Raw genomic sequence first — 72,089 nt, forward strand, 5'->3', positions numbered from 1 at the left:
TTATACTTCGTGAACTTTGTGTATAAAATATTCTTGATTTGTATTGCTTGTTGCACATTTACAGTTAAAGGTACATTGTGCTACTTTTTTTCTTTTTCTTATTATTTTTTTTTTTTCCCCTCCCCACATATCATAAACAGAGGTTGCTTCATTAAAACTCTTATTTTTCTGCTCTGGACAAGCTACAACTCAGAGCACTGATAAAATAAACATTCAAGGAACTCTTTATTTCTTCATAACCGGACTGCTGTAAGGGCTCCGTTCAATAGAAGAGAGCACAATTTCTAGAAAATCTTTTTTTCTTACTAAAACAAATGACATATTTTATCCCAAATCGAATTTTGTGATAAAATTAGTTATGTTTAAAATTTTTGTATACTGCTTTTTGTGTTTGCACCAATAAATAGCCTAAAAGAGTGAAAAGAAATGGTCTAGTTTATAAAACTTCTTTCAAAGTTTGAGGGAATTATTTAAAATTTAGCTAACAACTCTGGTTTGTACTTAGATAAGCCATAGGAAAATGCACCCACAGTCACTTTTCAAAGTATTAGCCTGATGAAAAGATATCTTATTAGAAATCACCACACACTTTTTTTCCTGTATGCTACAAAATAACTGAAATTTTAGTTCTTTTCTTCTAGGATCCGATGACTATGATTAATATGAAACATTTTTTTAGACACCCTTTTATTAATATATCTGTTTAAATTCATTTCAATGGTAAATAAACCATAATTTTCTGTGGGGAAAAAAATCTAGAAAAACTAGAGCACATGCATAAAGGCTTTTGTTTTGTTTTCTTTAATTTTTACTTATTTAGTTTATCCTATTTTTTCCTGCTCTTTTTTTTTTTTTCATTCTCATTTTGTTCCAACTCTTACTGTCTTAATTTTGATTATTAAAAAAAAAAAATCAATCACCTCTACTTATTATTACTGGTTTTTAAATTCTTGAGGACAATTAGAATTGTTAAACAGTCAAGTTCAACATATTAGAAAATGATTCATAATGAAGGGTACCCAGTATAAGAAATTGGATTAACACTTTTAATGTTTCGAACTTTTTTTTTTACCATATCTCAATACTGATGCAAAAGCAAAACTCCCACCAATTGAATTTCTCCTGGTGGTGGGCCTCCCATTTTACCTCACTCTTTCCCTCAAATTATAACTGTGGAAATGAGTTAGTGTTCCTCTACTTTTCCAGAGTCCATGAAGAATTTCTCCTTGCTAGGGTAAACTCAGTGTGAAGCTGCTGATAGTTACTTACTTTCTTATGCATGTTAAACTGATTTAAGAACGTCCAGAAGGTCATAAATAGGACAGCTTAAAGTTTATTCGGTGGTAGAGTGCTTTCACCTACCAAATTTGTCAGTGTTAACCTCAATTGTAGAGTCAATACAAGCACAAACACCTCATATAAGACTTAACACTTGTATGCCAAGTCAGCTATTACAGCCTGAATCCCAGCTTAATCTAAGCTAGTCAGTATTAGAAAGTATAGCACAATAGTCACAAAAATATCTTTCATTGGCTGCTAGCCTCTCCATTGTACCTGAAATTAGTCACGTCCAGACCTCAATTTAAAATGGAGTTTTAAGAATTCAAGTTCTGGTTAAAGCAAGCTCTTTACATTTTTGATTAATTGAAAGTATTTTTATATAAAGTCTAAGTAGATCTAGCAAGGAGAAATAGAAATGCTGCATCAATAGAAGTTAACACTGTTCAAAGTGTACTTCTTCTTTGAGGGTTTTTATGTTCATGAGATCAGTAATTCATTTTTTAAAGCGTTCAAGAATAAAAAAAAGACCCATTTATACAGAAAATGTCCACACTTTAGTAACCCAGGACTATGAATTTGCTTTGCTATGCACTCTTCAGCACAGAAAAAGGTATTTTATCCCTCTCTTATTGTCTAGATTTTCTGAGATTCCAAGACACTAAGATAAAACCTGTCTTCATTTTTGGCAGGAACAAGCCATATTCTGCTTTACCTTCAACCACGCATGTATAGAATACATTTGCCTGTTTACTGTGCTTTAAGAGACAAAGTACACTAAATCAAGCTTCAGTTATATGATGACCATTCATCTTTTACATCACATTCAGAATAGTGATAGTTGCTGGCATCAGACTCTTTGACTAGGTAATTTATAAAAATGATTTAATAAGTTCATCAGACTGTGGAAAACCCATTTTGCCTTATTTAAGAGAATAGAGACTCTCATAATGATACACATTTGTGGCTAGGTATCTGGTTGGATATATGGACTCTTTCCTCATGCCTGATATTTCATTTGAATAATTGTTTGCTCATGTATCTTTAAAGTTGGAGAAACTCTCTGGACAACTACTCAATGGACCAGCATTCACTCCTAGGTTGTTTTCATTCTTTCCTACCCATAGTGTGTCAGCACATTTAGATAGCAAACTGTGACACTGACCCCTTCTTGTATCCACATCTCTCTTAAAATTAATCTCTATTTAAATTTATTTTTTATTCTCTTTTTCCCTTGACATTATTTTGTCTGTGTGTGACTTTGTGCTTGAAATATTGTTCTGAGTCTCATTTTACAGTACAACATATTTTTTCTTAACTATGTCATACAATCTGTATCTTTTAGATAAAAGTATTGTTATTTTCCTTAGTTTTTCTGACTCTTGAAACTGCTAGTACTCTATTTTCTAAGTGGCAATTGAATTGAGCTATAAATAAATAAACTCAAAAGCCAAAAGCAACAAAACAATAAAGAACCCGAAATCTTTACTAATATATGAAGTCAATTATACTTTAAAAGCACACGAGATAGAGGATGCGGAGGAAAATTATTTACTTACTGAGACGAAGATATTTCCCAGCACAGAAAGCTAAAGAAATCAGAAAGCTGATTCGTGTCAACTGCTTCTTGCTGTTTTCTTGGTGTTTTGCGGTTCCTAAGATCAGAAATATAGTGAGATTTATTTTGTGATATTTCCTGAGAAGATTCTTAGATTTTGGCAATCAGTGTTACTTCAACAGCGAGACTCCTCTAGACCTGTGAATGATTTCCACAGAGAATTCTTACATTTAATGGTTAACAAATCAGACCTTTCAGATCAAGCAGAATCTTGCCTTGTATTCTATTACCAAGAATTAAAAAGAAAAAAATCTTATACTAAATACAACTGTAATTTTTCATTTCTTTTTTCCTCTTAGCTTATAAGGACGTTATGACAACAAGCTTAGGATCCCAGCTCTTTAGCTCCCCTACCACAGCTTACTTTGGCAAGTCTTTTAACCTTATTTCTCCTTCTCCTTCTTAAAACTGATGCCCCTGTCTCAAACAAGATAGTGGTCAAGACCAGAGTACACCTCTGTGGATCTTAAGTGTCCTCAGCAAAGATATACTGAACTATATCCCATGATCTAGGAGTTAAGGTAATATAAATGAGTAGGTCATTCCTTCCTCCCTCATTTCCTTAAAATTTTTCAATTAACAATTCCTTTATCTTTCCTTTCTTGCCTGCTTATCTTCCTAAGATAAAATCAATAATTTATGCCCTGAAATAATCACTGATTTTAATCACTAATTAAACCACAACATTCACTAACTGAGAGCTTCATGTGAACATCATATAATATTAAAGATTAGAAATTAGGTGTTAAGCAGCATTAGAAATTAGGTATTAAGCAGCATTTTTACTTTACACACCTTGAGAAATTTTAGGGGATTCTTTCAGATGTTATGTCACAAAACCAGATTAGCTTGTGCACTTACCTTTGCATTGGGAAAATGGAAATGAATGCATCTATAAGACATGCCTGTGTATCCATGCAAATTTACAAACAAATTAGAATTTATGTGCATACAGATTTCATGTATATAATTTAATTTGTATGATTTCATGTCAAATCCAAGGCATGAATCTAGAATGAAGAGTGGTTTCCATGAATTTTATTATCTCCCAGCTTTAAAAGACAAGAGAAAACTTACACTGTATCCCACTGATCTTTATTCATGTAATATCCTTATTTCTCTGTTGTCTTTTTTTTTTTTTTTCTCTTGTTCTTTCTAATATATAGCATTCCTTTTAAGTCACCTTTGTGAAATCACCTTCCTGAATTTCCTTATGCTTCAGTATTGCATTCTGCACTTCATAAATCAGATATAAAATAAAACTAAGAACCACTTAAAAATCCCAAACATTTGTTGTTGCAAAAATAAAACTTCAAATAAGGAAGAAAAATATTCTTTTCTCTAATAGAGAAATATTCTTCCTGTTCATACCAATATTTCACATGAAAATAATATAATACAGTTATTATCCATATTTCCAAGTGTCCTTACTTAAAGAGATTATTAATAAAAGATTATTAACAGCGTTATACTAGAATTAGCTCTTAATTCCTCATTTAGTGCACATGATAAAAATTAGAAGTATTACTCTTGATCCTGTAAACCCAAATAAAATATGATTTAGTGAAAAAGATTAAAACAAATAAACAAACAAAATATAACACATGTAGATTCTCTGAAAGCTTCATGAATATTAACTTGCAAATGCATACCCTCACATGCTATTTCATTTAGTGCCAGAAAATGATTTGACAGACTAAGGAAGGATCATCAGTTTAATACATTAGATAAATTTGGATTCAGGAACAGATTGTCTAAATGGATTAAATACATACTGCCAGAATAAATTTTCTCAACTTCCTTCTTCCTTCAGAAAGATTGGTAGTTCATATTTACAGTGGGTTAAATTGTGAGGATGTCTATCTTTTCCTTTGCCTCTATCACAATATGTGATTTTTTTTTAAATTTATTTATTTTGTTTTGGGTGGGAAGGGAGGGACACAGTTTCCACAGCAATTTTTAGTATTTTAGATTTGTGGCATTTTGTATTGTTGTTCACATAATGCTCCAGTGCCTCTGGAGACCAGGTATTTAAAAGCTCATGCTATTCTGCTTCCATTTTTTTGTGTGAGCCATCTGTTAGACAATATGATACACATCCCTGTTTTTACTGTAAATTACACTCTTATTAGTGTATCTTTTGAGAAGTGGCACATTTATCTGACAGGAAATTTCTAATGTAATACATTTTTCTTCACTCAGCTGAAAGCTTTGAAAGATCAGTACAAGTTCAATAGTGTTATTAAGAATACTAGTATGTTTCATTCTAAATATTATGAAATCAAAGGGATTATTGAAATCTTCTTACATTACCGCTGTTTGATTTTTATTTTTGAATCACCCTAAATTAAAAGGATCTGGGGTAACGATAGATCTCTTTTCAAGACGAGGAAATTCAAATTGGAATCTATGAAATCATTAATCCACTTGAACTACCAATGATGGAAAGACATACTTCTTCCAAAACTGAAGAATCTCTAGGAAGGCAGAAGTTACTTGCAAATGAAAGACAAAAAAAAATCTTGATCACTTCCTCAGAGATGATAATACTATTGATATTGTCATAAAATAAAAAAGATGCTGCCACCAAAGAAGTTGTGATTTAATCTCACAATCTTATTTTTAAAGGAAAGTATGCTGCAGAAGCATTGAAATACAAAAAGGAATAGAAAATGAGAAGAGGCAACCAGGAGCTGATCTAAGTCTTCGGATAAAAAAAAATGTATATAGATTATTTTTGGATGCAAGCATGAGAACATTTAAAAATAAATAAATAAATCTCAAATGAAAAGTGGATGAAAAGTAGCACATAATCATGTCTGGAAAAATATTTTGCTAATGCAGAAGTTATTTTTGATGCCAAATTAATTCTTCTGTTGACAAATTATTTATTTATACATCAGAAATCACAAACAACAAAAAGGAACACTAGCAAGCAGTCACCGTTGTGAATTTTAGCCGATAATGACTACATTTTTGTGGTATCTTCCTTTTATTTTATGCTTCAATGTAATTGATAACACATATAAAATCATTGATATGTCCATATCACTCAGCAACACCACTACTTGTTCTGTGAAGTCAATCATCAGTGCAAAGCTTATAACTCTTATTTAAGCAGTTTCCGAGAATTAACTTAGAGACTCAGTGAAAGAATTACAACATCAGCAGGTGGCTGCCAAGAATACAATCACTGCAAAGATTGTCTTAATGGTACAAGATGGTTGAAAATTGCTTTAATTACAGATAGAAATGTACTGCTTTCTCAGTGCTTATGTTTTTTTCTGATCCAGATGTTTGGGTCACGCTCCTGCAATTCTTTTTGTTGGCTCTCCGCAGTCAGCAAAGAGACAACCTAAATGAACTTGAAATTTTAACCACAAATTTATTAGAAGTAATTATGCACTCAGAATCAACACAGTGTTTTGAATTGCCACATTTCTTGAATGAAAATGATGGAGTTAAGTAATCCTACCTGTTAAGAAACAAACTTCATTTTGCTTAATGTAGTCCAGAGATCTGAGCTTTTTTTTTGTTTTTTAAATAAGAAAAATTTTACTTCTTGCTCGGAGACCATACAAGTTCAATAAAGACAAGAGATCTCCTACTATTATAAAATCTACATTTGTATCTTTTACCCTTGGACTCGTTGCAAACAATTCCTAAGAGTCAGTGAAAATCTTGATGAAAGTATTATCAAATTAGTCATCAAATTTATCCATCGCAAAAAAAAAAAACATTTTATGAGATGGCTTAATGATAGTACTTGATCAGTTGTGATTTTCATCATTGTAAAAGTGCAGTTTCTTTCTGTTCGAGTGAAATTTTTGGAATGTATTCATCTTTCTATTATCAATGCTTTTCAGGCGAAAGATCTTGGGTTGAATGCTGCCTCCTACATATTCGCTGTAAAAGAGTCCCTGTGTCAGCAAATTCAAACCACCAGTTTCCCTTCTTTGAACCATCAGGACTGTTGTTTCCAGAGCAGATCATTTTCTCTCCAAAATAGTTACACATCTCCAATCCTGCCTACTATCTGCTCTGACAGACGGACACAGCAGAGCCAAAGCCTTGACTCTGCAAGGTAATGGATACTGCTTCCCTCCCTCCTATGACACTTCTTACATGCATTGGCCCTGAGTGGTTGTCTCTGATCAGCCCTAGCTATTATGATGAGATCTGAGATCTCAACCATGACATCCAGATCCCTTATATTTTGACTTCCAGTCACAGTTCTCAACAACTCCATTGCAAATGACTTTTGTTTGATTTCTTGAAGAACTAAGACAAATTTGTTGTTTGTTATTTACAAATTTGTTGGAGAAAACGTTTTTACTAAGTGGTTCAGACATTAGGGTCTCACTGATTATGTTTAGATGGTACTCTTTCCTCTACACAGAGGCATGAGCTATTGATAATGAATTACAAGGAAATACATGAAATTTTCAAGCCATTTAAATAAGCTGCTCTCTAGTCATTTAAGAACTTTAGCTTTTAGTCTGAGGGCAAAACATTTTCAGGTTGGCAGAACAACTCTATATTGTGAAGCACCCCTTAATCCTTAGTTGCAGAAGGAGGAAGAATAAATTTAAAAAATACTACATGTTGCTACTTTGGGGCTGTTCAGTCTGGGGAAAAGGAGGACGAGGGAAGACCTTATTGCTCTCTTCCAATACCTGTAAGGTGCTTATAGCAAGAGCAGGGTCAGTCTCTTCTCTCTTGAGACTTGTGACAGGACGAGGGGAAATGGCCTTAAGTTGTGACATACCCTTAAGGGTATGTTTAGATTGGATATCAGGAAAAACTTCATTCCAGAAAGAGTTGTTAAACACTGGAATAGGCTCCCCAGAAAGGTGGCTGAGTCACCATCCCTGGATGTGTTTAAAAACTGTTTGGATGTGGTGCTCAGGGACATGATTTAGTGGAGGGTTGTTAGGTTAGTATGGTCAAGTTGTGGTTAGACTTGATCTTTAAGGTCTTTTCCAACATTACCGATTCTATGATTCTAATATCACAGAATCGCAGGCACTGGAAAGGATCTCACAAGAACATTTGACTCCAACCTCTACGCTAAAGCAGATTCCCTACACTAGTTGGCACAGTTAGTCATACAGACAGATCTTGAATATCTCCATAGAAGGAGACTCTACAACCTTTCTGGGCAACCTGTTCTAGTGCTTTGTCACCCTTATCATATAAAGAAGTTCTTCCACATGTTTGTATGGAATTTCCTATGCTCAAATATCAGACCAACATGTTGAAAATGTACTGTAAATCTTTTAGATATAGGTTTTAGTCTCTGTATTGACTTAGCTTCCTGTTTGATTTTGCTCATAAAACTGTTTAAATGTTTTCAGTAGAAGGCAATGTTCTTCTACTGCAAGACAATAACACAGACTAACATAACAGTCTGGAGAATATAATCTGTTACAATCATAGACTCACAAACTCATTGAGATAGCAGGGATTTCTGGAGGCCATCTGACATAACACATACCTCAAAACAAGGTCAGTTTTTAACTTAGATCCAACTTTAAAATTAGATCGGATTCCTCAAGACCTTTTTGAAATGTGCTTTGAGTATCTCCAAGGATGAAAATTTGATAATCTAAGTATCCTCATGGTTAGAATAAAGTAAAAATATCTAACTAAAGCTTCTCTTGGTTCAAGGTTCTCTTGGTTATTTCTCATTTATTATTTATAATCCTGGCTAAGTTTTGATTTCTCTAAGAATTAATTTTGTCTCAACACTTCCAGATATCCACAATCCTCTGGAATGTAGTAAAGACCAGCTATTTTACTATATAGTGCACAAGGACCATAATTCTCTGCATATTTTGTGAGAAAAGTGCTCCTCTTGCTTTCTTCTCTCTTTACTATACAGTATAAGAATGAGAAAATGTATAATCAAATCATATGAAATTGAGTATGCTAAGAAACTACAACAATATATTATACTGTCAAGCTTTCTATTGATCCACTTAAAGGACCACTGACCTTTAATATTAATGTGCTTAGCTACAAATGTCATTGGAAAAGACTATAATACTTAATCTTCAGTGACACAAAGTGTGTATGTCAACTGTGAACAAAACCATGAACTGTAGTGAAGAAATGTAGCCTTAATTGCATCATCTACTTTTCAGAAGACTCTCACCATTTTCTGTCATGAAAAATGGAGATTAAGAGTATCACCAGGCCAAAAGGCTACTATTCTTCATGGAAAGAAATTACTGTGAAATAAAAAATAATTAGTTTTTTGTTGCAGATAGGAAAGGTTGTTAAATTATGTGTTTATTTCAAAAGATTAACATCATTATGCTTTGGATATAAAATAAGAAATACCAGTGTGATACTTCATAGCAGTAAATAGAAAAAGGATTATTGATTCTTTTATCAGCCTAAAATTTATTTTCTTGAAGGATAAGAGAAATAAATTGTACAGCATAAACCTCTACTCAAAGAATCATAGAATCACAGAATCATCAAGGTTGGAAAAGACCTACAAAGTCACCCAGTCCAACCGTCCACAAATCACCAATAGTTCTCTTTAAACCATGTCTCTCAACACAGTGTCTAAACATTCCTTGAATACCTTCAGGAATGATGACTCCACCTCCTCCCCAGGCAGCCCATTCCAGTACCTGACCACTCTTTCAGAGTAGTACTTCCTAATGTCCAGCCTGAATCACTCCTGGTGCAACTTGAGGCCATTCCCTCTAGTTCTAACACTAGTTACATGAGAGAAGAGGCTGACCTCCAGCTTACTACAATGATTACTTCCCTGCTTTTGCTAGCTATACTTTCTGATGCAAGCCAAGATGCCATTGGCCTTCTTGTCCACTTAAGTACACTGCTGGCTCACGTTCAGCCAAGTATTGACCAATACCCCTAGGTCTGTTTCCTCAGAGGATAGGCTGAACTTTAACCCCATTATCTGTAAGCAAACCCACTCCAACAAGCACTTTTTTAGAGGTAGGGGTTCGTAAAAGTTTTTCTGAATATACTGGGAGCTGATACTCTTGTATTGAGAGATGAGGGTCTGAAAAGGCAGCTTCTGTTAGAAGAGATGGAGGATGCCACTTGCATGTTACAACACACCCACCACAGGACGTCTGAGCCTATCAGCAGAATAGGCTGAAAAATTTGGACATGCAGAAAAATTGAAAAAAAGAAAAAAAGAAGAAAGAAAAGAAGCAAAAAAAAAAAAAAAGCTGAAAAAAAAAAAAAAAGGAAGAAAGAAAACCAGGAGGGAGAGAAAGTGGCATGAGCACTGTTGCAGAGATTGCAACATACTGAATACTTCGTGGTTGAGATTGATCAGAACTGTTAACAGTTAAGATCAGAAAACTCTGTGGATTACCAGTTTGTGCATTTTCTATTCTTTTGTTTCCTAATTTATCCATTGCTTTTCCTTCAGTACTTTTACACCGGTGTATGTACATATACACTAATATTATCTGGGGATCTTGGAGGAAGTTAAAAATACCGTTAATGAACAATATTTTTTTTGTTTTACTGAAAGGCTTTGAAAATACTCAGCTAACAGTATAGCATAGTCCTTCTGATCAAATGAGAAGAGAAAAATGAAGCAGTTAGATGCAATGACAGTGGCAGTTGAAATGATACACTGGCTACACCAAAACTTAAGTTCACTGACGGTTGTTTTCTACACAGTTAACTGGACAGCTTGAAAATTGGCATGTAAGGCATGTTGCAGGGTATAAAAAAGTTGTCTGCAAAATTATTTTCATTTGACACATGGTGAATAATGCAATCCACTTGAGTTCAGTGGTGTGCAAGTATGATATTCACGGTCTGCCTATGTTACAAATGACAGCAGTGATCATCGCGCATCATGTTTAGAAAATTATATCTAATGTATCTTATACTAAGAATGTACCCACAGAAACATTTATGAAACTACTTTCAATCACTGGTCTGAACTGGAAAGATTTTACTACAGTGTAGGTCTTCAAATGAATTACATGGAGATGACAAGTTTAAGCAGCAAATATGATTTCCTAGAAGTAATACCATGAGTCATAGTCCATTATATGTTACAGTACAGAACAGCTCTGAATTTAGTGAAGAGAAAGCCATACAACCTAATTAATATTACTACAGATATTCCTGTCAGTCTTAATAAAGCAAACCATAGGGACTTATAAATATTATTTGATGATTTCATGATCACAGAAACTCATAGTATGAGCTAATATAAATTGTTGTAATGACTTCATTCAACAACTTTAAAACCTTGAATCTCTAATAAGCATAATTTGTCAAATAATACAATCAGGATGAATGTATTATTTGTAAATATGTACAAGGAAGGCTCAGAAATTTATGTCCCAAGTTTTATTCTGTTGACCTGCAGCTTCAACAGCTAATATTGGTGGTATGACAATACACTTTGAACCTTCCCACCAATATTCCATTACATTTTGTTGCCATGTGACAGATGGCAGCTGAGGAGAAGTCTGACAGATAGGTGTATGACACAGAAGTGCATATGAAGCAAAAGTGTGTCACTGAATTCCTCTGTATGGAAAAAAATGGCACCCACTGACAGTCATTAATGCTGGCTGAACATTTATGGAGAACAAACAGTGGATCAGAGCATAGTGAGGTGCTGACTGGTGTGTTTCAGCAGTTGAAACAGTGATGTTGAAGACAAGTCATGTTCTGGTTGACCATAAAAGATTTTTTATGACGATGGTATGCAGGCTCTTATTCATTGCTGGCAAAATGCATAGCTAATTGTGATGATTACATTGAAAAATAGGTTTTTTAGCTGAGGAATTGCTCTATCAAGTAGTGTTATTACGCTATTTGACTCTGTTATAGTTTCACCAGAAAAAAAAAAATAGGAGGCATTACTTCTGGAGCAACCTACATAAATACAATTTTAACATTTGATCTTTATTTACAGTGCACAGTTAAGTCTGTATTAACAGGAAAAACATTTTACAGAACTCTGATTTGAAGCATTCTGCAGATATTTAATAAGAAACCATAGTGACAATGCAAGAATTCAAAAATGAACAGAAATACATGGAGAGCTCTTAAACAGCTTTTTTCAGTAATAGCCAATGAATATTAAGATGTTATAACTACAAAATAAACAAGAAAGTTCAGCAAAGCAGATCATGATAACAAAAAGAGAAAAAGATAGAAAGCTTACCTGTAACCTGGGCTCACTCACAAAACCACAGCAGAGCAGCTCTCCAGACAAGATCCTTCCCTACTGGTAGCCAGCTCTTAAATAGGTCTAGGAGGGGTGCAGCCAGGCTCCACCCCTTCTGGCAGCACAGGTGAATTGCCTTCACCTGTGCTCCTCTGGCTGACTCATTGCTTGCCTGAAGTGATCAATCAGAGGTTCAGGCTGTGACTCAGCAGTTCCCGTACAAACCTGTAGCAGATTTTCTAGATAAAGAGTTGTATGAATTGCTTGACACTTCTGTAAAGTATTTTAAATTTAAAATAATATTCAAAGATGTTTTAATATAAACAATCTTTTAACTGCAATGTTTTTCAACGCAAAACATTAAATTCTAAATGAATTTTTAGCAGCAGAATGCATGAAAATGCGCTTCCACTCATACAACTTTAAATACAGACTCAATTGTTCATGTATTACATATCTGGTTATTGTGTCTATCTGTCAGAATCCTGGTGAAATCCTTTATTTAATTACATTATTATTATTATGCTCCTCGGTGAGCTTGCAAATTCTCCGTTTCTATTTTCATCTTGGAAATCAACAATAATTAAGACACCAGATCTAGGCAGACTGAAAGACATCAAGGAACTCTGGCATATCTGGCACTTTTTCTGGATCCTAAGAAAAGTGCAAGGAGTTTTCTTTGTTTGTCTGCTTTTCCTGCAGAAAGCCTTGATATATTTGATATATAGTTTCACTTCGGTAATAAACCATTGTTAATTACTCCCTGTGTATGACATTCTTTATCTCCTGGGCAAATCAATTTGTAGTAAGGTCACATATTCTTAACTGAAGAAAGATCATGACAGAGAGTTGAAATATAATGAAGTCTATCAAATATAAAATGTCCTTCATTTATAATTTAAGAGGACTTGGGAAAATGTTTTTGACTGTTATTTCGTGGGAAGTACTTAATAATAGTTTCACAATTTTTTAAGAACAGAAGTTAATCTAATCAGTCTATGATATCTGAACTGTTTTTAATAAAAGGTGCTAGGTTTGCCTGATTGCTTCAGTCATTTAGTCTAGACTACTTAGGGGAATGTTGCTTGAAAACTTAATCTAACTTAAAGTACATTTCTAATGGTTGCTGGAGTTATTGTCTGCTGTCTGATACTCCACTACAGAGAAATGATGTGAACAAAAAGATCTTAAGCATGCTGTCAGTTTTCTGTCACTACCAAGAAGTCAGAGGACATACCATCTGCCTGGTTATTCTTTAAATGTATTTAAATTTTCATTATATTTTCTATCTTTTCTCTGTTGTGCTCCATCTTAAGTCTCAGATTTTCTTATTGTTGAATCTAAAGACGCTTGTACACTTGTATACTCTCCTGATTGTCTTGACCTTTCTTCATCTTCTGCGAAAAAAAATTTCATTTCAAATACTTCATTTTCAATCTCTTGTGTCTGGCATAGAGTTTGTATTTCATGTAATTCTTTTGCTTACTGTGGCATTAGGGCAGTCTGTATTTCCACTCTTACCCATTCTTCAAGGACAGAAAAATTTTACTCTTTCCTTCCCCACCCTATTTTATTAACCCTTGTAAAATCTTAAATTCAGAGCAGTGGTTAACCTACAAATCTCCTACAGATCACAAAAAACACTGATTATTTCAGTATTTTTCCTTCTGCTGTTCCAGAGAATGAAAAATTAATGATTACAATTCCAGGAACATCTATGGCAAGGACGTATATTCCTCTTTTTCTATACTGCCACAGGCAATAATCTCCAGTAGAGGAATGGGCACACGCTTTAGAGCAGCTGTGTCTTAAACTGCTACAGCTAGAGTACCAACAGGCCCTGTGTAAATGTGCTCTTCTCTGAAGCTCTTCAGCATTTTGGAATTGGCATTTCATTGCAGCCATGTAACTGTTTCTAGAATTATGTCCTAAACATCAACATATTTCTTAATTTTCCATTTTTTTTTTAATCTACTCCACAAACATATTACAGGCAGATGAAAAAAAAAGGCTAACTATGCTAATTTTAAAATATCTTTTATTTCATGATGTTGTGTGAACTGGATTGTGGTTTCAGCAGGAAAACATTAAATTGTGATCTTCACCATTCTTTTGTATACGCCTTATTTCAAATGAATGTGATTAAAAGTAACCGTCTAGAACAAATGAAATGTGTTGCTAAATCAGGCCTGTAGGATTAATAAAAATTTAAATCAAACAAAATCCAATGAATGTTTTTTATTCTGCTTTAGTCAAGCTACTTTGAAAAATTTGCAAGTTTGCCTTTGATGCAACTGCCTTATAATTCACATAGCACATTTCTTTATCCCCAAGTCCTCTATCTTCTGAAGCATCTTTAATTGAAGCAAGTTAGCTGTGGGGATCTTTATTTAAAATCATTTCTACTTGTCTTATTTTGTTCAGGAATACCACACAAATCAAGAACGGAGTCAGTAAACACAGCCTTGAGGCAATATGCATCTGTACCTCTTTTTTTCACCTGTGCACACTTTTGTAAATATATCTGATCATGTTTTTAATGTTCCAATAGCTTAGTGAATCCAAGTTAATTCCAGAGAGTCTGATGAGTATCAAGCTGCTTGCTGAATTTTGCAATTGGTTGACTTGTTAAGAATATAGAGTGATTAAAACTGAGTTTTTAAAGCTGCATGTGCAGCTTAATGATGCTAAAAAGAAAGATAAAATTCCTTCTCGTGTTCCTGTTCTCCTCCTTGTTATGTTAGTAACAACATAAGCACTTATATTAATATTATAAAAATTTCTTAAGATAGAAACTTACAAATCCAGCAGCTTCATAAAACACCATAAATGTCTTTTTCTGACATTGGCATTTACATGTGCCAAACTGTGAAAAATAGTAATGTTACTGGATCTCATTCAACATAGATCTCTTGACAAGATCAAGATACATAAGCATGCTCCAAACTTCTACTGTTGCCTTTTGTCTCACAAAGGAAGAGTTTGATGTTTAAAGTACTTGCGAACAATGAGCAATGTTTGTCAAAACACAGAACAAATAAGATCTTGGATGCAAAAGACGGTTTTCTGCAATATTATGCTCTGTAAGAAGTATTCGCTTATACTGTTACATCTACTCCTTTCATAAGTAAGAATGTGTGTGCATGGATTAAGCATGAGGTTCAGTATGAGTCAGTTCAATTTTTTTTTTTTTAATTGCAGAATATAACTTTGTTTCTAGTTCAACTCTGATCTATGTGTACTAAAATTTTTTTTCTGGCCTACAACATGCACTATTTTACTCAGCAAGTCATTATCCTTGAAAAGTCAATGCATCTGCCTCCTTCTTTCTCCTTCACAACAGATAATAATAAATAAATATTAAAAAAAACCAACAAAATCATCTAGACATACTTAAGAAAAGGGCACTTGGAATGGATCATTCTTTTTTTCCAAAAGAAAAATGAATTCTAGCCTAAATTCTATCTTTAGCAGGAGGACAAATGCAAAAGTAGAAGCAAATCTTGACTGACTGCCAAGGACAGATACAGCAATCCTTCTAAATAACTATTTCATAAAGGTTTAAAACTTGCCAAGATTCTCCACAGTGCAAGAGGTGAAAACAGTGTGAAATTTCATGGTGCCATAATTCAAAAGATATTTCGATTTTATTTTCTATGATCTTGACTTTAAGAATAACAAATTTTTAAAATTTAATATTCTGGAATTTTATCTGACCTTTTCCAATTCCCCCTCCCCACCCCCAGGTACTCACAGAGAACAAAGCAAAATACATCACAGCAACAAAACACATAGAATTATAAACAAATGAATGCCCAGGAAGGGGTGCGGAGTGCCTGCAGGATCTCACCTGCACCGCCAGTCACTGACAGTTTTCCTTTTGTTCTTGTTCAAATAACAAAAAAAGCAATTGAATTAGAAAGATTAAATAAACAAGAGGTATCATCAACTCATGCCACTTAAATATATATATACTTACTTTTCCAAATGAATATTTAAGTTGCAGTATAAGAGGATTAATGTAGTGATGATGATTGAATGGCAACACAAAGTGGTACTTTCAGCAGAAGAGTGACAAAGTTAGCTCTATTCTTAAAAGAGCTTTGTAGCTCTATCCCCTTTCTTACCCTTCTGTATTGCTGACTGGAAAGACATATATTTTTCTAGGAATGTAATTTCATCTTTTTCTGCTTTTTATTCAAAATTGACAGTAGCCAGTGTTAAGCAGTTTCCCATTAATTCCAAATCTAAAATCAAGTTACCATATCTTTGAGATAAGCACCAAAGAAGAAACATCTCTGAAAGAAAGAAAGGAGGAAGAGGCATTATACAGTACCAGAAAAGACATTTAAACTTTGTGTCACATTTAAGAAGATAGAATAGATCTTCCTATATCTTTGATTACCGTGAACCTGTAAGCATCTTGCCTTGGAAACTCTGCAATACTATTTCCTACACATAGGTCAGTATGTATAAGTGCAGAAGAAGAAAATTAACAATTCTACTCATCTCGCTGTACAGACGTGTAAACGACAGGCAGTGGAGGGTGCCAGAGCTAAGCACCTATGAAATGACAAGCTGACAAGGACGTTGTCCTCTTCTCATTGGTTCATCCTATCTATACCGGAGAAGGCATAACTGACTAGATAAAAAGCTCTTTCTCAGTTCTCTATCTCAGGCCTTTACATGCAACTATGTGATTACTTCACTATAATATTTCCCCTAGTTCCATAGTATCCAGGACAGCTAATAACTATCATCTTCATTCAGAATAAACGATGAACAGAACCACACTACATATAAAAACCTCAAGTTTTCAAATGCCCAAATTAAATTCAAAAAAGCATAAAAAGCATATCGGTAAAGTGAACAAATGGACCTAAAGACCTGACTTTATTCAGTTTTTACTTAACAAACTTGAACTGGTTTCTGCAAAGCCTTGCTGAAATCTAAAAAAAAAAAAAAAAAAGCTTTTGCACATTATTGGTGTAGAATGGTAAGACAAAAAAGTATGAAAATCGACCTTTCATCTTTTTTTTTTTTTTTTTTTTTTTTTTTAAACACAACTGATCCAAAAAGACTTTTCATTAAGGACAGCAATTAGGAACAAATTTCGAACCTTAATACAAAACACAGGATTATGCATATTTATCTCCACTAATGACAGAATAAATGTTCTATTAAATGACATTCATTTTAAATGATTGAGTTCCTTAAATTGCGTATCTTAAAGTGATGATTAGAATGTGATTAGCTGAGACATTTCAGAAGAAGTGCTTGAGGAATTAATAAAATAGAGAAGATATATATAAAGAATCAGTGAATAAAACACCTTGTTTGCAGTAGAAACTTACACATATAGCAGTAGGGATGGAACAGAAATCACAGAATGACAGAATGCAGGAGTTCGAAGGGATCTCAAGAGATCGTAGAGTCCAACACTCCTGCTAAAGCAAGTACTCTAGATTAGGTTGCACAGGTAGACATCCAGGTGGGTCTTTCTCCATAGAAGGAGACTCCACAATCTCTCTGGGCAGCCTCTTCCAGTGCTCTTTCACCCTTACCATAAAGCAGTTCTTCCTCATGTTTGTATGGAACTTCCTACATTCACATTTTAGCCCATTACTGCTTGTCCTATCGCTATGCATCAAAGAGAAGAGAGCAGTCCTGAGGAGAAGGACTTTGGAGTTCTGGTGGATGAGTTGCTTGACATAAGCCAGTAGTGTGCATCTGCAGCCCAAAAGGTCTCTGTACCCTCTGCTGCACTGAGCAATGGCCAGGGCAAGGGAGGTGATTGTCCCCCTCTGCTCTGTCCCCACCTGCAGTACTGCATCCAAATCTGGGGCTCATAGAACAGGAAAGATGTGGAGCTTTCAGAGTGTGTCCACAGGAAGCCACAGGGCCAGGTTTAAAGCAGCCTTATCTAGTGGAAGGTGTCCCTGCTCATGGCAGAGGTGTTGTAACTTTGATTGACATGATCTTTAAGATGCAGTACAGCATCTTAAAGTTCAGAAGTGCTGAAGTGAACCTAGCATATCACTTGCTCAATTTCTATAGAAGACTGTAGAAGAAGCCCTACTGATTTAACTGGAACTAAGCACCAATACTATCTTTAATGTCTAGAAAGTTTACTACAGGAACGAATAATTATGCCTGCTCTTGAAGGATCAGTCTGGGATATGTCAAGTACCAGAACTGACTCAGCTCTGAATTCCATATTAAACTTCTTGGGTTTTTCCTATTTATTCTCATGACTAATTTCTTCCTTGACAATGCATCCAAAAAATATTGCTTTCAAAACTGGTATGGGATTGCAACTAAGGGGAAACAGATTATTATCCTATGGGACTCAAAAATTGCCCTGTAGCCCAGGCATTCTCTGCATTAGTCTTCTTTAAATAAGGTTGGTTTTATTCCGCCTCCTTGGGAACAGTTTTTACCATTAGTTTGCTCGTATTTCCTTTTGTTGTGAATGGAAAAAAGACAGGTTCATGGTAGTTCAAAGAAAAAGATGGGACATGAAAATTAGAATGTTGTAAGCAGATCTGAACATAGAAATCACTGGAGTCTGTTTTAAATCTCTGGATTTAAAACAAATTAAAAATAACATCATAAAAATGCTTAATTTGAAATGTTGACTTCAAATACATTGTGGATTAATCTTAAACATCTTGGGTTGAGCAGGTTCTTCTGTCCTTGCCTTCTTACAGAATCCTTGTGGCGGTATTCTTAGGTATACATAAAATTGCAGAGGTCAGAGAAAGATCCAAAAATTACCATATGAATGTCTTTGAGATTGGCTGTCTTTCTTCTAGACAAAAATAGAAATTTCAATAGACAGCTCCAAATGGGTGGTTATATAATGCAGCTTGGCAGTAAAATATATATTAACTGAAATATTTTATGCAGTGAGTGAGATCTGCTCTTTCCATGAAATATGAACATAATGAACATACAGAATGGTTTCTAATGTGATTTATTTATCTTGCTTATGCTTCCCACTATCTTCTGGTTGTTGAGTTAATTCTTTCCTGTTTCTGTGAGGCATGATGGATACAGTAGCATTTGTGTAAGAACAAGTATGTTTTATTTTAAAGACTTTTGCTAACTATTTGAACCAGTGAAATATCTGGAAAAATCAAAGTATGTAAATAAAAAACGATATACAGGGCACTATAGTAGTGAGTCTTTTGGGGAAAGATTCAGAGGAATCATATCTGGGAGAAAAAGAGGTAGAATACTAAATGTGCCAAATATTTACTGACTTCAACGCAAAATCTTCTTGGCTGCAATCTTGCCCTTGTAATTAAATGAAAGTTAAAGAAGATAACAGCTGACACCGTTTTTCTATTTGCCCTTACATGATTTCTTTTAATAGACATCTTCTCTTGTTAAAGATACAGAGCATGAGGGACCTCACAAAGTGCTTTATAATCAAAATGGAAAGTGAATAAATTCCTTGAGCACATGCAAAAAGCTGTAATAGATACTCCTCTCTTGTCCCTGTGTAGCTTTTCTAACCAGAATGATTAATAAATAAACTAGATAGCACTTGTTTAACACACGTTTAGTGAGCTGACCTCAAATGAGAATATTTTTTTGAGTGGTTCAGTTGACTGATACAGAAATGGTTCTGTTCCTGTATATGAAGCGCTTTTTATAGAAACATTCATCATTAGAGATGAGTTTTGTATTTCTTGCCTCACAATATGTTTTCTTTTTGTTGTTTTTTGGTTTTGTTTTTTTTATAGTGACTTAAACCTTGTCGCTGTCAGCTGATCAATTTATTTTCTGCAATTGCACCTAATCACCCATAGTACTGATTCAGTATTTCATTTGGTGTAGAGAAGCCAATTAAGATTTGAATTGTAAAATTACATCTTCCTGAAAGTCACTGTAATTTTTTTTATTGGAATGACAGTTTTCATTATTCTTATTCTCTCTGATTGAAAGAAAGAGAAGTGCCCTGATGAGAGTATTTCCTTGCTGTCTTCATCTTTAAATTGCTTAAGATTTAGAATTTCTAAATGAGAAAAAAATAAAACATTTTTTTTATTGGCCACGAATAGACAGCAATGAGGACATAAGGAATACCCTTTTCTCTCAGAGAGTGGTCAGTCACTGGAATGGCCTGCCAAGGGAAGTGGTGGAGTCCCTGGCAGTGTTCGAGAGGTGTCTGGATGAGGAGCTACGAGGTATGGTTTAGTGCTTGCGGTAGCAATGGTGATGGGAGGATGGTTAGACTAGATGATCTTGTAAGTCTTTTCCAAACTTGTTATTATACGATTCTATGACTCTTTGATTCTATGAGAATACATTATAGGAGTAAAAGTCAAGTGCAAACTTTCTTTTTGAAAAATATTGAAAGATCGTACTGGGATAAGATACGTCATTCATCATCTTTAAATTAAAAAACAAAAAGTCAACAGAGAAATTATTTTCACGTAATTAAGGCTAAATAATCTCTTTCGTATGTACCATATGGTAAGAAATAAGAAATTAGCATGTGTTGTTGCATATAAATCATGGGACCAACGTTCTTAGTTGGTCTTCCAGTTTGAGCTGTTTTTTAAAGGGTGATCTAGTAAATGAGGTTCCCTCGTGTGCTGTTGGCAAAGCCCTCATTAAAACCTTAGTAGAGTTTTAAATTTACTCCTACATAATGATCCCAAATTGACATCTTCTGGTGTACATCTCAGTCAGTGTTTCCTTGGCTTTCTCTTTTATATGATATGAAAATTTCTATGCCAGTAAAGAAAATATAACTTCATGAACATAATGCAAGTTTATTTAGATTCACCCTGGCATCTGAAAAGCAATCAGTGAAGAAATCAGATAATTAAAGTAATGTATATCAACTCTCGCATATTGTGCAGCACCGTTGTTGTCTGAATCTTATTTCTTTTTTTTTCTTGATTGAAATTCCATGTGGATACATGTGTATATATGAACAGTGAGGCTCCTAGCACCCTATTAATGTTAATCACAAAAAAAATAGCTGCTAATAGCCTAGTGATGGCTTTTTCTTGAGACCAGTAGTCTATCCTGCAGAACCACAGTATGTAACATTTGCTGCCCCGAGGTGTCAACGCTACCATAATCACAAGGATTACTCATGTGCAAAATGTGTAGATTTTAGTATTGTTGTGACTGATTATTTTTGAAGAAATTTATTCTAAAGTACTTGTGATAAAATACAGTTAGAAATCAGATAACTAATTTGATAGACTGTAATGACTACTGCTATTTAGACTTAATCTAACCTGAGGATCTTTTCTGCCCTTATGCTCAGAAAACCTATGAACATACTGAACTGTCAGAATTTCCATAGCCATTCAGAAGAAGATTCGGTAACAGAATTATATCTCACTTCACCAAATAAACAAAATTATTTCATCTCATTGTGACATAAGAGTAATAGAAATATAAAATTAGTATAAAAGTTGTCAAATTAAATGAATTTATATTTTTTCTTAAAAGTCTCACAGATGAGCTTTTCTGAGGAGGAATAACTTCAGCAGTATGACACAAATGTTATATGAGGTCAAACAAAAGTTCGGAAACATCCCTTCAGAAATTGCTCACCTGTGCACAAAAGTCTTATGAGAAAATTATTTTAAGAATAATCAGCATTGCAAATAGATGGCATCTTTTCCTTCCTGCCAATTTCTCCTTCCAGCAGCCTATGCACCTAAAACAATAGTTCATATCCTAATAAGACAGTGGAGGATATTGCAGCACTTAAATTATATTCTATAGTTATAAAAGCCATTTTTTTCAAGTATCACATTTCAAATGGTCTCACACTTTACCATACTGTGAGTAAAGCTGGTGTTTACACACTATTTGAACAGAAACAGAAATATAAAAATGAATTCATGTAAAAAACGATTTGAACAGACTGAGAAGAGCAAGTAACAGTTGTTACCACTTTTTGATATGTCTGCATGATTAATTCTTCTTCTAAGTCATCATTAAGTAAATAGATGCAGTTTAGTTGACTGGATAGCACAGTTGCAAAGATATTATTCATTGCAATATTTTTGGTATCTTTAAAAAAAATCTAAGTTTTTTTCTGACTAATTTGATCTGGCTTACATAGCTGCAAAATTCTTGGTTTATGTTAATATATGAGACAATAAGAAGGAACTATCTTCACACCTCCTGTGCATACTTGCACAGTAGAGATCCATAAATGCATACAGCCCAAGTCCAAAACTTAGAACACAGATGCTAGGATAACAGCAGCTATTACTCAAATGCCAGACATAAGTATTATAAATATGAATGTGCAACTTTTAAATCATACTTCAAAGAAGAGAAATAACTTCACAAAATACCAAAATTACAATATCAAAGTTCCCAATAGCAGCCCACCTTTTAAGTGAATTTTGTAACAGATGCTGTTGCTTTGCTTGTGAATTAGAAAAAAATATTTTTATTTTGGACTGACAGTCATCTTGTTATCAGCTAATCTTTATTGCCTTCCTGCCTCTGTAGAAATATGAGCAAAGGTTGTGGATGGTAGTAAACTGCTCAATTGTTTTGCCAATACAGAGAAAAGAAATAATGTTACTTGGTTTTACTTCTGATCTAGTGGCAGTTCACCATCAAGAATATACAACAATATAAAAATTTTGCTGAATTTTATGAGATCATTCTTATTTACATAGGAACATTGTGTTCTTGCTGAGGAAACAATAAGCATTTGAGGTGGATTAGGTATTTGATTTCTAAACAAAGGCATGCTATGCTACCATGCTTCATTCAGAAAAGGTTGCCACATGATAGGTACAACATTTCAAACCTATGTATGCCAGAAAAAAAAAAATAAAAAAAAATCTGTGGTTTTAGATGAGTAAAGATCAAACTGAGACATCTATAGCACATAAAAGACTGAAGCTCTGCAGTCATCAGTGAAGGGAAAGACACAAAATGTTTTCCACTCTAACACCGTAGATTCTAATGAGTTAATTAAAAGAAAAAAATCAATTCTTCATTGATTAGAATTATTCTAACTGCAGAAATATAGATACATTCTATTTAAGCTTTTTTTTTCCAAGTTAGAGCAATCATTAAAGCTTAAATAAATAAGAAGTATACTTTTTAAAATGTAAAAAGTAAACAAATAAAAAGTATACTCAAGGAAATATAGTATAGTTGCAGAGTGCTCTACATGAGGAAATTAAAATTAGCACAGTCCATAGGAATTCAGCAAATGTATGAGACCTAAGTATGATATTGTCACTCAGTTGAAATTCTGTGGAGTGACAGGGAATATATAGGACCTCATGTATCTGTTTCACGAGAACAAAATACAAATCAGTCTTTTCAACATTGTGTCATTACCCAGGAGGATACCATATTATAAGTATTTTATGTCTTTTTCACACATTATAATGCTGCAGTTCATCTCTGACCTCTGATTCCACATTATCAGTGTGCGTTCTTACATCCAGAATAACTAACTTGATTGTCTGAGTCTATTAGATAACAGTTCCCAGATGCAGACTCTTTTGGTCTTATGTTTTGTTTTGGTTTAGTTTTTTTTTTTTTTTTTTGCTTGATTTTTTTAATGTTATATGTAGAAGGAGAAGATAACACAAGTGTGTGTCAAGGCCTGTTACAAACATGGGGTTTTTCCATCTTTCAGGGAATGACTTTGCCTTAATTCCTGACTTTTGCTGTAGATAGAAGACCAAAGTTCTCTGTTGCATACAAAGTCCATCTGAAAAAAAACCTTAAATTCATCAGTCAGCAGTTCTCATTTACTGCATGTCTTCCTAGAATTCCTCATGTGTTGTAAATCAAAGAATTTGGAAGTCTGAAAATAACACTATGCTAGTGCCTCACAAGTAAAATCAGCCCCTCTGGTAATGAATCACTGACTTAAGGGCTTTAAGACACATTACAGTCTTTTACTAAAAAATTATTTGTGTGTTCATTTTAGGAATTTCCAGAGGTTTTAGAGATAATTTGTTTCTGTACCTGACTATATTTGTTAAGATTATTTATTATCCCTTGAAGGTAAGCTTCCAATGAGTCAATACTTAATTTAGATGTTGCTTAGTTCTCCCTGCATATATGATTCTACTTGCAGACATTTCACTGTAAAATAAATTAATTATGAATGTAAATGCCTCTTTTGATCTGTGAACTCAGAACAGATTGTGTTGAAGCTATGAAAATACGGCCTTTTTTTCATTCCACAGTAAGTTCAGTTTTTAATTTTTGTTTTTATGCCATCAGCTTTGCCAACACTCTTTCAATAACAAGTACAGATTTAAATCAGCCCACTGGATAACTTGCCTGCAGTTCTTAATGCCTATTTTCATCCACATTGTTATCCAGAGTTTAATAGAACATTGCAATATTTAATTAAGTCTGCATAGAACAATTATTATTTTGATTAAACCTGTTTTTGGACTCAGCCAATTTGTCGACATGAGTTCAGCATGTCTGGCTTTCTACTAAAAACCTTCATTAAGGTCACATCTGCTTCCCCTGACTCCATCAAAAATGACCTTGTTGTTTACTCAGCTTTATGACCATAAAATCTCTCACTCTGTAAAAGAGCCCTTCAAATGCTGATTGCAGTTGTGTCCTTTGGCTCTCAAATATTTCCAAACTGGGAATTATTCAGGTCACTTCAAATCAGTATACAGTTCAGTCCATAACAAAAAAGTCACTGTAGCTACTAATATTATATACCACTACTAATATTATATACTCCTACTTGTTGTGCCTGAAAAAAGAATTTTTTGAGAACTAATATTAAACTTTAAATTTTAGCTTACCTTTTTGTGAGAGCCTCAAGACATAATGAACTATAGGACCAAAATACCTACTGTTACATCACATAAATCTCTTCTGTTACCCTTTAAAGGTTAGAAATTGCATGAAATGTAATAAAAGTACTACTGCTTCACTAATATATCCTAGAATGTGCATGATGATAAAACTTTGCACTCATCCACATCATTTAGATTTTATACACATGTGACTCAAGCTCTCCAGAAAAAATAGCTGGGAAAATCACATAGAGTAGCCTTCAAGCAGCTTAAAAAATTATTCACAGTTCAGATTCAATATGTCCTTCTAGCAGGAACAGCAGGAAGTCACTTTTTTCTCTTCCCTTTCTAAACACTTTCTGCCTTGCTTTCACTTGTTATTTACAAATGATAATATATATTGGATAGTGTAGGAGAGCATTGTTCTGCTATGCTTTTGTACATGCCCAAACAGAAGTAAAAATTATTCCCATTCTAAGAGATCTATGTTCCTTTTATTCATGCTAACAATATGCAAAGGTAAGAGTGGAAGGACTTAGGACAGTATTCTTCTACTCCAGTTTTCAAAAAATTAATCAGTGTAGCAATAATTGGTGATTACTCAGAATTGACCAAAGAGAGCATTTTATATTAAATAAGGCCCTGCCACTAACACTTTACTCATCACATCATTGTATGCCTATGGCATTTGCTTGACATCCCAGAATCTCAAAAGCCCAGTCTGATCACCTACGTTATTTTTTATTTTTTCAAAAATGACCCTAAAGATACGTGTAATGTAAGTGCTAAAATAGGTTAGAGTACAAAATACTAAAAAGAACTGCATATGAAGCTGAATGTTACTCTTGGTTCTCCTGTTTGATTTTATCTGTACATTCACTGACTCTTCAAGATTCTTGATCTGACCGATTATGTTTTGTGCCCTGTTCAACCACCTTTGGACTAACGAGAAAGTAAGTTGTCAGCTCCCAAGAGGAGAGCATATTTCCTCTTCCAAATTCATTCATAAAAGTCATGTTCTAGCAGGCATAGTGAGATAACTTCGACAAGACTAGAATTCCACTTGCCTGGCTTATTAGGAAAAAAAAAAAAAAAAAAAAAACAGAAAGGAAAGGAAAGTAAAAATGATATCAATATTTCTATCAATTAAAAAATTTAAACATTCTTAAGTTTTGTGTGCCTGAAAAAACTGTAAAAATTTTATCTTGTACAGAAATTTTATTCGTCAGCTGGAAGTATTGCTGTTAAGACCACAACAGGATACATTAACAAGTACTACATTATCTGGAATGCACATCCCTGAAGGTTCATGTGGAATACTGGGGGAATTTGATTGAACAGTACATTGATGACAAACATAGTTTGTCAAAGAGGACTGAGAAAGAATAAACATCTTTTCTTAAGAAAGTATTCATGTTAATGAGTTGTGACATTATAGTTTACCTGCTTTATTAAGGAGGTGTCCTGAGAAGTCATCTGACAGCAGTTCCTATAAAATGCCTCCTTAATGTTAGTTTTAATACATGAATGTATTTAAATTAAGGGTTTTCTGTCACTGTTAACTTGAAGGAAAGTGAAAGTGTTAGGTTTGGAAACAAAGCTTTCTGAATTATGTACTAAGAGGTCATGCATGTTTTCATGGTAGCTACAAGAAACGGATCATCTCCAACTGATTTTTGAAAAAGTCAGTAAAAAAAACCATCCAAAATTATTATCAAATGACAAAATGAAGTAACAATAAGCTCTTAGTATACCAGATTAATATCTGCAAACTTAAAGCCTGGGCACATGAGATTTGTAATATGCTGTACATTGAGTAGGTTTTATAAGAGCTGGAATAGTGTAGTTTTTTTTGCTTTTTAAAGATTGAGAAAAAATAAACAGTCTGCACTTGAAAGCAGAAAAAAAAAAAAAAAAGAAAAAGTAGTGAAGTTCCATTTCTTAAACTCTTATTTCTATTTTATAGAAATTCTTCACATGAAAATCTAATTCATTTAGGGCATTATTTTCTATGTTTTACTTAACAATCCAAACCTCATCACTGCTGCTACATATTTTCTTAAGTGGAAATCAACTGAGTGAGAAGGAAAACAAGCAAAACTGGCATTGGCAAGGACAAAGTAGGTGATATGTTGCCAGGAAGACAAAATAGGAAGTCTTTATGATGTCTACTTGTGAGTAGATCATTGCATACATGTGGTCTGGATACCTTGAGCAATGTATCTGAAACCTACACATTTGTACTTTTTGAAAGCTACACAATTTTAATAAAGAAGTCACATGAATTTAAATGTGAGCAGTTCTGAAGAATGACAGGGAAATCTAATTCTCCATTAAAAAATTCAGCATGATAAGGAATTTTACACATTCATCATTGTTGATTTGGTGATGCACTTCCAATAACTCGTCAGTGCTGTCTGTAAAAGCTTCAGTTGTAACAATATATTAACAGTATATAAACATCAATTACTGAAAAGCAATAATTTTGCACTGTACAGTATCAAAATTTGAATGATGGGTAAGTTTACCAAGGTTCTATTTATTTGCCTTATAAAATAAACTTCTGAGTGATATATTTCATGTAGCAAAACTTGCTCCTGACCTTCAACCAAATATATCTTTACAAGCTTATAACTATACATATATTGAAGGAATACACACTTTTATCTTTTGAAGTGCCACAGAAGGAAAAATGATGAAAACAGTTCTGTTGATGTGTGACTTAGAATTCTAATTTCATTTATAAAGCCTGGTTAACTGTACATGGACATCACTGTAATGATTTTCAACTGAATAATAAAATTTGAGGAAACAGATTTATTTCTTCTTTTACTGAAATAGTGCTTGTGAGATACATTTCCAATGAACAGATGGTGCACAATGAAAAATAATTTTGTACAAAAAGGCAGAGTTGTTTAGTTTTGACAATTTAAAGTGAGTTTGCACACTGTGAGTGATTTAATTTTGATGTGTTGACCAAGATCATCTATTTGAAAACTGGCAGTACTGAAATGAAATGCAGAGGAAATCATGGCTCTGCTCCTGTTCTCAGTTGTGCTGCATTTAAAAAAATAATAACATACTTTTTATTTAATCTGCACTTAAATTTAGTTGCTTTTGGCAGTTACTGTGCTGGAGGTAGCTCAATTGGTTCTATCATATTGGATGTAAATGTCATAACTGCTTCCCCTACCACACGTAAAATTCATCTTGTACACCTTGTCTGCCACTTCTGCTTTACTCTCATAGGCCTCAGATCCTGACTAGATGACCCAATGCCTCCTTTTCTGTATCCCAGTTCTACTTTTTGCCTTGCATTCTGAACTTTTCAGACACGATGAAACTAAAAGCAAAGAAAAAAAAAGAAAAAAAAAAGTAAACTCAATTTTCATGAAAAGTTTCATCTTCTGCGCTCAGTAAACAAAGATGTTAGCATGGGTACCTGGTTTTTTTTCTTAAAATGTTTCTTAAAATCACAGATCATTGAGTTTGAATGCAACACTGGTTGGATTCACACTAGGCTACTTACAGCTATATCCCTCCAGGTGCAGAAAATGTTCTTGCACAAAGATTTCCCAGATTCTCTGGCATCCTGTTCTAGTGCTTAATTATTCTCTTGGTGACAATTCTTTCTTATATCCAGTCAGAACTTTCCCGTTTCAGTGCAGAACAATTGCTTCTTATTTCTCCTTCTTTTGCTGCATATGTGAGTGAAAAGCATGGCTCTACCACCTCATCACCTCACCATGCTTTCAATGAAATACGGAAAACACTGTTTTGAGATGAGAACAAATCTCCATTACCACCCTATATTTTTTCTGGGACATAACCTTAATAACACATTCAGAAAAGGACTTAGGAACAGCCTACAGTAAAATTTCCTCAGAATGTTTCCCACTCCTCCAAATAATTGTAGCACATAATTTTCTTAATTTTCGCACTAAACAATCTGTGTTGATATGTTTTATTTTTGTTTTCTTGCTTCAGGAAGCTCAGTTCTAATGTGTGGGAAGATTCAACTGCTTTTCAGTTGAATATTTCATTAGATGATCTATTAAGAAGAAACTGTGACAGGCACTGAATAATCGTTTCCCTTTTCCAGTCCTCACAATGTTATCAAATTGTACTGCACTTTTTGAGGTTGTTTCATTACTTTTTTTGCCCTTCCCAGAGCCTCTCCTAGCCATACTACCTCTCTAAAAACCATCTTGAGATAAGAGGAACAGAACTGCACAAACTGCCTACATTTTCATACAACAACATAATATCACTGCCTACTTCGTTCTCCATTGCTATCTGTATAAGCCCCTTTGGGACTGCTGCTGTTCTGGTGTCCACAAAAATCTCAGGGATAATCCAAGATACCAGGATGAATTTCAATTGTCTGATAAGAGCGCAGCATTTTGTATGTACAACTCTGTTTCTCCTACGTGTATCATCTCCCATTTACCATCTTTGAAATTCATCAGCCATTCTTTTGCTTGATAAGCCTCATAGATTCCTCTCAAATACCTTGTGTGAACTGTACTTACTGCCTGATGGTTTTAAAAATGAGGTTTTTGGATGAAAAGCTTTCAAGCTTTGTGGGTGATGGGAGTTTGGATGAGTAACTGTAGCTTTTCCAAAGAAATAGTAAGTAATCTTAAAAATTCCAAAGCCCTCAAATTGCTTGGGCTTCCCTTTTTTTTTAAGCTTTCAAAAATATTGACTTCACGCTTTTAATCAAACGGTTCCCTTCTAGTCTCAATAAAAGTCTAAGTCTATGAATATCTTTTTGTCATTCTGTAAGAATGAATTTTTCTATGTTTGCAAATACAATTCTGCCACTTTTCTAGTAGGTAAAATTTATCCATATTAACTGAGATTAAATGAGATCATCACATAAACAAAGAGGAAAGAATAATCTCATAAACAAATTGGAATATTTTCCTATCCCCATTTTGCAAGTGTCATTTTTATCATTCATAATGCCACTATATAGTAGAATTACTATTGTGAGGAAAGAATGAAAAATGTGGTTAATTTGAAAAGGTAATGAAGCTTGTGTGATCCAAGGCCAACTCTCTTTTATTTATACTGAATGTCTGAGCAACAGAAAAGTATTTTGCATGCAGCTAACATTAAACAGTAAAACTGTACTTGATGTTCACATCCATTTTTCCAAGCAACAAGCAGGCACTTCAGTTAGAATTTTTCTTAATTCAATTTTTCTCTGCTGCTGGTCCACACAAGATACAGAAAGGAAGGTACACAGTTTGAGAGGTAAGATTCTTGCCTACCTTTTGTATGAAGTTTAGCAAGGTTCTCTAATACTATTTAATTATTTGTGAATCCAATAAGAACACTATGACAGAAATTTAATTTCATTTGACTCATTTGTTACAGAAGGAATTCCTGTTAAAGTTCATCGTTTTTTATTATTTTGATGTCAAGAAAGTCATTCTCTCATCCCTCAGAGTTACCAGCAGAGGGAAAAGACTCATCTTTCAGGTCAGACATCATCCTAGTTGCTCTGAGGAGATCCTGGTTTACTGACCAATGAACACCTTAAATATTGCTATAGTTCTTTAACAGTGTAGTGAGATTTCTTATTTTGGGATATCTGGAAAATACAGTAGAACTGTCTTGAATGGAAGCAAAAATGGAATGTCTTTTTCTTCACCAAAACTAGCTTGAAAATTTTTGTTCTAAGAAATCTGCATATGGAAGATTTTGATTATCAAGTTAAAATAGAGTTTCCAACTATTATGATTTTGCTGAGATGTACACTCCTCTATCTGCTCCAGCTACTGAAACTGGATTATTATCTGAGAAGGTAAGCTGTTCTTGTTGTTGGTTTTTTTTTTTTTGTTTTTTGTTTTTTTTTTTAATATAGATGCTGTTCAACAACTACTTGATTTGTGAAGCAGCTTGACTAATGCTAGGTAATAATCCAACTACTTATTCCTTATATCTCAAAAACATAAAAAAAAAAAAAAAATACAAACTTTGAGACAGTGGGTTTATTTGTGCTTATCAGAGGGACAAGGAGGAAAATAAATTGAAAATTTTAAATTGGACTTCAAATAAAAAAGAGAGTAGTTATCTTGATTTGATTAAAATAGAAGAGAAAGTACAATAAATTAAAGATGCATGGTGACCTCATGCGATGGTTCAGGACTGAATTCTATTCAATTATATTAAGTGTATTAAAGCTTCAGAAATCTTAATAAATTTTAGACCATAACTTAAAACACGGTGATGTTATATCCTGTCCCTGGTAGAAATATTAAGCTTTTTTTAAAAAAAAGTTGTGTGTGAGAAGGTGGGGGAGCCCAAACAACCAGCCTACTGCAATTCCACCCAGGGTTCCATGGAAGAGCCCTTAGCTCTTCCCCACCTCAGCCACCACTAAGCCTCTCCAGGGTACCATAAAAATAGAGAGGTTGTGCTGCTCACAGGGCTGCCACATTTATAGTGGGAGGCAGGAGAGCAGCATCTGGGGATTGCACTACACCTACTATGGAATGTTTAGGGGAGAAACCAAAGGTAGAAAAAGGGAGGGATCAAGATGGTTGGGGACGAGCAAGCATGAGTGAGAAGAGGGACGGGCCATGTGTGAGCAGGTTGCTGGTCAGTATGCACGTCTAGCTGTCCAGGCACTGCTGTCTGACCTGTCTTTCTACTAAATTTCTTTTCTAAATCTTTTTCCTGGGTATGGGGATCTATACTGAAAGCATAAAAGTCTCAGCAGCTGCAACTGAGGCATATTTGTCAGCAGGTCACAGCACGTCTCTGCTACCAGCAAAGGAGGGGATGAGCACCTACAGGTCAGGGTGTGACCATGAGGCACACCAAACTGGATCAGCCCATGGGTATGCAGAATGTCCTGGGGACTGGGACTGTACAGGGGAACCTTGTACCAGGTGGTCCAGGACAACTTCCAGTGAGACTTGGGGCTTGGAAATTGACTGTGTGCATGTGCACATGTGTATGCGTGTGCACCAGCAGCTGGACTTGAGCTGTGGCCTCAGGGGCTTGTATGTCCATGTGCCAGCAACTGGAAAGATTGGGATCCAGGGGCAGCTGCTCAGCAGACTGAATGCCTGAGTCTCACTGCTGGAGGCACCCAGACAGTATATCTCTGTAAGTACATCTCCCAAAAAAGAAACTTCACCTCACCCTCTGGTGAGCCAGAAAGGAAACAGAATGTGTGAATGATGTGAGCTACGTAGCTGGCCATGTGTGCAAGTATATATGCACTGTCTTATGTGTATTTTTGTGTGCCTGTTGCATGTGTTAAGCATACACACTCAACCCCACTACATTTTGGATCTTGGAATGTGCAGATGCAGAAGCTTCACCACCATGTTAGAAGCGACTTGCAGTACCCACTCTTTGTCTTTGAAAAATAACCCTATTTGTGCTGCTTGATTTGATCCTGTTTTAATCCCAGAAACAAACAGTATTGAAAAGGTAGGAGAAATTCCTTTGCAAAGGAGCTTTGCAAAACTTCTGGAAACTGGTAGCATCTACATCTGTAGCTTACAAACATTCCTGTGGTTTTCAGGCAATTTACCTCTGATGTGCACACTCGTAGCAGGCTTCAGACAAACTGCCACTATTCAGTTAGAATGTAAGTACAAGTAATACTAGAGAATTTTTCTGACTTGAAAGCTGAACGGAAAGAAATGGAAAGTAGTAGGAGGAGAAAGCTGATTTTTCATTCACTTTGCATGCTGATTTGGATTAACATCTGATCAGCTACATACTCGGTCAGTGTGACCGCCCCAGACTTAATGCAAAATTTTCTCATAAAGATCCTCAAATCAAGAGCTTTTACATTGAAATTATTTCTTAATATAATAAACTCAAAACCTGTCTCAGTCATAGAACAAGAGAACCACTTATGGTTAAGCCGATTAACTGGATGATCTACCCCTACACAGCACCTGTTACCTGTGCTTCTAGAAGCATTAGACCACTAATATTAGCACACATAGGTAATGCACATCTGCCAAATTAATTTTGCCAGTGGAAACCTCTTTCTAAAAGATACTTTAGCTCTTTGTAAGAGAAGGTGATTAAAAAAAAAAAAAAATGATACCAGGTTACTACCTGCGGATTGAAGTGGCTCACATATTTTGCAAACAGGGACCTAGAACAAATTATATGTTCTCAAAATAATAAAGCTGTTGAAAAGTAACATAATTCTCACTTGTAGTCCTGGTGACTATCAGGTTTGAATTTTTATTTGGTAATACTGTCTGAACCTCATGAGAAATTCCATGGGTGCTTACAGAATAATTAAGAAGTCAAACAAACAGTGTTATGCAATGCTTGGGAAACATTGTGCTGCTCAGATATAGACTCCTTGTTGAAGGTAGCTATTCATAAGGGGAAACCATCAGACATGCATTTAAATTGTCAGTAACTACCTTAATGGAAAGTGAAAACAGCTGTAATGTATTTAAACTACTGTGTAGCTATTAGCACTAGTCAGCACCAGAAGGCCATAACCAAACAAATAAAAAGTAGCAATCTAGGAATCTGTTATTACAAGCAGTTATATGAGTGTAAATAAATCCCTTTATACATTATATTAGAACATGTAGTAATTTAGAAGTGTACACCATTGAAGATTACTTTCCATTTCCCTGACTTTCCCTTTCAAGCAGAGTGGTACACTTAGTATTGAAACAGCAACAGTGTTTTGCTCCTGTATTTGCTATTAGCAGTCCAAATGAAGATGCTGCTAACAGATTACATGATCCTTTCACTTCCTCCTCCTTGAGCTAATGTTCCTATATTATTTAAAACTCAGGAAAAAAAAGCCTTGTATTGAATTATATAGTTAAATAATATATCAAGGTAGCAAAAATTACGGTGCTGTCTCTCAGCTCATTACATGTTAAATTACAGAGGTTTATGGTTGTAGTCTTCATAGTAGCATTTGACAACAGAAGAGACTCTGGTTGCAGTCCAAGTTAGATAAGAGCTATACAGTTGGTCCATTAATCAAGTGAACAATTTCAGCATCAAAGAATACTAACCTCAGATGGTCTAAATTGGCCTAGTCAGTGGAGCTGTGCTGCCTTACTCCAAGGGCACGGCCCCAATTTTTTATCTGATTTATTATATGAGACAGCCAATGGATTAAGTTACACAGGGAGAAGTAGTGCCAGACACTGCAGTTGATTTCAATTGATGACAATTTTTACTTTCTTCTCAAATGCCAGTATTCCTGTGCAGGGAAAGTCTAATTTGTCTTGGATTATTACATTATCTGTCATAAATTTCTGGGACAGAGAAAATGCTTTTGGCTATTGAATATCCTGGTGGTAGGGAACTAAAGGAACAGTGCTGTGACCTTATTCCTGTCTGTCTCCATTGATATCTTCATTCAGTTATTTGCAACTATTTTCAAAAATCTAGGCTTTCTAGAGTCCAAGCTTCTATTCATATAAACCAGTAGGTTTTACCACATTTCCTAGTAGTAATTGTCTGAAGCCAGTACCTTTGAATCTGAAGAAACAGTGACAGTGAACACACATCTGTGAGAACAGAGAGACTACCAGGTCAGTTCCGCATGAGCCACTTGATGTCCACATCCAGGCACACAATTTCACTCCGGCAATTGGGTAATTAGCTCATACAGTCATCCCTGCAAGCAACACTACTCTTCTTCCTGGGCAAAACCACAATGCACAGAAATGTTCAGGACAGTGAATGGAGTGATAGCATAGACATGGAAATTTGGCAGACTGCAACTTTCAAGCAAAGGAGAAAAAGACTGCAAATTTACAGTGCTGAGAAGCTGTAAAGTTTGCACGTTTGTTTCCTGATGAAAATAGAGAAGATCAGCTGCCAAAGCAGATTCCAGCTCTGGCCATTCTCTGAAAGTCTAGAAGCAGAGAGTTAATTATTATTCATTATTATTTATTCTATAAAGAAATACTACTATTAATTTCTCCTTTATTTAGTTAAAAAAAACACATAATACAACCTTTTCAATTTACTTTTCAATCCAAAGACTGGATGTGGTGAAGAAGGATAGAAGTTTCTCCTGCCAGACACATCCAGTAGTGTTGTGGGTTAATCCTAGTGGTCAGATCAGGACCACGAAGTCGCTTGGCCACTTACCTCCAACCCCCAGAGGGATAGGGGAAGAGATATGAAAGAATAAAATCAAGAAAAAAAAAGATAGTTGGTTGAGATAAAAAACATCTAATAAGTGAATAAGAAGTGAAAGAAGAGAAACAAAACAAGACAAAACAATTGATGCAAATGTAATCACTCACCACCTCCTATGCATAGACCAATCTCCAAACAGTTCCCAAGAAAATGTATAATCCCTGTTTCTTTTCCACCTTTTGTTGCTGTACATGTCATCGTATTGCATGAGGTATCTCTTTGGTCAGTTTGGGTCATCTGCCTGGCTGTGTCCTCTCCCACTCTCTTGCACATCACCCAGTCTATTCACTGTGAGGCAGATTTAGAAACTGTACGAGACTGTGAGCACTGCTCAGCACCAGATAAAATATCAGCGTGCTGTCATCACTTGTTAAAAACTAAAACACAGCACTGTGCGATCTGTTATCAAGAAAATTAACTTAATAGCAATCAGACACAGTTATCATTCTAGTCTGAATTTTTACATCAAGTGACAATTTGATATTTGCATTTAAAATGAAAGGGTTCCATGTCAGATATCACTTTGAGAAAGCAGATTGTGTTTTTCCCTCCTGCAACCAAAATATTTATGGTAAAAAGGTGTGTGTTAAAATAAAAAAAGTCTTTGCATCATTTTACTTTTTAAATGTTACTAACCAAAATTTCATTTCACATGAAATAATGCAATTCTTTGCTTTCGTGTAAATTAGGAAGACTATTGCAAGCTCCACCACTATGGCTGAGATGTAAAGGTATTGATGCAAGAAAATACTATTACCTTGATATTTTCCAGCTAAAATTATTGTTTCTCATGATTACTGTAACTGAGGATGCAATGATCTGAGACTCGAGAAGAGTTGTGGTGTAACTGAAAACAAATCAGATTTTTTTTTTTTTTTTTTTGCACAGGGAATTTTTATGCTCAGTACATGACAACAAACAAACAATCCTCAAATACACATCTTAGCTTAGAGGAAGCAATTCAGTAACAGCAAACAGGAAATAAATATTGCATTTTGGATTTTCTGGATTGGTTCTTATAACAAAACGGAGTGCTAGAGCTGTGATATTTACTCTGTCAATTATACATCAGAGGAAGCACTCTTAAATCTGAATGTTACTAGAGATCAGCATTATCTTCTGTTTTTATAATAGTTGTACTAGCAGAAGAATGCTTAATCACAGATTGTATTGATTTTGAAAGGTAAAGAACAAAGCCTATATTCTGTATTTTTTAATATGGAGGCCTGATTAATTTTTGTTTATATGATAGATACAAGAAAATAGTAAGTGAATCAATGTTCAGACTCTCTTAATATTTTGTCTCATAAAAAACAGCATACCCAAAACTGGAGTCACTCTTCAAGAGGAAAAATTTCCCAAACACCCTGACTTTGATTATAATCAGTGGGAGTTTCAGATATAAGGTTTGGTCTAATGATCTTGAAGGTATGAGGGAAGGTCAATATCTATTTGCAGTGGTTATTACATAGTGGTGTCATGGAGAGCCTTGAGAGGAGTTAACTGAAATACTACCCTAACCAGAGGCAGTTTATTAGAGGGACTCAGTCATACAGCAGTTGCTCAGCTTTTGACTGAGAAAGTCTTCACTAGCTCAATTTTAAGTCCTTGCTATGTCAAATTTCTTGATAATTGAGGAATCTTCTGCGCCTTCAAGTAAGCCCTGGAATTGGTCTGGAGTAACAGAGAGTAATTTCTGTGGCTCTAACTGGAAACACTGGTTGTCAAATACTTTATTCTGATAGAGTGATGACTACATCAACTCCCAGTAATGCACAGCTGTCATTTTATTTTAGTGCATGGATTTAAGTCTTCATGCCACTCATGCTCATGGACATAGAGAGAGAATGACCACAAGTACAGTCATTAAGTATCTTTAAGAGCTGAGAGAAAAAAAATAAATAAATCATTTTTATAGATGAAAGGAAGAGAAAGAGTGGGAGGAAATCAATACTCATTAGTTTTCCCAAAGAATCGACTTTTGTTTTTAAAAAAGAGAAAGTTGGCACACAGAAAATAATAGAACTGATACAATGGCCCTGTTTTCATAAATGCTTTCCCCAGAAATATACGCAGCTAGCATCATCCTCTTCAAACACATACAGATAATGTATCACCCTCTCTCTCTTTCAAGACTATTTCTACAGCTATGATTTCATTTTGCTGCCATTTTATAGCTTAGTGTTTGAGAACATAGTCCTCAGAGCTTGTCTAACTTTCAATCACAACCCAATAATTAGTAAAGCATAACAACCTGAGGTATATAGTGAGATGGAACAAAGATGAAACTTCATAAGATCATTCTTAATCAGCCAAGTTCCCCGCTTTTGAGATAGAAAATATCTATGAAAAATGCTATAAAATGAAAAATTTTGATGAAGTGTATGCTGTTGTGCCTCTCAGAGACTTTTTCTTTTGTTAGAATTTAAATTCATGGTTGGCTGAATTTCAGGTGATATTCAGGCATGACAAGCACATTCCTTAGGTCATGTGGGCTCTTTGCCCACTTTCTTCAATTGACAATTGTACGTATGCATATATATGCATACTGACACTTACCAGTTTGAATAAATGCTTGAAAATATCCCCTGTGCACAGTGCGTGTAAGTGTTTGGGTAGCCTTTAACAAATAGAAGAATTAGAACAAGTTATAGTCAAACCAGTAATAATTTTTTCCTATATCTATTACCTGGGCATTTGTGAACCTGCCTTTGAGGGAAGCAGAGCAGACTAGATAAGGGCTGGTCAGCTGATACCGGCTAAAAACACATGCCCAAAATGTTGTTTGTGCACACTTCCTAGAAGCTTTCTTTCAGAATTACCATTTCAGGCTTTCTATGGACAAGTAAACATTGGTGTATGAGATGACTTTGTTTCACAAGTATGATTTTTTTTCCCTAATTCTAACTCAAAGCAAATTTCAAGCATTAGGTTTTCACTTACCAGATATTTTCAATTAAAACATTCCCAGAAGCTCTGCACCAGATGATCTTCTTTCAAAGCAACAGCCTCCTTTCTGGCAGAGGTATGCTCCGCCTTCAACAGAAGCATTTTCTACATGAGAAGGTAAAGCAGAACGAGTTTTACTTTTAAAATTCATAGATATTAAACTGCAGTTATTGTACTACTGTTGAAAGAGTAACTTGAACTAAAATGCTTTCAAATAGCTCACCTGACATATAATTAAATCCCTTGAGTAAAAAAAAGCTCACTGAATGCTCTAATACAGTTATTTTATAGGAAGGTATTAAGAGCTTGCTTGAAGACTTTTACACAATCACCAGACAGTTAGATAAGGAGCTTATATTACTCTGCCTCCTCTTCAAGTCTTAATGTTTTATTTACATTGCAGTCTTTCTACAGCAGCTAACATGACGTCAGAATTACATGACGTCAGAATTGCAATTGAAAAAAAGAATAAATCAAGTGATGAAGAGCTTTTCAGTAAAGCTAGGAGAAGAAAATAAAAATAATAAAGAAAAACAAAAAAACAAACTAGAGCAACATGAAGATCACAATAATGGCTAAATACGCCTGGTTTTCAAGGGATTTGCACAATACATATGGTATTAAAATACTTCATGTCTCAGTATATAGATTTTCAAACAGATTTGCAAAACACTATGCATGCCCCTAGCTATGATTTAATTTGTATTTATTCACTCTTTTGATATTTACACTCCTCAACACTTATCTGCATTTGAATAACTTATTTTTCAAATTTAGTAAACACTGTTAACTTTTGTTGCAGCTGATAAGCATTAAAATTTCAAGTACCAGAAAAAGAAGGAAATCTCCCAGTTTGATAGAGATGAACTCATCTAGTAAAGCTGAATGCAAAAAAGGGGAAATGCTTTGTAGACAACTTTTAATGAGTGTTATTTGTAAATTTCTGATAAAGTTTCCCTTCAAATTCTTAAATTTTAGTAGACCTGTGAAAGATGAGACAAAAAAAAAGTGAAGGATGGATCCTGTTGAAAATATTGCGACATAGCAACTGCTTAAAACCTGATGCAAATCTTATTGAAATGAATAGGAAAACTAATTTTCTGTGGGATTTGAATGAGGACAAAATTCTGTCTTGAGAGAAAAATAGTCTAGAAAATCTATATTGTCTTATAATCAAACTTTTCTCTTCATGGAGTATTTTCTATTCCTTCTCTCTAGTAAAGAAAATATGTGTATCCTAGCAGGCAGTTACGAAGCCAAAACCAAGTATAAGGATGGCAGTCAAACAGTTTTTCAATAGGCAGGTCTATAGGACAAAGACACCACACTATCATAACATTCTCTCTTATTCTGAGAACACTATGGCTTCATATGTCCATATCACCGAAAATCTTATCCTAGTACTGTACATCAGAATATTGTCCCACTCTCTTCAAATACTGCTTTGCGCTTGGCCAGAAGGTGAGCTTTGAAATTCTTGTATAATATCACTAGCTTAAAAATACTAAACTAAATTTCCCCCTTCTCTTCAAAGAAAATATCTGTGATTCAGGCATGAGCCTCGGACAGAATGAATATCAATTTTAGTTGCATTAAAAATGTTGACTTACTTGCATTTTAGGACAAAACCAAAATGAAATAAAATAAATCACATTGTTATTTTACACCTGATATTACATAGTCTCGAAAGCAAAAGATATGAGTTTGATACCTAAATCTGCATTCGTGAATCTGAATGAGAAAGGAAAAAGAAATAAAAAGGAGACTAAATGAGATAGTTATCATTATTAATATTATGATTATTATTACCGTTATTATTAGTGTATCAATTAATACAGGACTTTGTAGTTCTGTTTAGACTTGTTTACTTTGTTCATTATCCTATGAATCTTACCTTCTATGTCTATTGTATTAACAGTCCTTTCAGTAGAGAGCGAGTGTTTGGATTTCCCCTTCTATGTGATTACTCTAAGGAGCAGAGCAGAAAGGATCTTCACTTTGACCCTAAATGCAGAAATTTCTTTTTAGTACTATGATTTCAACAGGTACATTGGATGATGTTAAATTTGAAATGCTTTCTAGTCTTTATTGGAACAGGAACTCAGTCTGTAGAATTAGTTTCTTATTGCCTGGCCTAGATGAAGTTGATCCTCTCCTTCAAAGACTACACAGCGTATCTATTAATTTTCTCTGGCTTTGTTTAGTATTTGGAGATAGGAACAACTTCTAACATTCATTCTATTGAGGAATAAGAGTCCATGTTTGGATACAAGCAAATAAGATAATTTGAAACTATGAAATGAACAATTTATAAAGTAGAATAAATATTGTAAGGACAGCAAATCCAACCAGCTTGGAGGAATTTTCTACCTCTTTAAAAAAGAGAAATAAAAGCTGAGAGAAAGAGTTGTTCAGATTGAATTTTTTGAGCCATTCTTACTTCATTAAAAGGGAGACAAAAAGGAACTTCCTTCTAAAATGCCATAATTACACACTAATAACATTACCTGTTTTAATTCAGTAAATTTCATTTCCTAGATGAAAGTGTGGGGAAAAAAAAAAAGGGAAATTAAATACTCAAATGTTCCACTTTGGAAATTTTTTTTTATTTTTTTTTTTTCCTTACTGTGTTCTGACAAATAGATAAGAAAAGTAATAACATTAATTTTGAGATCGTTTTTTCTTTTTCATCTCTCCTGCTGGAAACACCTGCCTGTCCAAATTAATAGGAATATAGCTGGTAGGTGCTTGATAATTAAAGACACAAGAAACTACCCGAGTTTTAGTGGTGAATTTTGTTCTTGTTCATGTAATTACTTAATCTCATAAATAATAATAGTACTTTAACTATTAAGAGGTAATTTGGAATTCTGGTAGTATCCCATTTTCAATATAGAATGCGTATTCAACAAAAACAAACAAACAAACACACTTTAGAAATCTCTGATGAATCTAATCAGTCATCCTCTGTAATGAATTTAACTTGTTCAAGCTTGCAGAAAGAATTAAGGTATAATGGGAAAAATGCTTTTCTACCTTGGTGAAGTCAAAATGCAAAGGGAAAGCTTTGGGCTCCATTCCAATTACATCTGACTTACTCTTATGCCATGAAAGTCATATCCAGCAGTACAAGTAAAGGGACAGATGAGATGTTCTGTACTTCCTCGCTGTATGTTCACAGAAACCATTTTTTACAGTTTTCATATGACAGGACTCGAGTAGAGATACAAACTATAGCTCAAGGTGATTCCTTTCTGTATTAGGTCATAAGAGAGGACTAGGAGCACCTAATCAGACCAGCTATGAAATTCAAGCACAGATAGAGTGGCTGAGGCACATCTTATTTTCACAAGGCTACACAGCATGACTTATGTTTATAGAGATAGGAGATAAAAAGTTATTTTGCTATTAGTTAAATTATTGGTTTAGGAAGTACTAACACTAATTTGAAGCTTTCAAATAAGCAGTAGTTTAATATAAATATGTTCATACATATTTTAACGAAATGAAAACAATGAAAATGTGTTCATTTGAATAAGACATTCACTAGCAATGATTTTTTTTTTTCTTTCATTCTTTTGTTTTAAGAGTATGATGGAGTTTTTTGATGAAAGAAAGAGAAATGATAGCTTGGAATGGCTTGACATGATGGCTTGGACCTTGGGAGGCTGAAGGCAAAGGAGGGAGAGACAACATGGAATATTTCTTTGTTGCTTGAGAGTGCTCTAGGGTGAGGCAGAATGACAGGAAGCCAACCCTCCTCCATAAGGCTACGTGGAGTATATGTAGTCTCTAAGTGCATAAGCAGAGTCTAAAAAAAAAAAAAAAAAAACAAACAAACAACACTGATTCTCTTCACTAGACAGGATGAAAATCTTTAGAAATTTTAAAAACCTTCCTGTGAAATCTGATTTTTTTTTCTTAGTTTGCCTGAATTGTGATCTCATAATTTTCATCTTATTACCTCCTTTTATGGTAGTAAAGTAACATTGTGAATGCTTAAATTCACAAATTAAATTTCTCAATTAAATTTGAGAAGTTTCCTAGCATGCTGGGAGAGGCAAGAGTAACAGAGGAATCAAAGGGGTTCAGACCTTCACATTCTTCATTTTACTTTTCACTACATCCTTTTTTAATCTTACTTCCTTCTCAAGAATAAGAAAAATGTATTAGTCTTTAAATAATTAACAAATAATTGAGCTGAAAAGAAACTGCACCTTCCCCTTGTCTAAAAATCCTTGACGAGTTCAAGCTGTCATCCAACTGAAAAAGATATGTACAGCATCTCCTTCATTCCTTTAAAATACTCAAAAAATGAATTAACTGACATCTCTTTTCCTATATATCATCAGTGAATAGTGAAGATTAAACGTACTGCTATTTCTGTGTTGTCATGTTGCAGACCTGAGACTTTCGGATGAAGGATGAAGCTGAAGGAAACAGAACTGAGTAACAGTTCTCAAAAAACAGAGGCCAGAAAAATTGTAACTTTCTTTTTTTCCCCTCTATGAAACTGGATGTGTCATACATAACTCAGGTATGCTTACCACAAAGGACCTGTTCTAAAGAATATCCTGTTGCTATGACATTATGTAAAGTTTGATTCTTAGTTTTAGAAAAGGTAAGATTCCAAATTATGGCTTATTATATACACAGAGGAACCTTCACTTCAGATTACATTGATTGCACATCCTAAGAAGGAATTTATTTACACAATGAGCTCTTCAACCAAAAATACTTCATGTTTCCTTACATGATCTGGAACTGACAGTTAAGTTCCAAGAAGTCACCACTGCAGAACAGAAACAAATATCTTTGAATCTGTAGACAAAACAAAACAGAAGAACTGAGACAAAGGACAGTGTTATTTCATAATGATAATTAACAGCTCCCTAAGGTATGGTCTGACAACATGTTGTGCCAATTTGTACTGATGGGTTCTCAGATGGCTATAACATTGCAGGCAATACAGAGAAGATAAACTAGATGATTCTCCCCTCCCCCCCAAAAAAAAACAAAAAAGAAATTATAATTCATATATTATAAGATACAGCAAAGTCCTGTTACACTAGATAAGGAAGGATAAAAAGTATAAGCCTGCTAGTACAATTATTAAGGTATGTTTCGGTACATGTTTCTACTTGGATCCAGTCTAGATAGCAGATTGTTAATGCCTCTCTGGTGTTCATTGCCAGACCTTCTTCCTCTCCACAAAACCAGCACAGCACTACATTTTCAATATTAAACCTCTGTGAAGATAAATAGGCTTGAATGGAAAACAGTCCTAGAGTATCAGGGCTTGTATCACCGTTAATCTGCAACCCAGTAAACTCATTTCTGGATAAACAGAACATGACCAGGAAAAACTTGAGAATCACGGAATCATCTAGACTGGAAACGACCTTCAAAATCATCAGGTCTGACCATCACCCAGACCCACGAAGACCCATCACTACGTCCTGTCCCTTAGTGCTGCATCTTCATGTCTCCTGAAGATCTCCAGGGGCCGGGACCTCACAACTTCCCTAAGCAGTCTGTTCTAATGCTTAAGTACCTTCTCTGTGAAGAAATTCTTCCTGGTATCCAGACTAACCCTTTCCTGGAGCAGTATCAGTATGTTTCTTCACATCCTGTCACTTGTCACCTGGGAAAAAGACACTAATACCCTCCACACTGCAACTTTGTAGGAATTGAGCAGATCTCCCCTCAGTCTCCTCCAGGCTAACACCCCCAGTTCACTCAGCCACTCCTCATAAGCCTTGTTTACTAGTCTCTTCAACCAACTTTGTTGCTCTTCTTGGCATCTACTTGAAAAAACTCAACATCTTTCTTGTAGTGAGTAGCCCAGGTCTGACCACAGTACTCAAAGTGCAATCTTGCCAGGTACAAGGGGACAATCCCCGCCCTAGTCTTTTAGGCCACACTATTCCTGATGTAGGCTAGAAGACATTCGCTTTCTCGGCCATCTGAGCACACTGCTGCCTCATTTTCATCTGGCTGTCGACCAGCACCCCAAATCTTCTGCCATGCAGCTGTCAAGCTACTCTTCTCCAGACCCATACTGCTGGAACCTGGACAAATTGTCACCTCTAATTGCTACATCATGACACTAAGCTAAGAAGGTTCACACCTTTCTTATACCAAAAAGAGAGTGCACATCACTTCTCCCACTGCAGGCTATATCTTAAGCTTTGTCTTCAATGAGGAATTCGCATGTTGCAACCCCTTGGACCACCATTTTAACCCCAGCTCATAGTGGTAACACCACATGCATAGGTCCTGACCAACTTGCATAAGGTGTCCTGTTCTCATGTGAGCATTCACAGGACCCACCTGAAAAAAAACTTTGTGTTAGTCAAGCCTTGCCATCATCATTTCTAATGCACTGAAGCTGATATTCAGCTTTCTATGCAGATCCCTGGTTGTTATCCACCAATTCATGAGGACGAGCTGATAAAGACATTTTTTCATTTCACAGTGTTACAGCTGCACATGGCCTTTCAGAACATGGCTTGTCTTTTACACCACTAATGCTGCTGCTGAAATGCATCATCCACTATCTCACTGCACTCACATCCACTGTTTGGTCTCATAAACATACAGCAAGCACTGAAGAATGTCAGTGGATGCAGTTTTTTTCCTCATGGAGAATTTCAGTTCTACACCTTTGCTTCACATACACTTCCATGTCATTTTGTCAGACTGCCCCTCTGCTGTCATCTGTCATACAGCAACAAAATGTAATGGAATACTGGTGAGAAGATTCAATCTCTACTACCATACCACCAACATCTCCTTCTGATGTTGTGTTGCCCAGATAACAAAATACAAGGCATTATTTTTTGGATCAGCCCCATAGACGTTTGTGCTGCCTTCCCATAACTAATAGAGCACTGCATCTGTAGAGTCAAGCTGCTGGAAAACCTCTGAGTATATGCACTTTTCTCCAGGACAAAACTCCTTGAATTACTTTCAGAAAAGTACGTATTACTTAGAACAGCTTTACTAAAAACAAACAAATGAAAATCATAAAATTGATATTTTCACATTCTGTGACAAAGTTTTGGGTTTGAGGACAGTGAAGGCTAAAATGCTCTAAGGGCAGAGGAGTTCAGTTCTAAACTTGACTTGAATGCATCACTTAAGGAAAAAAAAAAAAACCAAGACTTAAAATTTCTTGAAGGGAGAAAAAATAACCAATGTTTTTGTTGCACAATCAACTAAGAACATGTAGCTTCTTATCACTGTCTTCCTGTACCTGCTTTACCTAGAGTTGTTCACAACAGGCTAAAAACTGAACTCAGTTAGAACTCCCTACCTAGTAGTAGGCTGTTACTCCACCATGATCAGCAAAGCAAGAAAGAATTAGTTATGTACAGGTGTGGTAGTTACCAGTGACCTCATTATGTTTACTGTTTGTCTTAAAATTGAAGCCTTGGAGTCATATGATGGCAAAGATAGATTTTATTATTAAAGCAGCAAACTCTTAGCTATGAAAGCTTTGAATATAATCCCGATTTGTGAAAAAGCAGAGGTTCACAAAAGACTTATTTCATGATTTTGAGACCAATCATGCTTTTTTTTTTTGAGAGAGAGAGAAGTACAATTATGATATAACTTTTTAACTTTTCAAAGACTGGCACTAAATTCAAATACATTAAGTAGAGTCAGCTGAAAATAGGCTCATACTTAGGGTTCTGAGAATCAACTCAAGATTCCTTGTGGTTCTTCATGTACTGTGATATTGCATATGCTGGTCTGATTTAAGGAGAATACGCTATCTGAAGTTCTAAAGTGAAGGCCACAATCCTATTCACTATCATGATTTTGTCTTACAAATTTTCTTTTAAGTGCATTTGAAATGGATGCGTTTCTTGAAAAACTTCAGTCTTACTTATGCTATTTACAGCAATACTAGTCTACTGATATCATTTAAATTATATTTGAATTACAGCATTTTGATTTATATTAGAGCCTGGTGTTCTGTTAAGTATTGAGTACAGAGTTTTTTATTTTTACTTTTTAGAAACGAATGAATAGTGGTCATTGTGAAGTCACTGTGAAGACAATTCAACAAGGAAAAACTATTTTTGCACATTTTCATGTAGACCAAATTACTTTAACAGCAATATGAGTGATGCTGTTGTGATTCAGAGAACAGTATCACTACGGTCACTAACCTCCATAGAGGTATAATCATAATAATACAGAGTAAGTGCATATGCATTTTTACACTGTACTTAAAATATTAAAAAAATTTAGAAAGTTAAGAAAATTTAAGTTAATTGTGAGGAGCTCAAACCCAATAAATACAAAAGGCAGACATTCTTAAAAATGTATCAATGTCCAAAATAATCTAACCCAGTCTTTTAATTTTTAAGAAAAAAATTAAAATAGTGAAAGAATTTTGCTTAAGTATCACATCTTTATGAACTGTTTCTAAGCATTGTGCAATCTTATTGACTATCAACTGCTCACAAATTTATCTTAAATATCTGTACTATCCACTAATATATCCTCCTGAAATTTAATTTCCTGTGTAGCATAAGCACGAAATATGACTAACAACTTATCTTTGGAAATGAACTTTTAGAAAATAAAATGATCTTTCTAACCCGACCTTATAGCAGCAAAGAAGAGAAACAAAATTGAGTGGAAAAATGAGTCAAACTAATTTATTTCTGTAAAAGGCTGCCTACACCTTGGGCAATCAGTAGCACAGTAGGAGAAGCCAAGCACTGCACACAGAATTGAGTAATAGAGTGAGACAAAGCAGTCTCCAAGAAAATATTTGGCATATTTTTAGTTTTTTTTTAAAAAAAAGGAAAATTTTCAATTTCTAACCACTGCATAAAATTTAAAATATGATCAGAAGATATTTCATTATCCCTCACTACTTGTCTTTTCTTCCTTGATTATTAACTCAACAGTTAACTTCCTTTACTAGTGATAACTCAGAAGAAGAAAACTTTAAATTGCCTGACCAGTGATATTTACATGGTATAGTCACACAATCCTTAAAAATTAATCTTGAAACAGATATTTTGAAGAATCTTTTCTTAATTTCTCTTTGTTTCTTTTCACAAAATTGTTTACTAAGCGATTTTAAAATGCATTTAAAATATTTTCATTAAAGCAAAAAAAAAGTTAACTACTGTTTGTATGATCAGTGGATATTAAGATGTTATAATCACAAAAAAGAAAGAACAATAGAGTTAGGCAAAGTAGACTAAGATAACAAGAGAGAATAAATGGAGGGCTTACCCATATGCTAGGCTCACCCACAAAAAACACCAGAAGAGAGGATCTCCAGACAAGATCCTTCCCCACTGGTAGCCAGCTCTTAAATAGGTCTAGGAGGGGTGGAGCCAGGCTCCATCCCTTCTGGCAGCACAGGTGAATTGCCTTCACCTGTGCTCCTCTGGCTGACTCATGGCTCGCCTCAGGTGATCAATCAGAGGTTCAGGCCATGACTCAGCAGTTCCCATACAAGTGTTTCAGTTTGAACAAAATATTTTCCTTTGCTTAGTATCTCTTCAGTGAGGCATGACATTTGGAAATAACTGTTAAAAAAAAAAAAAAAAAAAAAAAAAAAAAAAAACCACATTGAAGAAATTCTCGCTATGCTACCATAGCTCTTCTCACATGAGCCAGTGCAGTGATTGCATATGGAAAGGAAACAGAAAATCCACCTTCTTCTGCTAGCAGATCCAAAGGAGAATTTCAGACATTCAGACAATCTCAAAATTCTAGTATTGTCTTAGAATAGCAGTGGGAGAATAACGGTTGTGGGTAAAATCAAATTAAGTCCTGATTCCTTCATAATTTAGTACAATGTCTTTCTTTATCAATTTACTGCTTTAAGATAAACAAAACTCTTCTTCAGCAGAAGTTACAGGAATTAGTGGTGCTGGGAGAAAAAGAACAGACTCTGGCACTTTATGAAAGTGATAACAGAGTTTATTGGAAAAACACAACTCCTAAATAATACAAAGCATAATTCTGATTGGATGCAGGAGTGAATCACACATAACACCTCCATAATCGACTGGTTAGTACATGGATAGCATGAGGCAGTCACACACCTAAGATTCTACTCTGCTTCATTGGCAATAAGCAACTTCTTACCTCACCCGAAAGTGTAACTTTTTGCTCTTTTGGTAATGCAGCTCTTTTCGTGCTTTTGCATCTCCCTATTCTAGCTGACTCTGTCAAGGACTGTGACTGACCATTGACAGTTTAACACACACCACAGCACATAGGCCTTAGCTTAGGCTCACATAGTCACATTCTCCACTAACCAAGTAAATCTCTATATAGGGGCAATAAATCTAATCAAATTTTGGTTTTTGGTTCATCTTCTAGACATATCAAAGAAAAAATAGCATCTGTTACAATCTAGCTTTACATATACATTCATTTATACATATCTCAACGTTTTCTTTTCAACTCCTTTAACTTTCCATTATACTCCAAGGTTTTTTGACTTAGACTGGAGTAATAATCATTCTATTAATCATCCTGCTTGTATAATAGTTCAGTTAATCAATAGCATGGAGTTGTGAAAATTTCATTCTTTGTTATATATAACATTCTGGATTTTAAGATGAAAGGGTGCTTCTCTGAGAAAAGATGTTTATTATTAAGAGTATGCCTGTAACACAAATATACCTAACATCTTAGTTATTCTGTACTTGGACTAACTTTACAGCACCTCCTTACAACCTTTTTCCTGCCTCTCCAGGCAGTCTATTTGATTAAAAGTGACTTTTTTTTTTTAGAGCTTTAGACCTTTGAGACTAATGCTGCTATAATACTTAAGATAACAGGAAACACATAACCTGGGCATTACAAGCCGGTTTGTGACATTTCAACCCATTTTTTGAGAGTCATTGTGGAAGACTGACTTTAAAAGGTATTTCTGAATCAAGTATTTTCACTATTACAAAGAGGAATTTCATATGAAATCTGAACAGTTTGTAAAAAAAAAAATTTCATATGTTAATCATTTTTTAGATTTCTACATAATCTTTATCTGTGGCCAGTTAATGCCTACTGCTTTTTCATCCCACATTAGTTCTTCAGTAAGTCCTTTCCTTCCTCCTGTATTTATGGGCAGCAATTGCATACTGAACTCTTTCCTAAATCTTCCTGAAATTCGAATTGTGATCAGCTCTTACTTTGACTTTTGCACTATATCTATGTACTCTATTCATCTGTTTGTTGTATTTACAGTGCAGCTTTTCTTTCTGTGTCCTGATACTTCTCAAGTAATACAAATCGGCTTGCTCCCCAGCAATGGTACCTTTCTTGTATTTTTCTTAGATATCTAAATTAAAAATATTTTGGCTGGATGTTCTTCTCCTTCACCACTTGTTGTTGCGTCGTGTTATCTTAGCCATTATTGTATTTGATATTATTTACTGATTCTCTAACACATTCTCAGTAGTATTCCATGTTCGGAAATATAGAGAAATAATTTGAGAACCCCTCTCTCAATACACTCTTGCTGTTACTGCCCATGTGTACAATGCGTTTTATACTCTCCCTCTCCCTCCTGCCCTCTCTCTCTCTCTTACACAAGAAAATGTGGAGGAACAATGGCTGACTACCAATAGCATACTGTAAGAAATAAGTGAAAAAAACTGTGCAAGAGCTTAAAGTAGATCTGAGCATCTGAACTTTGGATTTTGGCACTTCACAGAGCCAAAGGGCACCAAAATACTCATATTCTCATTTTTAAAAAAATTTGCATTTTGCAGAGATAGATGAGTCCCTCTTTTCATATACTGAAATCTGTCAGGTGATAATATATTGATAAAAATTGCAAATTCAATATTGTAACTCCTGCAGGCCTGAGTATTTAAGAGATTTTGATTAGGCTAGCATACTGTACTGTAAATATTTATATCTACATTTCCAAAAAAGGAATTTCCCCCTTCCCAGTTACTCTTTACAGTTTCCATACTTCCAAAGGATGTGACTGTATTTTCATTTTAAAAGCAAAACTATGGAACTTGGTTTAATGAAATATAAGCACATTCCCTACAGAAAATGTATTGATTTAGGGGATATTCATGCCTTCATCAAGGCATTTTCAGTTTTAATACAAAAATTAGTAAAAGGACTTATGGCTGAATAACATGATCTAGTATTGTCATACAGAACTATATAGCAAACTCAACATGTTCTCCTGTACCTCTTGTTGGAATCTGAAATGGAATCTTCTTTCATAGACTTTCCTTTCTTCCAAAACCTCTTCAAAAACATGTGAAAATTGTAGGGGTTTCTTATTACACTACGTATGAAACCTGTGCTCTTCTGTTAGTAGTCAAAAATATTCAACTTGCTGAGTCACAGAATCAGTCATTTAATGGTTAAGGTCCAAAGACACCTCTGGCTTACCTTGTCCAACAGTTGCTCAGATGGGGTCACCCAGAGCAGGTTGCCTAGGACCACATCAAGGTAGCTTTTGGAGATCTCCCAGGAGTCTTCACAATCTCTCCAGGCAGTCTGTTCTAGTGTTATGTCACCAGAGCAAAGAGGTACCTCCTGATGCTTATAATGAAATGTCTGTATTTCTGTTTGTGCCTATTGCCTCTTGTCCTGGGCACCACTTAGAAGAGTCTAGCTCCATCTTGCTTGCATCCATCAATCACGTATATATAAACATGGACGAGATCTCCCTGAGCCTGCCATTCTCCAGGCTAAACAACTCTCAGACTTTTCCCTTAAGAAAGAATTAAATCCAAGAACAAATACTGTTGACTAGTTCTTTCTGAAATGGATTACTCTTGGAGGCAAAAATCTACAGGGACACTGTCTTCATGAAAATGGACCATACATTTAACCACAAAGTAGTTTTCTCCATCTCCAGAATGTTTAATAGTGACTTGGTTGTATTAAAATATTGAAGGATTATGACACATGAAGTAGTAAAACCAATTTACATGAATGAATACTAGAGTTCTTTTTCAAGGTGCAATTTTCACTGCAGGAATTAGTTGTGTGAATGATATTCTTAAATATCTTTATCAATAACACAGACAGTGGTATCATGTATATCCTCAGTAAGTTTGCAGACAGCACCAAAATGAGTTGTGCAGCTTTCACAGCAGAAGGAAAGTATGCCATCCAAAAGGATCTGGAGAGGCTTGAGAAGTCAGACCCATATAAATCTAATGAGGTTCAACAAGGTGAAGTGAAAGGTGTTGCACTTGTATCAGGGCAATCCAAAATATGGCCACAGACTGGGAGAACTCCTTGAGACCAGCATTGCAGATAAGGACTTGGTGATCCTGATGGATGAAGAACTGGACATGAGCCAGCAGTGTAGTCTCTTAGCTTGGAAGGCCAACAGTAAGCAAAGGCTACATCAAACAGCAGTGGCCAGCAGGGAAAGGGAGGCAACTGTCTCTCTCTGCTTTGCCTTTGCAAGGCACCACGGGGAGCAGTCCAATCCTAGGGACCTTAACACAGTAAAGACACAGCTGTTGGTGCACATCCAGAGGAAGGCCCTAAAAGCAATCACTTATCTTATAATGAAAAGTAGAGAGTCCAGCTTGGAGCAGAGAAGGCTCCAGGGAGATGTCATTGCAGCCATACAGCACTTCAAGGGAGCTTACAAGCAGGAGGGGGACCAACTTTTTACATGGTCCAGTGTTAATAGGACAATGGGGGATGGCTTTAAACTAGAAGACAGGAGATTCAAGCTAAATGTTTGGAAGAAATTCCTTACTCAGAGGGACGTAAGGCACTAGAACAGATTGCCCAGAGAAGTTGTGGATACCCCATCCCTGGAGATATTCAAGACCAGATTGGATAGGCTCTTAGGCAGACTGATATAGTGCCTGATTTAGTGACAACCCTACCCACAGCACAGAGTTGGAACTGGATGATTTTAAGACTCTATTCAACCAGTGTTCTGATTCTATGAATTGCTCTATTTCTACCTTTTCTTGTCCTTTTTGTCTTTCCCACACAGTTTTCTTAACTTCCCTCCCAATAATAAGAATCCCTTTTTGTTGTGAAGTATTCACCCTACCAAATAGTTTAAACTGATAATTTGGTAGTATGCCTTGTTCTTTTATTTTCCTACAGTTACTCCAATCATATATTCCAATTACAATCCTATATTTTTTATTCTTATTTTTTTCACTCTATGTTAGTACTGGAAGATATAGGCTAAAATACTAAAAGTATTACAGGACATTCCCTGATGTCAGAGAGTTTTTAATTATGTATATGTTTCTTTACAATGCCCAAGGTAATTTTTTTTCTTTATTCATTTGGATGAACAGTTTCCTAAACAAGTTTCAGGTGCCCCACCCCTAGAAGCATTCAAGACCAGGTTAGATGAGATTCAAAGTAGCTTGATTTGATGGAGAGCAATCATATCCACAGAAAGAGGATTAGAACTACCTGATCCTAACTTTCCCTTCCAACACAAGCTATTCTACAGTTACATGATGTACACTGTGCCTTAATATATAAAATTCAGACAGCCACACAAAATTACTGTAAACCTGTGCTCTGTTCATATAGAAGCAAAATCATTTCTGACAGGCCCTTAGCAGTACCAGGCAAAGTATCCACAAGTAGACGAGTAACCATATACAAAAAGAAGACACAAACTCACCCACTAGCAAAGGGACTTTCCAGTCCTAGAGCATCCCTCCTCAGGAAACAGTCTAGGCCTCGCTTCAGTGGCTGGTCCTTATATAAGCCCAGGGTGACTCCACCCTGGGTCCATCCCTTCTGGTCACATGGGGAGCACAAGAGCCAGCCATAGCCCTTCACCAGGCACTCAATCACCAGATCAAGCTGTGATCTAACAGCTCCCCTACAACCTGCAAACAAGTTCCTAATGAGGAGAGCACATCCAGTATTCTAGACCTGTTATTCTGTGGTCAAGCTTCACTCACTGCACACAGAAAAAAGATCTAATTTTCATTCTTCATGCATTCAAATTTCTCCTGAGTCTAGCAGAAGCTTTGATTGTGTAAAGAATGCAAGATGAGCAGTGGCAAGCCAAAATTAAACTACACGGCAATCACTTTAGTACCCGCTTTTGCAATGTGATGGAGAAATATCACCGTATTGCCTTAAAATGGAGAAGGATAATAACGGCAGATGGAAATAATGTAAATGGATGAATTTACACAAGTAGCTGACGTTAGAAGTCATCTTGATTATCATTTTTTAAAAAGAACAGTTGACTCCTATGGCATTATGAAATGTCATATCAGCAGCTGTGCTGAAAGCTGTGTAGGAAAAAGATTATGCAGGAGATACTGTTTGTTCATGCAAACTTCTTCCCTAGTAGTGCTGAAGTCCACTAAAAATGCTTATGTATTTTAAACAAAAGAGGGGAAAGTTTACAACCTCCGTAGATAGATGTGTTCATATACGTGGATACATTTATATAAATTTCTCCTGAAGTTTTGTGAGCAAAGTAGATTCACAGAAATGATTTCATTCCTATATATATGATTTCATGACTTTGTTCATTAAAGGCCAAAAAAAATGGTCACCAGACCTGCAGGGACTAAAATACTATATGTAGAACATGCTGTCCTTAATTTTTTTTTAATTCTGCCTGAGAGAGATTGAAATTTAATTTAAAAAAAGTAAAGGGATGCTGCTATGGTTCTTCTCCCAACCAGAGCATGGGACTTGTCCCATATGCAGGCTAGTTGTTCCTGCAATATATCTGAGACACTCAAAGTCTTATATTTATGTAAAAACAGAGAAGAGTTGATATATTTGGGAGGCATTAACAAACTTGATCATGATAGAATGTTATGAAACTACTCATAAGCCTGTCTTCAACTTCTATTAGCAAGTAAACTGATTTTTTAAAAAAATTTTCTACTCTAAATATCAAAATTATGGAAAAAAACATACTATGTAATCTCTCAAAGTGTAATTGTAACCTTTAAGTATCTAATGACACTTGTTTTTGGTTTTGTTTGTTTGTTTGGATCAGTGGGATTTCTTATTTTGCTGTTGTATTTTTTGCCTTCTCATATATGCATTCCTTATATCCTTGTATTTTTCATGTACTCTCAATGTAGGAAACACTGACATTTATATTTTACCTTCTATTATTGCACTCATAATCTGGTTTATTTTTCTTCTGCATTATTCTCTACCCATTTTCGTGTCCTTTTGCTGACCGATTTCAATGTTTAAGATTACATCAATTTTAGCCTAAATAACCAATACAACTCTTTTAATTGTTACTTTTTATGAATAAATAAACAAGCAAATAAATTAATAACCTAGCCATAAGTAAACAAGAATGAATTAAAAAGTACTTCCCAACATTTCAATTCATTCATCTCTGATATGGAAAGACCTATTTTGTGTACAGCTATTTGCTGTTTTACTTCATGCGTTTAAAGCAGATGACCAACAAATGTTCCCTGAGGTGCCAGAAAGATTGTTTGTTGCACAGACTGCTTCTGTTTTCAAAATCATGGCAAGCAAGCAATAATTTATCAGATCCTTTAAAATATTTGCTTGTCTAAACAAAACTCTCTGTTCCTTCATGTGTGCCAGCAGAACATTTTAATACTTTCAGCTGAATGTCAAAGATTAGCATCTGACATGCCATATCAGGTTCCTCTACCTTTTCTAATTCATTTAAAGCAATAAGACTTAGTTTATAATAGGAAAAGGAAGGGAAGGGAAATATGTGATGAGATTCAAGGATTCATGGAATGAATCTTGTAAATAGCAGATGACAATGATTAGACATACTGTCTAGAAGAGATTATAAAACCCCTTATCACAATTACTGAGGCAGAATTTAGAGACAGAAACCTTGAAATCCTTCACTGTGCACATACAGTTGAATAAAAAAATCATTTTTACATTTTTTTTCCTGTGAGCATATGGTTTTGTTCTTTGTAACACGTTTCAGCAACTCACAGAAGACAATTTGTAAGTGAAATGAAACAGGCTGGATAAATGCTCTGATAGTAGAGCAAGGAGAAGTGCAAAGTACTGAATGTAGGGAGTAACACCATTGGACACTTTGAGATTATCTGCAAGTTGGAAAACAGCTCTACAAATAAGGCCCTGGGAGTCATTGTGGACACCAAGTTGAACAAGAGCCAGCAATGTGCTCTTGCCACAAATAAAGCTAATGGTGTACTGGGCTGCATTAGGCAAAGCATTGCCAGCAGGTTAAGGGAGGTGATTTTTATTAAGTAATTAGTTAAAATGCCTATTTATTTTATTTTTTCAGTTCTGCATATTGGTAACAATTAAAATTGTTAAAATTGTTAAAATCATTGTAAATGGAATTAAGAAGTAAGGATTGTTGGCTATATGATTCCTAGTAAGGATTGAAGGATAAGTGGAAAGTATTTTTGTTTTGCTTTTTTAAAAAAACATATTTCTTTCTTTTCAGTGCAAATTCAAAGGATTACTTTGCTTCCCTGCAATTTCAGGATAGAAAATCACTGTCTTTGTTATTCTGTTTGTACACGGACATGATGCTTCTTCATAGAATCAAGTTTGACAATGAAGAAATAATCTCTAAGAATGTTTCCGTAGTTCTGCTCGACTGCTATGCTGCAGCACTTTGTACTACATCCTTCTCACAATATTCAGTGTATTTTCTGCACAGTAACATACTTGGTACAATTTAATGTCCTCCCTTCCAAATCTATAGCTAGCTACACAATAATTGTAAGATAGGAAGTTGGTCTTTATAAAGTAAACTTTCCCTGAACTAGTTAGAACACTAATTCAACCATATTCACCCAAAATATAATAAGAAGTTATTAAGATGAGCATATTAAGAATAAATACATAGGGGAGGGAGTGATGAGGTAAGTTGCTATTTGTTAAAAAACATGAGTAGCAAGCATTAAAAATTCTAAAGATTCAGTTATCTGAAACAACGATCAAAAATATTCCATCTGTCTTATTGTTGTCGTTTCTGATGATCTAGACTTGAACCAGTGGTGAATTATTTTATTTGGCCTGTTACTTTGAGTCCTATTTAAAATAGTTATTCAAAATTAAAAATAAAGAAATGATTGCTAAGAGGCTACATAGTGTGAACTGGTTTTGCACATGAAAATGATTTTTTTTTACTATTGAATAAATGTAAATAAGCTATTCATTTCTCTACAACAACACTAGTTATTCATTTCTCTGTACTTTAAAAATGCTAGTGTTGTGAACAGCTTTTATATATGTTCATATTGTGTGAATAGTGAGAAAGCTGGCATGCTAGATCATTTCATTTGCCTTTTGGCAAAGTCAAATGGAACAGCAAATTCAACAAGATCATCCATTATTAACTGAAATAAAATTTTTCCATCACCACCACTGATGCATTAAGTGAAAAATAAGGACTTTATATCTGCATGGAAATAAGTACATAAAAATTTAATATTTATGCATGTACGTATATATAGCTATGTATTTGTGTCTGTATATCCCTAAAGATATGGAGGTAAATATTTATCTGTGCATCAGCCTGTATCTATCCATACAGCCATATTCATATATTTTCCCTGGAGCAGATACGTTGTTCTCAGTTTAACTGACCTGATTTTCTTCTTAGAGTAGGTATAGGTTTCTGTACAATTAGCACTAAGGAGGACATTATTTAGAGTATGAAGTAATAAAGTAGCTGTTGTGGTTTAACCAGGCAGGAGGCTCAGCACCATGCTGAGCTCACTTCTTGCTCCCAGTGGGATGAGGGAGAGAATAGGAAAAAAAAAACAATGCAGAATGTGTGGGTTGAGATGAAAACTATATACTGAGACAGAAAAGGAAAAGAAAAGGAAAATAATAACAGTAAAATTAGTAAATATATTTTTACAGAACAAGTGATGCTCAGTGCAATGTGCAGTGTATCACCATCCCCTGACTGATGCTTAGCTGTCCTGGTTCTGTCCCCTTCAAATCCTTGTGTCCTCCCAGACCCTCACTGGCATTGCAGTACAAGAAGCTGAAACATTCTTGGCTCCATAAAGCACCGCTCAGCAACATCTAAAACATTGGTGTGCTATCAACATTTTTTTTCTCCTGAAGAAATTTTGGGAAAAGTTAAGGTAGAGAGTTCTTCTAAACAATCAAATAGAGCAAGACAGAATTCTGAAGGAGCAGATTGCTTTTCTCTCAGTTGTTCTCCTCAATGGAGAGTTTCTTCTTAAATACACTTCTGCTCATGGCACTTTTCAAAGAGTCTGAGTTAATAAAAAAATGTTCAGTTTCTTGCAAGTGGCAAAAGATCTGTTATCTGCTATGAGTGAGCAGCTTCATATTCTTCTATAACATAAAGCATTTTTGGTTTTCAGATGAAAAATACACTTTTTACTTCCTTCAACACATTTTTGGTTCTGATGTAGAAGAAATTCAGCTGCAGTAAGAAGTCAAAGGTGCAAAAAGAAAACAAGACTCTTGAACCCAGACATGTTCTTCAATCCCAGCTGTGAACACTGTGTCTATATTGTTAAGACTACTATTCTATTGCATTTATCAGTTTGGGTCCATCTGCAGTCATATTCAATTTACCCATTTAAACATTATAATGTGTGGTAATATTGGCTCACTAATATATAAAAATACATTTTTGCTTTCAAATGGATAGTCATGATGCAAAAGCAGAAAGAGAATACTACCATGTAAAACATGTTTTGCTTTTTCCAGCCAGATGAAAAGTAATTTTGGAAAGAAAACATTAGCTCTGTAAGTCATCATGATATTATTGCTGGAGCAGGTATTATTCCCTTTTTCCTGTCCTTGGCTGACATTGGATAAAATGGAGTCATGAACTAATTTTTTTGAAAAGCAAAACAGAACACCTTTCTTCATATTAGATATGAAGACTATAATGTGTAATGAACAGTGTAAAAATACTGAAAGGTATAATGCAATTTATCAATGATTTTTCACCTTAGTGTGGATATAAAAATATCTTGAATTTAGGTATGCATGCATGCAAAGCTTTAAAAATGAAATGTTGAAGGTGAAAATTATTGTTTCCATAGATACAAGTACCTTCTATCTGTTTGTCAAGTCTGATATGATTGTTCATTTAATGAAAATAATCATATGAAAACAGCAAGTAGAGAAAATAATATATATATATATTTTTTATTTGATACATACATTTATTTAGTTATTTAAATATCCTTCTTCTTTCCTGGTTACATTTCAAAGATTTATTGGTTAGTTGTTTATTTTTTTCCTTCTGAAATTAACTAAATACCTGCCAACCAAGTACTTTTTTACTTTGTTAAAATGAAACAATTCCCTCACAGCATGGAATAAAGGAAAAGATCAAATGGCAGATTTTTCCTGCTGCAAGACATTCTTGATGGCTGAATTTCAACCTTCTGATCAGTACCTTGCAGGCATAAAGAGAAGGATTGAATAGAGAAGTTTCACAGCTAGCCTCATAAACAAACACTTGAAAAGATGTAGGCTGAAGAAGATAGTTATTTTTGTGTTCTAAATATGCCTTTCATTTTGCTGATTTTCATTGTGAACATAAACAGTAACTACATTAAATGCTCTTTAGAGACTTGACTAGCCATAGGTACAGTACTACTCTACTTGAGGGATGGAAACAATAGGAGAATTTTCAAAGCAATTCCTCTCAGGAAAACATCTTTTTATTAGAGCAGTAGCAGATGAAAATAGAATTTAACAAGAATCTTTATCTAAATTACTTTCAGAAGAGTTAGTTGTGCTGCAATACAACCACAGTTAGTTGTACTACAGGGTTTAGTGACTGTAATTGACTGAGATTTAGTTATGTTAATAAAACAGTTACAGTAGTGACCCCAAACACATGTGTCTTGTGTATAGTATTTTCTTTAATTTTCAGGACAGGAAGTAGTCAGCAAATCACCATTACTGCTTAGCAATTCTTACGAAGAGTTGTAAGCAGGTGGATTAAGAAGTTTACACAGAGGGAATGCCTAAAGATTACTCCTGAGACAAGATTTTAAAGGCAATATATTTTAGTTATAAGTAACTGATGTCCAGAGGACATATATAAAAAAGTGTGTTAGAGAACTAAATGCTGCACAAGAAGCTTTCTTTAGAGACAACAAAAAAGTAAATTTAAAAATGTAGTTAGCCATATTTGAAGGTACTTGTCTTCCAATTTCTTCTTTCACTATAATACCTAGTTATTACCAAAAACTAGTCAGAAGAATTATGACATAATTTTAACAGCAGAATGCCAACAATAAATATTTATTGGATTTTCTGGGGACGGGAAGGGATGTTCTAGACTTCCTCAGACTGAACAACACCTAGAAAAAAGATATGATTCTATGATTCTATGGTTTCAACTCTGAGGAATAGAAAATAGAGTCTTTGGTCATAATGATAACTGTTTGCTTCATTTTATGAATACAGCAACAAAAAAGAATATGCTGAGAATTTTAGATGTCTTTCTAACAGCCTTTTTCTCATTGTTGGAGACAGACAATGTCATGGTCAAGCTGAAAGGATCTACAGCTGAATGCCAGAGCTTGACTGAATAATTCAGGAAGGAACCTGATGGGTTTAACAAAATCAACAAAATCAAATGTAAAGTCTTGCACCTGGGGAAGAATAACTGCATGCATCAGTACAGGTTAGGGGATGACCTGCTGGAGATGTGCTCTGCAGAGAAGGACCTGGGTGTTCTGATGGTCAACATATTGACATGAGCCAGCAGTGTGCTTTTGTTGCCAAGAAGTCCAATGGTATCCTGGGGTGCATTAAAAAGAGGTTGGCCAGCAGGTCGAATGAGGTGATCCTCCCCTTCTATTCTGCTCTAGTTGAGGCCACATTTGTGGCCAAGTGTGTCTAATTCTGGGCTCTTCAGTTCAAAAAAGACGTGATTCTCCTAGAAGTCCAGTAGAAGGCCACTAAGAGGATAAAGAGCCCATTTGAGGAAAGGCTGAGTAACCTGGGTTTGTTTAGCCTGGGGAAAAGAAGGTGGAGGGGGGATCTGATAAATGTTCATAAATATCTAAAGGGAGTAGGAAACAAACGGATGAGGCCAGATTCTTTTCAGTGGTGTATGGCAACAGGACAAGGAGTAATGGCCTAGAAGTTGAACACAGGAAGTTCCATATCAACATGCTGAAGAACTACTTTATAGCGAGGGTGATGGAACACTGGAACAAGTTGCCCAGAGATGTTGTGGAGTTTCCTTCAGTAGAGATAATCAAGATCCATCTGGATGCCTACCTGTGCCACCTATTGTAGGGTACCTGCTTTAGCAGAAGGGCTGGACAAGACATGATTGATCTCTTGAGGTCCCTGCCAACTCCTGCAATCCTGTGATCCTGTGATTCTGTAACTCATAGATCTGCTGTTTTTTCAATAGTCATACTATGAATAACAGTATATATTTTATCTCCATATATCTGGAAGTCATGTAAACCACTATAAAAAAAGATACTAACTGGTTTCTTATCTCTACTGCAATGTGCTATTTATGGATCTCAGATTCTGATTTGTGTTACACAGTCACTTTGAAGCTGTACTGCCAACAACTGCCTGTAACCTACTGCTGTTGAACACAATAGGAGCTCACAGAAAAATGGAGGAAGAACACATGGATTCTAGACTAGAAGCAGCCAACAACCAATCACATCATGAACAGTTCTGTTCTAGACCATGTCCCTGTTTTAAGCTATTAATATACATTTTAGCTATTTAAGTTATTAATATACATGGGGTACAATATACATTTTCTCTATCCCCGTGAACTGCAAAATTTTTTGCAAGATATTTCCTGTAAATTTCTTACCTGAGCTTCCTTGTTACCTGCAGAAATGAAACATTCATGATGAGAAGCTTCTGTTTAATTCTGTGCTTCCAGTCTAAAGCCAAACTCATGATAGAAACTCTTAAATAACTACTTTATTGGTGAGCAGTGGGGATACTAATTAAATGATTATCGTTTTCCTAAAGGTCCAATGTTCTGGAAAATCAGCCTGGTGCCTTGCACCAATTACATTAGGTAACTCCAAGTCAAAGCAGAATTTGAGCAAGAACTACACTCTAAGTTGACAGAATAGGGGACATCCATGAGAGCAATGCCTTGTGCAATAACAAAGATGCTATTGGTCCCAGTGACATGCACTGAATGACAACCTCTAATCTGAAATGTCACTGTTTATGTTTTAAGGATTTATTCACTGACTTCAACTGTTCTCTTTCATAACAGGACTCTTGACCATGACTAACAGCAAAAGATCCCTTCTTTCTAGAACTGCATACTATATTGAATTAATTCTTCCTGAATAAACACTTCTAATTTTTTCTATCTACATATATGTGATTGTTGGTTGAATTTAAGAGAGGAAGAGGAATACGTGAAAGAAGAGGAGAAAGACAATGACCTTAGAGAAGAGCAGATAAAAAATATTTTTAAAGCAAGAAAGAAATCAAAAAAAGTTTCTTGATAGGCCATTATGTGTTAGATGTGCAGTCAATCAAAATAAACATCTAAGTTCAGAGTAAACTAAAAATACAAATTAAGCTCTGATATTATTTACTTTGAAGTCAAATATATCATTAAAAAGGTTTAACTTATGCTCCACCATTTATATAGGTATTTCTGTAAGCTTATTCTCAGTTTCCATTGATGTAACTGTATGGAGATCTTTGTTATCTCTTGATTAGTACTGTATTCAGCTTAATACCTGAATAGAAACTTTTCTGAAAATTTTATTCAAAGCATCAGTGTTTCCTGCAGAAAATGATAATATTTTATATAAAAAATTAGAAACATCCCTCTAATCCTCTGCAACTTGCTTGCATGTGTTTCCAGGTAAAAATGTTTGTTTTCAAAAACAACAGGAAGAATATATTGTTTTTCATGCTGTTGGAACTGTGCTATTTCAGTAGCTATAGATTTTGTTTATTGATAATTACTTTGCAACCAGTCAACTGAAAATGTATTTGTACCTGCAATTTGTAGAGATTACCATTCTGTGTCAACAAGAAATAATTAGAAAGACACGTAACCTTAATGCTAATATAAACAAAAAAATATATGCTAGTCAAAACAATGTACAAGGTGGAATGAAAACCTTTTTCATTAATTTGTCCCGGCTTTACACAGAAAATGCATTTCTACTATATTTGCTCGTGGAATTAAGCTAGTAGATAGAAAGATACTGACATTCACAGCTTAAAAAACAAACAAACAAACAAAAAACAACAACAACAAAAAAAAACAAATAAAAAAAGTAATTTAGGTTTTGAAATAGTGCTATTCAAACTTCTCACTAACAAACTTCAATATTATGACAATCATAAACCACCCTGTTAAAGTCTACTTTTATTACTGATGCAGCAATAGCAATATGACATTTCACTTTTGATAGAAGCCATTCTGATAAACTTAAAGAATGATGTTTATTAACTGCAAAGTGAGGAACTGATTTTGATTTTACAATAACATTTGAAATATAAGAGTTTTGTTTTGTGTAATCAAACTGCTTGACCAGTATGCGTACACATAAGTAATCTTCACCTGGAAAATTTCATATCAGACTGATATTTTGTTTTGAACTTTTGCTTGTTCAAGATGAAACAAGGGTAGCTTGATTTATATAATGTTCTTTTACTCCTACATTTTTACCCAGTTGTTGCTATTCAGAGCTAAATTAAGCCTTGCATAAGTGCCTATAAAAATCATGAGAAGAAGTCTTAACAAAGTCAAACCAGCAGATTATAAATGCCATTGATTTTCTATTTCGATTTCAATTTCTAATTCACACATTTTTAGTTAGCAAAAATGTTCAAATAATATCGTAGAACTATCACTGGAGTAATAAACATGTGCAATCTAAGTAAAATATTCTTTCTTTTTTAATTACATTATTCTTGCTCAGTAGTCCTTAGGTTGTGTTCGGCTTGCAGATTAATTGCATAATACTTACAAACCCATTTTATAGAAGACTAACTGCAGACTCAGATGATAAATCCCCACAGTACAAACCATACTGTGCTATATAACCTTACAGACTTATGTTGTACATGATTAAAGGAGTCTATTCAATACATTGTTTTTGTGTTTTATGTCTCTATTTTCATCTAATGTACTTATCGATAATTTATATACTGTTTTATCTATTGTTAGCTTAATCTTCTCTTTCTGCTTTACCTTAAGCAACTTAGAATCAATTAGATTAGTGTTACCAACACAGTTATCTCAATAAAGTGTTAGAATTCTTCAGCACTTCACTTCAGCTTTCACTTGCAATTATGTATTCATATAATTAGCAAAATGAGATCACAACTTGTCCTCTGTATGGATGCCCAAATGAACCATCAAGAAATCAGTCAACTGTTACTTGCAGAGGAATCTGTTCATTAGCATCCATTGCGTGGATTCGTTGCTTGAATCAGTTTGCAATTCAGTTTGCTCGAAGAGAGATGCTTGGTTCTGAATTAAAGCCACCCTAAGAAAACGAAGTTCAATACAAGGCAGTTGCATTAAACATGAACCACCAGATGGCAGTAGGAGTGGCAGTTTGTCCTTAGGAAAGAAGGAGTTTCATTTTAAAGAACAGCAGGTAGCTAACACATTGCTCCTTCACCTTCATGCACCGGTAAAACATATTAGTTACTTGCAGCTCTTTGACTGGGTTTGTTGTTGCGTGACAGAGCTCCTGCTCACAGCAGAAGGTAGTATTAACAGTCCTGCTTTTTATTCTGAAATACATAGTGTGTATTTGTGCTTTCCAAAAGCACCAATTTCTTGAAATTTTATTCCTGTATTTCTCCTTCTTTAAGGCGGAAGGACCAGAATATTCTCCCTAATACATAAATACTGAATTTGGGGATTGTTCTTTCATCATTTAAAATTATTAACAAAAACACTCATAAAACTTCTTCCCAGAATTTATTCACATGAGAAAAGAACAGAGAGTGTCTTCTCTTTCTCCTCCAAAAAAATGTGCCACAGTTTTGCAAGCAAAAAGGCACCATTTGAATAGGACCTTTTGAACCATTTGGACTCAAAAAATTGCCACAGCCTCAACTTGGTTATCAACAATTAAAAAGAAATTATGATGTGCCAAAGGAAGGTCTTCATACCTCTTATCACAGACTCTTCTGTGCATGTTCTTCCTCAGTCCTTCCAAGTACTTCTGGCAAACTTACCTTTTGATCTTGCCAAATTTCTTTATAAAAATCAGGGGTCATTGTTCATCTGTTTAACTTCATACATTATCTTTGCAATCAGCAATTAAAAAAATCCAAAAAAAATCCAGAAATTATCTGGATTCTCAGAAATTATTTGAGTCTGTGTACACACAACAGCAAACTATTGACTGGCTGCTTTAGTGACTTTATTCTAACTGCAGCAATGCTAAGTGACTTTGTATCTTTCCTATTTGTTTACATAGGATTTAGAAAAAAGCCACTGAATGAAAGATAGAAAGCTACATTTTCTCTCTTTGATAATTGGACTTTTTGGCATTGTGATTTTTTATGACAGTTTTTCTTTTTCTACATAAAAATAAATAAATCCTAAATAATGTACCTGTATTTGTAATGGTCTCTAGTGAAATCTTAGGCCAGACTTCTCAGATAATTCAGGCACTGGACAAACACTGAATACTACCCATGTCTCCAAAGGGCTTTCTGTGCTATTTCAAAAGTGACAAGCTCAGGGCTCTTTGAATTCTGATTGTCAGCTAAGTTTTGGCACTTTACTGCTTTTGGCTCTTCAGTTATTTATTTTTACTTGCATGACACAGCCTGTGGTGATTAATCTGAGCATAACCAATTATCTGGTGAACAATATTAGCCTCAGCCAGATCACAGAATCTTAGAATCACTAAGGTTGGGAAAGACCTCTAAAATCATCTAGTCCAACTGTCTACCTACCACCAACATTGCCCACTAACCCTTGTCCTGAAGTACATCTACCCTTTCCTTTAACACCTCCAGGGACAGTGACTGCACCACTTCCCTGAGCAGCTTGTTCCAACACTCCACTCTTTCTGAGAAGAAATTCTTCATAATGTCCAACCAGACACTTACCAAAATGCCTTCTATTCTATAAAAGTGAAATATACCTATCCAATGGCACATTCTGATGCAGTTGATCTGGAAATAAGCATATTAAATACTATAACAGATATAGATTATTACATTCATTATTGATGTCCAAAGAGTGAGTGTTTCTTTGCCTCCAGTCTCTGCTGGCAGCCTTTGGACTGTACAGAACAATTTCTGTTGTAACACTTCCACTGGCATTTCAAGAATCTTGAGCTGCAATTGGGAGGAAAAAAAAAAAAGAAAAAAAAAAAAAAAAAAAGAAAGAAAAAAGTTGAGATTTATGGATTGAAACAAGGGTAGAAATTGTACATAGAAGAGGAAAAAAATCCAGAACTGCATGTTATCTCTTTGCTCAGAATGGAACAGTTTACAAAGCAGGCAAAGAAAACAGAGACCATGTGGCAACACAGCTCTGAAGTAGATGAAGGTAGATGTCTTCAGCCATCAACTATAAAGATCCAGATAAACTTTGGGACACCTCTTTCAGTCACCTCGTGCTAGGATGTGGTGGAATACTGTCACCTAACAAGGAGTGTTTAATTCGTAATTCGTATAGTTTCCAAAAAATATTACGTGCTAAAGACATTTAATGACAGCTTCTCTTTTTTTTTTTTTTTTTTTTTTTTTCTTTTTGTCTCAATAATTGTGGTACTCACTTATTAAATCCTGCAGTGAAGAAGCTATCCACTTACTTTTGATATCTCTTTTTTTCATTTAACGAGGACAACTGCTAGATGCCATGCTTTTTTGTTTGATACAGTGACATTTACCGATAGGTTTCAGTAGAAATGTATATCCTGGATCCTGAGCAGAAGGATCCAGTTACAAAACAGCATTTGCCTGTCCTGACTTCTTGTAGCCATTTAAATGAAACTGACCTGTGCGCTAATGGAGCTGTGGAGCTGCAACCTTTGCTTTAAACAGTCACTGAATAAGAAATAGAGCTGGAAAAAAGAGACTACACTCTGCCGCACAACATATGAAATATTATGGAAAGCTAAGATATAGCAAAATGTTTTGAGCTTGGCAGCACATCAAGGTACTAGCTGGAATCATGGTTTCAAAGTGAACTAGAGTTTTTCAGGACAGCATGAGTACATGTGTACAGATGCCTTAGGTTAAAGAGCTATTTTCCAAAAACCTGCCTACATAAAGTATCAGCTTTGCTTAGGGAAAACATCTTAAAGGAGAAAAATGGGCAATCTGCAGCTGCAGACCCTCAATTGGAGGGTCTGTGTTTAATAGTACTTCTTAGGGGTTTTGTTTCTTTTTTAAAATTTATTTTTGCCAAGAATTTATCCAATCTTTTTTGACCTTATTTGTCTTATTCAGTGCTGAGTACAGAGAGACAATTACTTCCGTGCTCCTGCTGGGTACACAATTTCTGAAACAGGCCAGGATGCCATGGGCTTTCTTGGCTACCTTGACTACCTTTTGACTGAGTCTGAATTTTTATCACCAAGCTATTCACAAGATTTTTCAGATTTTCTCATTTATACCTCATCATTTTCAGTGCATGCATCTAACATAAACAAGGTTTTTATCATCAATTCAGTTTTCTTTACAAATTGAACTTTTACTGCTCTGCCACTCAGAGGGTTTCCTGGAAATTCCAGAAATCTTTAGATATTTCAATTGCAGATTTTCCAAGCACTTTACATGTATTAACAAGTCCTACAGTACTGTAAAACATACAATATTAATGAAACCTAAATTCTTGTAACTACAGTATGAAGAGAATGCTTCTTAAAATATAACTATGATGCCATTGTATGAAGAAAAGCAGTACCCCTCAATATGGCAGACAGACAGAATTATCTTTAAAAGGTTTGTTTGCCAAACAGATGAGTTAATCATATTTCATTTTAGCTGTTATTTTATATGATTTCATTTATATTCAGATCTAGATTCAAATTTGCCCTCCACAGATAAAATTCTTCATAGGCATTGACTGCTGTTGTTATAAACCTCAGAAAAAGAATTAATTATAAATATTAACATTCTGAGAAGACTTAAATTAATTTTTAAAAATACATCACCACACACTGTTTCTAATTTGCTTACTTCTTCATTTTAATGGAATCTTCATTCTGGCTAGTTTTCCACAGCTTTCTCACAGGAACCAGAATCCAAATTTTTTGTTTTCTTGGAAATTTGCATCACATGGTGAAGATAAAATCTCTCAAATTTTATCTATGTTTTCACAATTTTAACTCAGTTGTTTATCTTAATTGAACGTGTGCTTGTGTATATCTAAGAACACAGTAAAAGCAAAATTTGTATTAAGAAATAATACAGATATAATCTTTAGTTGAGAAACTGATGTAATTGAGAAAACAGACTAATTGTCATGATGCTTCTGACAGACAAAGACAATAATTAAGTCTATCCAAGACCGGGTTGAGAACAAGGTTGAATCACGTTGATCCATTTATCAATTTGAGTTGGAAAATGAGTTTGCGGTAATATTAGTATGCTGGGATTCAGAAAAGCCAAAAGGTGAAATAAAGTTCTCTGCATTTATGAGAGAATGATCTGTTAGATGAGAGTGAAGAACAGATAGATCAACTGCCACGGTCTTTTGATATCTCCAGTCTTAACATCAGCTATAATTAATCCATAGCTCTCAAAATATCATAGAAGTTGAAAATTTTATTTCCCATTTCCAATTTTGAAGGTGTTCTGCAGATATCCCTTAAGGATTCTAGTTTTGAGAGAATGAAAAACAATTTTTATTCCTTCTTATGTAATCTTGTTCTTTACAAATTGCTTGTGTGGATCCATTTATAACAGTAGCTGGAGACATTTATGTATGACAGGAACTCCCCACCAATTTTCATGCAACTTACCTAACTTTTTTTTATCAGTGAAGTGAATTAAGCCATTCACATGATAGAAGTACCAGTAAAGCTAGCAAACTGATTCTTTGTGGTCAAGAAAATGGCAACCCCTGTCTCTGCCTCTGTTGTGCAGTCTGAACACTTTCCTTCCCCAAAGATATGGTTATTGTTCTCAACTTACACACACATCTTATTTGATCTGTTGAAAGCTGTCCACAACTGTATGAGCTTGTTTGTTAAAAAGATGCTTCTATTTTTCAGCTTGCCATTTGTAACAGCAATAAATTTGTTAAATTATTGACTTGCTATTTGCTTTCCTTGTTTTACAGTAGAGCAGCAAGATCTAACAAATTGAAAATATGGCTTAGAAAATATCTTCAAATTGGTAGCTCTAATACCAAAATGCTGTCTAAGGATTTTACATGTTTATACGGAATGCAATACTTGGAAAAGTTAATTGTGCATTGCCTGCCTGGAAGAAGGTGTGAAAAAAGAAATAGAAGAGGAAGAGAAAAGAAGTAAAGCCTAACTTTTATTCACAGAGTGATATTTTTAAATTATAAAAAACAAACAGCAGCAACAAAAAACACGGAATATTTATTATCTGGTACAATATATTGGCAGCAACAATTCCACAGAGTACAGGAGAAAAGTATCAAAGTAAGCATTATTTAGGGAAGAAAATGTTGATGCATTAACGATTATGAGAATGAGAAGCTGACTTTCAATTGGAAGCTGGTCTAAATGCTCCAGATCATCATGTAATTTTCAAGATTTCCAACAATTAAGGTCCTTGTGATATTGATCTTTATATGATAAACTCAGGCAAAACAACTCATTTTCACGGTTCTATGAAAATGACTTTTTAAATTACTAGCTGTGAAATCATGGTAATTCACCAGAGCAGAATTATGGCAATGCTATAAATATATTTTAGGATTAAATTTGTAAAGTGAAGAGTATTTTTAATTCTCAGCAACTTAAGTTTAGAGAGCTCAATATTGTGTAAGATCAAAGCCTGCGTGTCTTTAACATGTTGCTGATTAAAAAAGTTTAAAAATGAGAAAAGTATATCAACTACATTACAAAGAATATTATTTTTAATGCTTGAAATAAATACATGTTAAAGCATATAACTGGTATACAGTAAAGTTAAGTTGATTACAACCTGTGACAAACATTATTTTCCAGTATCACTGAATATACAGTTGTGAAAGCTAACAAATAAATCAGAAGTGGCAAAGCAGATATTTTATACAAGTTGGTCAGAAAACACAGAGCATTCTATTTGAGCCAGGGAGAAGGATTTCAAAGATGTTAGTTAGCAGCTTCCACCTGTGAGCAAGGGAATGAAATCAGTTATTGCACGATAGACATCAAGGCATTCCTTCTCTGAGGACTGCTTGGGAAGTTACGTGCCAGTTATTCTGATCTCTTTGACTGATGAAGATAAAGGGACTAAGCAGAAACATCAGTCAGACTTTTCTTCTATGTAGAGTATGTATGGTATAAAATTTGTTGAATAACAAATCTAAGAAAAATGCCATGAGCAGAATCACATTTTTTGGCTCAAGGAAGCATTGACTTCATGGAAGTAGAAGACCTATGAGTGATAATAATTTCAAGTAAGTTTAATGATCTTACATAAATTTTTATAATCTTATGTAAATTTAGCTGCCTGAAAAGTCACCAACATCTTCAAATCTAAAACGTACAAGCATGCCTGACTGAGAACATGTATAATACATGAACAGGGCAATTTGTTAGCTGGATACTTTTTAGCGTAATTGTTGCTGCACTACTGATCTCTATCCGAAACATAAATTATGACACCTATTTGCAACATGATTTGGGGAATCTGCATCAATCACATTAAAAGAAAAATATAAATAGAATAACTGTGATGGTCAAAATAGTGTAGACATGATGTGGCAATGTAATTCAGTTGATGAAAGAATCCTTGAGGATTGCTGTATGGAGGAGTCTCATAATGTAGGCAGATGAAATGTCACAAAACTTATCACCATGCTGTTCTTGAATGATTTAATGCAGCACAGCTCTACACAGAGGATCCAGAGCACATTCCAAGAGCCACAGTTCTCTTCTCCAGCACTGACAAATATCAAGGGTGCACTTGAGGTCACAAGTAATTTTAATTCTGCACAGTGCAGAGCAAAACAGAAAGTCAGGACATTAGAAGATGTTCAGTAACATGTAGGTTTTCTCATGGCTTCTGCTTCATATTTCATACTAGCTGAGACTTCTGAATAAAATAGCCAAAGGAAAGAGACAAGAGCTCACTCATTAGTTCTGATAGAATATTCTTCCACGTGGTGAAATATTGTATAAGTTACAGTAAGTTGACCTTAACAAACTTCAGATGAACGTGGTTTAAAGATTTAGATCTGGAAACCTATTGTGGAATGCATTAAAATACATTAGGGCTGAGTCAATATAATTTATCTTCTCAATACAATTTTATGGAACATACAGGAAAGACATTCCTATAAAGTTTCACATCTTTTGTGTTAAGGATGGAATAAAAAACAAGCTTTAAGAGGAAGCCCTGTGGCTTACTGTGTTCCCCTATATGTTCATCTTCAGTACACCCAGATTCCATTGTCCTCAAGGAATTCTAAGTATTGTCCTGAACGGTGATCCCTGACACACTCTCTCTCATCAGCAGCAAAGTCTGTGTGTAGGTGTATGGCCAGGCACTTGGACTCTTTCACAGCTATATGTGAAAGATCCTTGAGAAATATTTAGGGTTTTAAAAGGATCACAAACTTAAGAATATTCAGAAAACTTAAGAACTCTAATCCTTCTTGCTATTCTCTCATTTATTTCAAAATTAATAAACTTTCCCTCCCACAATTTTTCTGCTCACTAGAATTTTCCAAATTACCAAATTAATTTCATAGTGTGTTAACACTCAATCAGTATGTATTTCTGGTGAATTCTCATTTTGCAATTGTTCTCTAGTGTTTCTTAGGAACTAGATCCAGATTTTAAATTTGATTTGGCTGTACAATTCAGAACTGATCTGTTTTTTTCCTAGAACATATTGAAATAAATTTACGTATATAATCCACAGACTTCTCATACACCATATGAGAAAGCCTGCAAGACTGAACATCAGATGCACGGAAGTAATTTCCCAGTAAATGTAACTGAGGAGATACCTATTTGCTATCTTCACTGCCAGTTCTAGTCTTCGTATTTGCTGTCACTTATTCATTTCTCTCTAGTTATGCATTATAAAACACATATCATGTCTTCTCCATAGTTTGATTGGAACTGTTTTCTCTTTTACTTTAAATATGTCACCTTTGTACCCAAAGTGCTGCCATGTAATGTTTCCTTCCTTTCAGCTTCATTATTCACCCTTAATGCCTCATTCTGGTTGGTTACTCTCTCAATGTAATGTATTTAGGACTCTTGGACACGCTAATCTTTAAAAATTCTCCACTGTTCTATCCTGTTTTATATCACTGTTTTTATTTCCTTCTCTGTCAGACACATTCTCAGTGTTCTCTGCAACTTTTACACCATATTGATTTGGTCTTCTTTATTCATTTTTTCCTTCTGACTTCTGAGAATGTGTCTGCCGTGTGCTATCTACTAAGTATTCCTCCTGTAAATTTGCATTTAAACATTTCTATTGGTAGAAATCATTTTCATCTCTGCTAATTTCACTGTGGATGTTATTGTATTCAAAGTTCAGTTAAGCATTTGAGAAATCAAGATTCTTTGTATGGATGTCATGTAATTAATGAAAAAAATCTAATGAAAGAAAGAAAATAACTTCCAATCACCTGACATCAGTTAATCATCTTCTTCCCGTATAATTTTAGCTTTTCTTTCCCATGAGAGCCTGAGTTTATTAAAAGTAGAGGGTTTTTTTCCCTTATGGCACAGTAATTTGTGTTTATATTAGGATGAATAGGTAGATGATTTAGACCAATGAATAATTTACCATCTTGTTCATCACTTATTTACTGCTTTTTAGTGATATAAGCCTTGACTTTTGAATCTGCTGATCAGAAGTATACTAGTGGCTAGGTTTTGTTTGCAGTGTATATACCTTGTGGCTACCTAGGTGAAGACTTTTTTTTGAACAAAATCTTCTAATTATCAGTGAGTTATCAAGACAAAGTCCCAGTTCTAAAGGGTGATTATGTGCTGATCTTTAT

This window comes from Centrocercus urophasianus, unplaced genomic scaffold, assembly GCF_019232065.1.
Source record: "Centrocercus urophasianus isolate 14NV4802_14NV808 unplaced genomic scaffold, USGS_Curo_1.0 seq_11, whole genome shotgun sequence".
Taxonomy (NCBI): Eukaryota; Metazoa; Chordata; class Aves; order Galliformes; family Phasianidae; genus Centrocercus; species Centrocercus urophasianus.